This window comes from Lathyrus oleraceus, unplaced genomic scaffold (assembly GCF_024323335.1).
Source record: "Lathyrus oleraceus cultivar Zhongwan6 unplaced genomic scaffold, CAAS_Psat_ZW6_1.0 chrUn0152, whole genome shotgun sequence".
In the NCBI taxonomy this organism is placed as follows: domain Eukaryota; kingdom Viridiplantae; phylum Streptophyta; class Magnoliopsida; order Fabales; family Fabaceae; genus Lathyrus; species Lathyrus oleraceus.
The window spans coordinates 16137-88225 of NW_026112543.1; the positions used below are offsets into that span (position 1 = coordinate 16137).

The 72089-nt window shown below is 28.9% G+C and overlaps 4 protein-coding genes and 1 pseudogene across 4 annotated transcripts; all 5 read right to left on the bottom strand.

Annotated features, from left to right (window-relative positions):
- Positions 1-125: 125 nt before the first annotated feature.
- LOC127112538 (cation/H(+) antiporter 15) lies at positions 126-2926 on the bottom strand. Its single transcript, XM_051046360.1, has 3 exons — positions 2735-2926; positions 1464-2477; positions 126-1373 (listed from the first exon to the last, which is right to left on the bottom strand). Exons 1-3 carry the CDS (start codon positions 2924-2926, stop codon positions 126-128), a joined length of 2454 nt encoding a protein of 817 aa, XP_050902317.1.
- An 11091-nt stretch (positions 2927-14017) lies between these two features.
- On the bottom strand, positions 14018-16818 carry LOC127112540 (cation/H(+) antiporter 15). The gene is made up of 3 exons (XM_051046361.1): positions 16627-16818; positions 15356-16369; positions 14018-15265 (listed from the first exon to the last, which is right to left on the bottom strand). The coding sequence occupies exons 1-3, from the start codon at positions 16816-16818 to the stop codon at positions 14018-14020; spliced, it is 2454 nt and encodes an 817-aa protein (XP_050902318.1).
- An 11449-nt stretch (positions 16819-28267) lies between these two features.
- On the bottom strand, positions 28268-31068 carry LOC127112541 (cation/H(+) antiporter 15). The gene is made up of 3 exons (XM_051046362.1): positions 30877-31068; positions 29606-30619; positions 28268-29515 (listed from the first exon to the last, which is right to left on the bottom strand). Exons 1-3 carry the CDS (start codon positions 31066-31068, stop codon positions 28268-28270), a joined length of 2454 nt encoding a protein of 817 aa, XP_050902319.1.
- Positions 31069-37449: 6381 nt separating this feature from the next.
- Positions 37450-40250, bottom strand: LOC127112542 (cation/H(+) antiporter 15-like; annotated as a pseudogene).
- Positions 40251-51677: 11427 nt separating this feature from the next.
- LOC127112543 (cation/H(+) antiporter 15) lies at positions 51678-54514 on the bottom strand. The gene is made up of 4 exons (XM_051046364.1): positions 54323-54514; positions 53807-54029; positions 53016-53737; positions 51678-52925 (listed from the first exon to the last, which is right to left on the bottom strand). Exons 1-4 carry the CDS (start codon positions 54512-54514, stop codon positions 51678-51680), a joined length of 2385 nt encoding a protein of 794 aa, XP_050902321.1.
- Positions 54515-72089: the final 17575 nt, after the last annotated feature.

Sequence of the window (72089 nt, forward strand, 5' to 3'; positions counted from 1 at the left end):
GTATAACAAATAAATGGCTTTACCTGATGAACTATAACCACTTAATTTATAAAAAAATGAAAACAAATCATTCTAACTATACAAAATATTAATTAATCCAAAACTTTGTATCGTCGATCGATCTTTTACAAATTTTCAGTACCAGTTTTCACTTCATGACATTTTCTCATAACGCGTTTTCTTCCAACCAAATATTGTTGCACAATAAGCACAGAAGATTGCGTACCAAAGCTAGTTGAAGCCAATATGTCACCTATAACACCAAGTTCAGGATGGTCGCACCATTCCAACAACCTCGAAAAAATCACCGAGTTCTTACCGCTTCCTTGTCCAACAATGTACAAATCATATCCAGGTTTATCAATATCGTTAAGAAGCGTTGGAATCTCTTCGCCCGTATTCGAATGGACTTCCTTCTCTGAGTAAAGAATTGAATCGTTATTGTTCACTGCTTTGTGCCTAAAGGAAATTATACACTCTTCATCCAACTCTTTTTGCATCACATTGTCTATAACCGTCGACAACATTCCATGACGAGACTTGCTTTTTTCCATTTTTAGTTTTGTTTCTTCTGCAGCCTTACCTAACAGATTGATCCTCACAACATGTAATTGTGTTCCTGGATGCCCCGCCATTCTCCATGCAATAGACAAGGCTTCACGGTCGTCAGGTCCACCGATGAAAATCATTATAATGCGTAATTTTATTTCTAACAACGATCCTAAACCGCGATCCACAAAGATCCCTACCGAACAAGGTGCTTTTTGTAGAACATTTTTGTTTATCTCACAATGTTCATTGTGGATTATTTCTGGAGCATCTTCTATTGTTGAGTAGTCTTTGTGAAAGGGAAGGAGAATTAGGCTGGCGCGTTTCTCTTCGGCAACATTGTAAATGTCCTCATGGATAGTTGTGTAGGACGAGACAACACTTGATATGTCAAACCTAATCGCATTGTATTGTTCTACGAGTTTTTCAAATGCATTAGTTATGCTCTCAAACTCTAATTGTGATCCATAGTTGGTTGCTTCTGCGCCACCAATCGTGCTGTTTGAATTATCCATTTGTGAAACAAGAATAGCTGTGCCATGTCTAGTGAGTTGAACTAAGTGAGCTACTGATACATGTATAGGTGAAAGTCTAGTAGCATTTGTGGCTTCAATGACATGGATCATGTTATTGGCATGTTTAGCATTGTGGACACAAGCGACGATTCGAAGCTCCACATCGAACCTCAGTTTTTGCACGGTCCTTAATTGCGATTGCATGAATCGGAATTTTGGTTTGTATATTGCATTGATCAAGGGAGAAACCATTACAGTCATTACTATAATAGCAAGCATCATAACCATGAAAGTATATGGATCCAAAATCTGTAAAGAAAAAAGAAAAAAAAGTAAGTTGGTTAAAAGGCTGTTTGATTTAAATCATGCAATAATAGAAAAATGGTAGTTTAAAATTACCCTTTTGTCCCAAGCAATATTCAGTAGTATGACAGCCATGATACCCTTGGTGTTGAGAAGCAATCCAATGGCAACTCCATCTCGGGCAGGCATACCGAAGAAGAAAGTGACAATCACAGAGCTCAAAACTTTAGGTATGCATAACAAAAGCATAACCAAAAACATTAAACCCGCATTCTTTTGCTTCAAAAGGAAAGGCAAGTTGAGTCTAAAACCAAATCCAGCAAAGTAAACAGGACACAGAATCTCAGAAACAAAATCGGCCGACAATTCCAAAACCACATCAGCAAACTTTCCATGAGGCAAAATTAATCCAAACACAAAAGCTCCAACAATAGGATGTGTACCGAGAGAATCCGTAATGTACGAACAAATACACACTCCCGTCAACACGTCCAACAAGTGTGATTTTCGCCACGTGTTCATACTTGTTTTGTGTTCAATGATTGGAGTAAGGATAGGTCTCACCACAGCAAAGCAAAAAACTATGAACATCAAAGTAGAGATTACTGAGAGATAAGGCTTTCCACCTCTAGTCGAATAAGGAATCAACAAGGTAAACATAACCCAACCATATGCATCGGTTAACATAGCTGCTGTCAATGCATCTTTTCCAAGCTTTGTATATAAAAGTTTAAGATTAGCTAAGATTCTTGCAAGGACAGGGAAACCTGTTACAGAAAGTGCTAAACACCAGAATAAATATGCTTCGCCTTGATTTTCTTTTGGTGTTTGTGCGAAAACATCATTTTTATCTATAAGTTTTTGTTGTAGAGCTAGAAATCCAACACCAAATAACATTGGCGTCACAATGCCGGCAATTGCTATGCTTGTACCTTTCTTCCTTGATCTTAAGATGGTGTCTGAATTCATTTCTAAACCACTTAGGAACACATAGTACATTATTCCTAAGTTTGCAAAGGTTTCAACGGCTAGGATTCCATATTGACTATAAAACAAGGAAAATACCCATTCAAAATTTCCCAAGAGACTTGGACTCAGAGTAAAACCAGCCTGCATTATATAAAATTCAGGAATTATTATATTTTTTTATCTCTCATTTATGAAACGCAGTCTTAATGTATGAACTTTTATATGTTTTTATGGAAGTCTTAATGTATGAACTTTTATATGTTTTTATGGCAGTCTTAATGTATAAACTTTTATATGTTTTTATGTTGAAAATTCAATGTGACTAACTATCATGTGTATTGATGATTCAAATTTACTGGCAAAAGAAAGAAAGAAATATATGATGAATGAATACTTACCAACACCTGCGCAATAATGAGGGGCACATGAAGGGGCTTAAGGACGAAGTAGAAAAGCCGAGAAACCAAAATATCATAAGCAATTTGGAGACACAAAAGAGGAACATGTTTTATCATAATATCATCAGCCATCCAGATATTGTTTGAAGGACTAAATGATACATTATAACATGCATAATTTGCCATCTCCATCTTTTCTTTTACTGTTATTTCTTCTCTTGATTAGTTTCTTATGTTAATGTATTTTTTTTCTTCTCATTTAAATACTATGTTTTTTCTTTTACGTGAATAACATGCAAGTTATGATGAACAATGATGTATTAGAGCTGGCAAATGCAGTTTACATTGTTTGTTGCTACTATTTTACAGAATGCTCTATTTTTCATGATCTATGCTGACATTATGGTTGCTTTTTGATGATAGTTTTTTTGTGTAATAAACATTACGTATATCCGCTTCCGCCATACACTAAATTTAGACATTGAACCTCTATTAGTTACTTAAAACAAATTCAAATGGATGAAAACTAACTGATGACGATATCAGAATGTTCGTTACCGCTTTCCGAATGTCTTCTTTTATTTCTGAAAATATTAAATTTGTTTTTAAAATTGTTTAAAAAAACTAATGTGACATTAAGTCAGATAAATAAAAGTATAAAAAAAACTAATGAGACATTAAGTCAGATAAATAGAATTATAAAAGAGAAATGTATAAATACCAAATTAAAATTCTGAACTTAAAAAAAAAATTATTTTACATTATCTAAGATAAAATCATTATTCGGTCTATTTAATTATCAACCGTTCATAAAGAATAATAAGAATAAGATCGCTTTATTTATAAAAATAATAATTTATTGAGAAATTTTAATATAACATACCCAAAAAATAAGCATATTAATATTTTAACTATAGAAATATGCAACTTTTATCTCAAGCACCTTTAAAGTTGAGCACATAACTGATTAAATTAATATGTAACTATTTTAAACACATATAAGGCTTAGTCAACAAAACCTTCAGTCAGCTTCTATAGTCACATATATATAAAGCCCTTGGTCGAACTGAGTCTGAATCTTACACTTTCTAGATGCTGCAAATGTTCATAAAATCCAGAGGTATATAACAAATTCAGAATTTCAATAAGAAAGTCAAGAAATAATACTTAGAATATATGCCACAAGATTTGGTACTATAACACACAGTAAAGGTTTCAGAATGCAATAAGGGTGTCTTTTGTTTTGTAAACATCACATTGTGTAATAACAATACACTCTGATGATCTAGTAAAGTAAAAAACACAGTATTCTCTGATGATACAACTCATGTTTGATGACGGCCAGGGTCGACCCAATTATATCGGAGGCCCCGTTTTAATTACAAAAATGGGCCCATTTTTTTAAAACATAATTATAATAATTAAAAAAAATATATTAAAAATACATTTATATATAAATTAAAAATAAATTTAATTATATTTATTTTGAGTTTTGATCAATCTTGATTTTTCTATGTATTGAGTTTTTATCGTAATATTTTTTTCGATTATTGAGTTTTTTTAATAACATTTTATTCATTTTTATTGATATTTATTAAAAAAAATTGAAATTTTCAAAAATTTGGGCCCTCTAATATTTATGGCCCTGTGCTGCAGCACATGCACATGGGCGACCCTGATGTCGGCTTACAACAAACTATCCATTGTTATACTTATTAGTGAATGAATGAAGAAGACATCACATCACCATGAAATAATGATAATAAAAATATTCATTTATTATTATCACAATTGCATTTAATTTTTAATACGTTACTGTCATAAGAAAAGTCATAAACACACTGTTTTATATAAATAACAATCTGTTAATTTTTTTTAATACCTCACCATAACAACTATCAGATTCACTATATATTCATATTACCATACAATCAGCAATTGAAAATTTAATCTTAGATCTTAACATTCATAAAAATGATTTTGTTAGATGAGAAGGTATTAACTCTTTATCCCAAATATTGTATTTGTTCTTAACAAAATATACTTTTATATTCTAAATATTAAATATTATTATTTTTTCTTTAAAAAATAATTGATTTCAATATTTTATTGCTATATATTTTTTCCTTCAGAGATGCAATGATAAACAAATATTTTATACCACTAATTGATACAAGAAGAAAACTTATATACCATGAAAAGTATAGAAATAGTTCGGGAAAATGAAACATACAAAAGAGTCAAAGACTTAAAAACATCATGGTTTTTACAAATGACTACTGTTAACAAGTATTCAATACTCAAAATCCACAATTTCACACCATTATTTTGAATTTGTTGTCATAGAAATAATTTCAAAAAGAGTTGGAGACAACAATGTTCTCTCTGGTAGTGTTATACACAAGTTACCCTACAATAATATAAATTATATTATATAACTACATTTATGTTTCTTTTTAGACATAAATGGAGTGCTTCATGCCCTTGGACATGAAGAAAATGTTTACTTACAAGAAAAACCTACAAAAATTCCCAGACTTGAATTGAGGCTACAAGAGTAAGATTTCAACTACACATATTTTCCTATTCATATATTCATATATAAATTAAGTATACTAAATTAAAATTAATCTTATATTCTAAACATAATTGTTAAGGTCACATTGTGTAAAACTTTGAAAATTTGATGACAAGTCAACCAGAAAGAAGCGCCATTGTTGCAATCACCTCTACAACAGTGAATATGTTTAGAGGTAACTATATATTTAAACGTTATAGATATTTTATTCACTCAAAATATTACCATTTTCATAAATAAATCTAAATTTTTATTCCACAGATGAATACTTCATCAACTCAACTTTTATTGTCATAATGGCAATGACACTAGAGTCAGATACACAAGTACACTATAAATTTTATTTAAACAACTCTTTTGAAAATACAATTCTAAAGTTATTTTACTTCCAAATTTTTCTAAACTTCTAAACATGAGAGGTTTTCTTCATAGTTTTATCAACTATAAATGAAATTGATGATACGTTTGGATGGCATTATATTGAATGTGCAAACAGTATGAAGAAGTTTAACAAAAAGCCCATAAATTGAAATTTACTTTGTGTGAAACACCTTCTAAGTATCCAAAACAAGGTTAGACATTTGCAATCATAAACCATTTTATCAAAATTATTATTAGTAATATAATATAAAAAAAGCATGTAATCACAAGTTCAAAATAATGCTGAAAATGTCCGATGAAACCGCTAAAGCGACTTTGACATTTTTGATCAAGAGACCCAAAAGCTACTAAATACAACAGCTCAAATGCTCTTGCAACAACAACCTAACATGTTTACACCATCAATTCTACATAACCTCTGTCATCGTACTCTTATTTTTGAAATAAAATTGTCTATAAAAAACTTAAAAGAAGGATTGCAAATTTACACAATATCACGAACTTTTGTACCAACCGCTATTTTACAAGAATCAATTCTGAAAATACATTTTAACATGTAATTAAATTTGTACTACAATCATACAAATATACTACTAATTTTATGAATACTAACAATATACTTATCACATATAGGAGTCCATATCACCACAATGATTTAAAATAAAGAAGATCACCAAGAAGAATAAGAAGAAGAGGAACAACAACAACAACAACAACTTAGTGCTGAGCGAAGGCTAATCATAACATCATCAGATGATGAAACATATATCAAAGGGAATTCTAAAAATAATAATAGCAACAATGATCTTCATATATTATCCTGTGACGACGAGTCACTTCTCATACACAAATTAAAGAGTCGAAAATCTATTAAAGCAAAACAAAGAAACAACAAAATCTCATCCAAGAAAAAAAATAACAAAAACCATAAAAATTGATTCCAATTTTGAAGATTCCTTTTATGTTTTAAAATTTAATTTCATGTTTCGCCTTCATTTCCATTATTTATAAATGTATTAGTTTTCAATTAAAATTAGACTATTTTCTTTTGTTATGATAATCTTATTATCTATATTATAGAGTTTTTATAATAAATAATATCTACCATAAATAAAGTATTATTTTATTTCAACAACTTCTATTTACTACCCGCACGGTCTTCTAAACCACCGGTGCATCACGCGGGTCCTATTCTAGTAACTATTATTTCATATACATCATGGTACAAAGTTATTTGGACTACAAGACCAAATCAGATTATTGAGCAAGATTTGATAAGTACTAGTCAGCAAATTGGAATTCATTTATCAACAAATTTTTTTCTTCCATTTGAACTAATTTCAATAATTATTTTAGTTTCTTTGATATGTGCAATTGTCGTAGCTCTCGAGTAAGAAATCTTTATAGAACTAATAATAGAAATCAAGATTTTGTCTGAAGCTAATAATCAATGGAAAGAACCCTAATCTTACTATAGTCTTAAACTTTGAGGAATTTTTGATTCAGTACCTTGAAACAAAAAACCAGAAAAAAAAAAGAAAAACTATTTTGTAGTACTTGATCTCGTCACTAATCGTCACTTATTTTTAACTATATAAGAATATGTGGAGCTCCACATGTCTGGAAGCACATGAGAATGTTCTTTTTCTGATATTATTACCAATATTAGATATTAGGTTAGCCATAGCATTACTATACCCTCCATATTCATCCAACGATAAACCTAATCTGAATTACAGAACTATGACACAATCAAACCAAATGAACAAAATGTTGAATTGAATCGTATCACTCTCTACTGGGGTTTATTACTCATTTTTGTACTTTCTTTTTTATTCTCAATTTATTTCTTCAATTAATTCATCAATTAATATAAGAAATGAGAATTATATATATATATATATATATATATATATATATATATATATATATATATATATATATATATATATACTAGGAATTCTCTTATCCTATTCGGAAGGATATCATTTCATAATTATATATATGATTGTTTAGGTCTCTAGTATGAATAACTACTTGATCAAATATGGAGGAAAGTAGGATAAATGGCCAATACTACTGGAAGAATTCCTCTTTGGATAGTAGGTACTATAACCGCTATTATTGTGATTGGTTTAACTGGTATTTTCTTTTAAGGTTCATATTCCGGATTGGGATCATCCCTCTAATAATGAGATGAATTTCTTTTTCAAAATGAAAGCATAAGAACTCTACAGTGATCCACTCTTTCTTTGATGAATTCGAGTGGGTCCCGTTGAGTTTTTAATAATCAGAATATTTTTGAAAGTGAGTCAATACATAACTTTATTCTATGTTTCAAAAAATTCCATTTCCTTTTTTAGGATGTGAATGAAAATATAATCTTAATAGAAATATATTTCTAATATAGACTCATGATTCAATTCTTTTTTTTTAAAGTTAATTAAGAAACTTGTATTTGGTGAATTCAATTCCCACTCTTTTTTATTTGGTCATTCCTTCACTACGTATCTATTTTGACATAAACAATAAAGAATCACTCTAGGAAAAGATAAATTATCCCTCCTAGAATTCTGTTTTCCCCTTTTCTATTTCTATTTTACTTAATATATTGTACCTAAATGTTAATAGCACATAATAAAATGTTACGCAAACAAAATATTTTACTTTTATAAATAATTTAATAAAGATGGATATTAACATTATTATAAACATTTATATCATTTAAGAAAAACTCATGAAATAATGACAATAAATATAATAGACTATTTTTTAAATCATTAAAGAAAACGGATGAATTAATGGACCTGAGTTACACATTTTGGTGAATATAATAATAAAACTTTATAATGGTCTAAGATTTATTATCACTCACAACTTATACCATTTAAAACGGATTGATATGGTTGTTTACTTACATATTAAGTAATTGACTAATTTAATTTTATCATAATTAAGAATTAATATTCATTTATTATTATTACAAGCATGTTTTACATGTTTAATAATTAATTTTATTATAATTAACCGTTCATTGGATTCCAATTGCATTATAATTTGCAATTTATAATCAATATACATGGTTTACTTATATATTCTTATTATTACTATTACTATTATTATTAATATTCATATCAACTTTTTTAAATATAACATGGGAAACAATCAATATAAAAAAATCATTTTGTACAAAATTTTATTCATATTTATAAATAATTATATTTATTCTTTTTATAATCAAATCTTGTGCCTTCAGCAACTACTCCTGCAACTCTCTGAGCATAACATTCCTCTCAGCAGTCAACTTGTTGACTTCATCTACTACCGAAAATGGAGTATCCCCTCTTACTAACATTGGTGGGGTTCTTCCATATAAGACTTCAAAAGGAGTGGCATTCAAGGATGCATGGTAATTGGTATTGTACTAAACTGCCCAAGCCAACCATTTTGGCCACTATTTTGGTTTAAGCTCAGTCGCACATCTCAAATAAGTCTCTAAACACCTATTGCCACCTCAATTTTCCCATCTGACTGAGGACGGTAAGCACTATTGTACTTCAATCCATTACCTGCCTGTTTAAACAATTAAGACCAGAAATTACTTTAAAAAAACCTTATCTCTATCAGAGACTATGGAGATAGGGAAACCATGTAGCCTGACCACTTATTTTATGAATAAGTCAGTAATGTTCTTAGCAGTATAAGGATGGCTCATATGAAGGAAATGAGCATATTTTGTCAATCTATCCACCACTATCATCACAATATCCACTCCATACACCTTAGGCAACCCTCACACATGAAGTCCATAGAAATGTTACTCCATGTCTGTGTTGGTATACGCAAATGTTGTAGCAATCCTCCATGGCTCAAGGTTTGATACTTATTCCTTTGACACACTTCACAAGCCTGCACATACTCTTATATCCTCTTTCTCATACCCTCCCAATACACCACACTAGAATTTTTTTTGTAAGTCCTTAGGTATCCTGAGTTCCCTTCCACAACAGTATCATGGAACTCATGTAAGATCCAAGCAAATCTGGGTGATTGCTTTGGAACCACTATTCTGCCTTCATGATACAACCTACCACCTTTGAGCTGAAAACCAGTTTGGCTACTAGGATCTGCTAGTACTTCTTTTCTCCCATCCTTATCTCTCCTAGGGAATTGAGACTTAAATCATGCATACTGACAAGGGAACATTCCCTGATTCTCTCTCTTCTGCCACCTCTCCCATGTGCTGCTAACATAATTAATTTTGAGTGGGAGTGGAATTATTCCCCAACTCTCTCTTCCTATGTGTCCTCCTATACACCTTGCTATATCTATCACATTGAAATTGATCCTTCTAGCAAGCTAGATCACTAAAAGAGATCACTGAAATTGATAGTACAGATTCTACGAGCTAACCAAGTATTATTGGACAACAATTTAAACTACTTAGGTTTTTCAATGCAAAAAAAAAATTGAAGTATATAAAAAAAAATCTTGGTCATATCAATAAGGTCATGATATTTCTATTTCTTTGTCTTTTTTTATTACATATAATGGATCTGTCTAAACCGCTGCATGATTTCCTTATAGTCTTTGTGGGATCAGGTCTTATATTAGAAAGTTTAGGAGTAGTATTACATACCAACCCCATTTTTTCTGCTTTTTGTTGGGACTGGTTCTGGTTTATATATTTTAGCAAACTCGCATGTTGTAGCTGTGCCATAGCTACTTATTTACGTGGGAGCTACTAACATTTTAATCATATTTGCTGTGATGTTCATGAATAGTTCTGAATATTAACAAGATTTAAATCTTTGGACCGTAGGGGATGGAATGACTTTGATCGTTTGTATAAGTATTTTAGTTTCACTAATCTATTTATATATATTAAATCTAATGCTTCAAATAATTTTGCGACAGTTAACACTGAATTCCTAAAAAATAGTCCACATCATCCTATTAGCTTATGTGTATACCTTCTACTAAACCACTAATCAAAACACCATTATCTTCCAACACCCATTCTTTGACTCTTTCTCTATCTATTTATATATATTAAATTTAATGCTTCAAATAATTTTGCAACACTTAACACTGACTTCCTAAAAAATAGTCCACATCATCCTATTAGCTTATGTGAATACCTTTTACTAAACCACTAATCAAAACACCATTATCTTTCAACACCCATTCTTTGACTCTTTTTCTACCCAAACCCCTTTTTCACTTTCCCTAATTCTCCAATACCACATTATAATGAATATTGAATCATAATTTATTAACTAAAATAAGAACTCGCTTTTAAGTATTTTTAAAGTCATTGACTCATTGTTTTTAGTTGGTATGATGAATCATAATTTATTTAATTTGTATTATAAATATTATAGGAAAATATAGTTTTATACATTTTTTGGTCAATATTATTTTTGTACAAATAATAAATATACTATTTTTACTTTACTCAATTTTAAAAAAATATACATATAAGATTTTTATCTCAAATATTAATAGCATTACAAAGGAGCATAACAAAAAATTACCAAAGTACAACATTTACTTATATATTAATATTATTATGAATATTCATATAATTTTTTTTAATATAACATAGGATACAATCAATATGAAAATAAATAAAAGCGGTCATTTTTATATATTATTTTATTCATGTTAATAGTTAATTATATTTATTATTTTTAATAATATAATTAATTTTATTTAAATTAGAAATAATAAACATAGATATAAAATTTTATATTATTATAAGAACTAAATTATAAATAGTAAACATATATATTATATTATATTCAACAAAAACTGAACATTTTATATTATTATGAGAATTAAATTTTACACCTTTACAATTAGAGGCATAGGAAATATGTACAATGTATTATATATATTAATCACTGTCTCTAACATTAATAGAATTACACGGTATAAAAAAGTTACTAAGATAAATATTCAATAAAAACAAATATTAGTCTCGAAATTATTCATAATTAATAGTTATTAAATTGATCTATCACAATTTAATTTAAATCAACAAAATTTAAATTTTAATCTATAATAAAAAAAGTTAATTTTAGTCTTTTAAAAAAATAAATTTTATTTGACACTAATAATAGAAGAAGGGAAACTATTTTAAAGACAAAACGTCATAAATCACTGTAAAAAGTTATTCAAAACATTAATGTCATAAAATTTAATGTCATCATTAAAAAAACTGAATGCTGATAGAATATTTATAAAAAATTATATGTAAAGTTGTTCCCAATTAAATGCAGTAATGAATATAAAAAATATTTAAATTTTTTATTATTACCATTACAACTAAAAATTGAAAAACTAATTGACGTCTATTACATTTTACTTTTGACTAATCATCTGTAATTTAATTTAATTTTTAATTTTTATTCACATCAAATTTACAACTATTTATTTCCTAATGACAATATAAAATTATAACATTCATATGTGAACTAAATTGAAATATTTATTAACAATAAAAATTTAATAAAAAATTTAATCAAATTATAATAAAACAATTTCTCTACATTTTCATTTAACCATTAATATTATTATTTATCAAAAAAGTATAAATAATGAATATAATGTCATTTTAAAAATTAAATAATGAATATCATAAATAACTAAAAAAAATATAATTCACGTTATTATTCTTAACTGAATGATGCATATGAATAATAAATATATTACTTTATTTCTAAATATTAACAAAATTAATACATATAAAATTTTATTTTAAATATTAATAGCACATAATAAAATGTTACACAAACAAAATATTTTATTTTTGTAAATAATTTAATAAAGATGGATATTAACATTATTATAAACATTTATATCATTTAAAAAAAACTCATGAAATAAGGACAATAAATATAAGAGACTATTTTTTAAATCATGAAAGAAAATTGATGAATTGATGGACCTGAGTTACACATTTTGGTGAATATAATAATAAAATTTTATAATGGTTTAAGATTTATTATCACTCACAACTCATACCGTTTAAAACGGATTGATATGGTTGTTTACTTACATATATTAAGTAATTGACTAATTTAATTTTATCATAATTAAGAGTTAATATTCATTTAATATTATGACAACCATATTTTACACGTTTAATAATTATTTTTATGATAATTAACGGTTCATTGGATTCCAATTACATTATAATTTGCAATTTATAATCAATATACATGGTTTACTTATATTATTATTATTATTAATATTATTATTTTATAAATATTCATATCAATTTTTTTTAAATATAACATAGGAAATAATCAATATAAAAAAGATCATTTTGTACAAAATTTTATTCATATTTACAAATAATTATATTTATTCTTTTTATAATCAAAATAATATTCTTCATATTGTTGGTAAATTACAAATAATAAACGTAGATATTAGATGACTATAATCAATATTTATTAAAAATAATGCATCACCATGTAGCATATATTATACTATATGAAGGCCATTAATTAAAGTATTAAAATAAAATTCATTTGAATCATAAAAAATTAATCTAGTCTATCAAAAAAAATGTTTATTTATGATACTAATAAATAAACTGAATCTTGATAAAATATTTACAATAAACTACAATTAATTTTTTTTCTTTTTTGGAGAACCACTAATATATTTAAAGTTGTTCACAAATTAAATTCAATAATGAAAATAATAAATATTTAATTTTTTTGTTATTACTCTAAATTTAAAATTACATATTAATAAAAATTTTTATATATATATATATATATATATAATTTTAATAAAATATATTAAATATCTAATTTAAGTAAAATATATAATTCACACTCTTGCACTATAAATTGTGAAAATTTTGAAAATGATTTTACAAGGGCAATGTCGTCTTTTCATACGTGATGGAGGGTGTCAGGTCTAAGTGAGGGAGTGTCGAATTAAATGCTTCAAAAAAATACAAGCTCTAATTTTAAAGCTTTAACTCTATGATTTTTCGAGCCAGACAGAGTGATCCTTATGAGCTAGTCATTTTAACAGCTCTAAATGTACGGCTCAAAACCATACTATTCTATTTTAATATATTATATTAAATGAATTATCATTTAAAAAATTAAAACATGTAATGCAGGTACTAGGAGACCATAACATGATTTAACTATTAAAAAAAATTGAAATATGGTATAACAAATAAATGGCTTTACCTGATGAACTATAACCACTTAATTTATAAAAAAATGAAAACAAATCATTCTAACTATACAAAATATTAATTAATCCAAAACTTTGTATCGTCGATCGATCTTTTACAAATTTTCAGTACCAGTTTTCACTTCATGACATTTTCTCATAACGCGTTTTCTTCCAACCAAATATTGTTGCACAATAAGCACAGAAGATTGCGTACCAAAGCTAGTTGAAGCCAATATGTCACCTATAACACCAAGTTCAGGATGGTCGCACCATTCCAACAACCTCGAAAAAATCACCGAGTTCTTACCGCTTCCTTGTCCAACAATGTACAAATCATATCCAGGTTTATCAATATCGTTAAGAAGCGTTGGAATCTCTTCGCCCGTATTCGAATGGACTTCCTTCTCTGAGTAAAGAATTGAATCGTTATTGTTCACTGCTTTGTGCCTAAAGGAAATTATACACTCTTCATCCAACTCTTTTTGCATCACATTGTCTATAACCGTCGACAACATTCCATGACGAGACTTGCTTTTTTCCATTTTTAGTTTTGTTTCTTCTGCAGCCTTACCTAACAGATTGATCCTCACAACATGTAATTGTGTTCCTGGATGCCCCGCCATTCTCCATGCAATAGACAAGGCTTCACGGTCGTCAGGTCCACCGATGAAAATCATTATAATGCGTAATTTTATTTCTAACAACGATCCTAAACCGCGATCCACAAAGATCCCTACCGAACAAGGTGCTTTTTGTAGAACATTTTTGTTTATCTCACAATGTTCATTGTGGATTATTTCTGGAGCATCTTCTATTGTTGAGTAGTCTTTGTGAAAGGGAAGGAGAATTAGGCTGGCGCGTTTCTCTTCGGCAACATTGTAAATGTCCTCATGGATAGTTGTGTAGGACGAGACAACACTTGATATGTCAAACCTAATCGCATTGTATTGTTCTACGAGTTTTTCAAATGCATTAGTTATGCTCTCAAACTCTAATTGTGATCCATAGTTGGTTGCTTCTGCGCCACCAATCGTGCTGTTTGAATTATCCATTTGTGAAACAAGAATAGCTGTGCCATGTCTAGTGAGTTGAACTAAGTGAGCTACTGATACATGTATAGGTGAAAGTCTAGTAGCATTTGTGGCTTCAATGACATGGATCATGTTATTGGCATGTTTAGCATTGTGGACACAAGCGACGATTCGAAGCTCCACATCGAACCTCAGTTTTTGCACGGTCCTTAATTGCGATTGCATGAATCGGAATTTTGGTTTGTATATTGCATTGATCAAGGGAGAAACCATTACAGTCATTACTATAATAGCAAGCATCATAACCATGAAAGTATATGGATCCAAAATCTGTAAAGAAAAAAGAAAAAAAAGTAAGTTGGTTAAAAGGCTGTTTGATTTAAATCATGCAATAATAGAAAAATGGTAGTTTAAAATTACCCTTTTGTCCCAAGCAATATTCAGTAGTATGACAGCCATGATACCCTTGGTGTTGAGAAGCAATCCAATGGCAACTCCATCTCGGGCAGGCATACCGAAGAAGAAAGTGACAATCACAGAGCTCAAAACTTTAGGTATGCATAACAAAAGCATAACCAAAAACATTAAACCCGCATTCTTTTGCTTCAAAAGGAAAGGCAAGTTGAGTCTAAAACCAAATCCAGCAAAGTAAACAGGACACAGAATCTCAGAAACAAAATCGGCCGACAATTCCAAAACCACATCAGCAAACTTTCCATGAGGCAAAATTAATCCAAACACAAAAGCTCCAACAATAGGATGTGTACCGAGAGAATCCGTAATGTACGAACAAATACACACTCCCGTCAACACGTCCAACAGGTGTGATTTTCGCCACGTGTTCATACTTGTTCTGTGTTCAATGATTGGAGTAAGGATAGGTCTCACCACAGCAAAGCAAAAAACTATGAACATCAAAGTAGAGATTACTGAGAGATAAGGCTTTCCACCTCTAGTCGAATAAGGAATCAACAAGGTAAACATAACCCAACCATATGCATCGGTTAACATAGCTGCTGTCAATGCATCTTTTCCAAGCTTTGTATATAAAAGTTTAAGATTAGCTAAGATTCTTGCAAGGACAGGGAAACCTGTTACAGAAAGTGCTAAACACCAGAATAAATATGCTTCGCCTTGATTTTCTTTTGGTGTTTGTGCGAAAACATCATTTTTATCTATAAGTTTTTGTTGTAGAGCTAGAAATCCAACACCAAATAACATTGGCGTCACAATGCCGGCAATTGCTATGCTTGTACCTTTCTTCCTTGATCTTAAGATGGTGTCTGAATTCATTTCTAAACCACTTAGGAACACATAGTACATTATTCCTAAGTTTGCAAAGGTTTCAACGGCTAGGATTCCATATTGACTATAAAACAAGGAAAATACCCATTCAAAATTTCCCAAGAGACTTGGACTCAGAGTAAAACCAGCCTGCATTATATAAAATTCAGGAATTATTATATTTTTTTATCTCTCATTTATGAAACGCAGTCTTAATGTATGAACTTTTATATGTTTTTATGGAAGTCTTAATGTATGAACTTTTATATGTTTTTATGGCAGTCTTAATGTATAAACTTTTATATGTTTTTATGTTGAAAATTCAATGTGACTAACTATCATGTGTATTGATGATTCAAATTTACTGGCAAAAGAAAGAAAGAAATATATGATGAATGAATACTTACCAACACCTGCGCAATAATGAGGGGCACATGAAGGGGCTTAAGGACGAAGTAGAAAAGCCGAGAAACCAAAATATCATAAGCAATTTGGAGACACAAAAGAGGAACATGTTTTATCATAATATCATCAGCCATCCAGATATTGTTTGAAGGACTAAATGATACATTATAACATGCATAATTTGCCATCTCCATCTTTTCTTTTACTGTTATTTCTTCTCTTGATTAGTTTCTTATGTTAATGTATTTTTTTTCTTCTCATTTAAATACTATGTTTTTTCTTTTACGTGAATAACATGCAAGTTATGATGAACAATGATGTATTAGAGCTGGCAAATGCAGTTTACATTGTTTGTTGCTACTATTTTACAGAATGCTCTATTTTTCATGATCTATGCTGACATTATGGTTGCTTTTTGATGATAGTTTTTTTGTGTAATAAACATTACGTATATCCGCTTCCGCCATACACTAAATTTAGACATTGAACCTCTATTAGTTACTTAAAACAAATTCAAATGGATGAAAACTAACTGATGACGATATCAGAATGTTCGTTACCGCTTTCCGAATGTCTTCTTTTATTTCTGAAAATATTAAATTTGTTTTTAAAATTGTTTAAAAAAACTAATGTGACATTAAGTCAGATAAATAAAAGTATAAAAAAAACTAATGAGACATTAAGTCAGATAAATAGAATTATAAAAGAGAAATGTATAAATACCAAATTAAAATTCTGAACTTAAAAAAAAAATTATTTTACATTATCTAAGATAAAATCATTATTCGGTCTATTTAATTATCAACCGTTCATAAAGAATAATAAGAATAAGATCGCTTTATTTATAAAAATAATAATTTATTGAGAAATTTTAATATAACATACCCAAAAAATAAGCATATTAATATTTTAACTATAGAAATATGCAACTTTTATCTCAAGCACCTTTAAAGTTGAGCACATAACTGATTAAATTAATATGTAACTATTTTAAACACATATAAGGCTTAGTCAACAAAACCTTCAGTCAGCTTCTATAGTCACATATATATAAAGCCCTTGGTCGAACTGAGTCTGAATCTTACACTTTCTAGATGCTGCAAATGTTCATAAAATCCAGAGGTATATAACAAATTCAGAATTTCAATAAGAAAGTCAAGAAATAATACTTAGAATATATGCCACAAGATTTGGTACTATAACACACAGTAAAGGTTTCAGAATGCAATAAGGGTGTCTTTTGTTTTGTAAACATCACATTGTGTAATAACAATACACTCTGATGATCTAGTAAAGTAAAAAACACAGTATTCTCTGATGATACAACTCATGTTTGATGACGGCCAGGGTCGACCCAATTATATCGGAGGCCCCGTTTTAATTACAAAAATGGGCCCATTTTTTTAAAACATAATTATAATAATTAAAAAAAATATATTAAAAATACATTTATATATAAATTAAAAATAAATTTAATTATATTTATTTTGAGTTTTGATCAATCTTGATTTTTCTATGTATTGAGTTTTTATCGTAATATTTTTTTCGATTATTGAGTTTTTTTAATAACATTTTATTCATTTTTATTGATATTTATTAAAAAAAATTGAAATTTTCAAAAATTTGGGCCCTCTAATATTTATGGCCCTGTGCTGCAGCACATGCACATGGGCGACCCTGATGTCGGCTTACAACAAACTATCCATTGTTATACTTATTAGTGAATGAATGAAGAAGACATCACATCACCATGAAATAATGATAATAAAAATATTCATTTATTATTATCACAATTGCATTTAATTTTTAATACGTTACTGTCATAAGAAAAGTCATAAACACACTGTTTTATATAAATAACAATCTGTTAATTTTTTTTAATACCTCACCATAACAACTATCAGATTCACTATATATTCATATTACCATACAATCAGCAATTGAAAATTTAATCTTAGATCTTAACATTCATAAAAATGATTTTGTTAGATGAGAAGGTATTAACTCTTTATCCCAAATATTGTATTTGTTCTTAACAAAATATACTTTTATATTCTAAATATTAAATATTATTATTTTTTCTTTAAAAAATAATTGATTTCAATATTTTATTGCTATATATTTTTTCCTTCAGAGATGCAATGATAAACAAATATTTTATACCACTAATTGATACAAGAAGAAAACTTATATACCATGAAAAGTATAGAAATAGTTCGGGAAAATGAAACATACAAAAGAGTCAAAGACTTAAAAACATCATGGTTTTTACAAATGACTACTGTTAACAAGTATTCAATACTCAAAATCCACAATTTCACACCATTATTTTGAATTTGTTGTCATAGAAATAATTTCAAAAAGAGTTGGAGACAACAATGTTCTCTCTGGTAGTGTTATACACAAGTTACCCTACAATAATATAAATTATATTATATAACTACGTTTATGTTTCTTTTTAGACATAAATGGAGTGCTTCATGCCCTTGGACATGAAGAAAATGTTTACTTACAAGAAAAACCTACAAAAATTCCCAGACTTGAATTGAGGCTACAAGAGTAAGATTTCAACTACACATATTTTCCTATTCATATATTCATATATAAATTAAGTATACTAAATTAAAATTAATCTTATATTCTAAACATAATTGTTAAGGTCACATTGTGTAAAACTTTGAAAATTTGATGACAAGTCAACCAGAAAGAAGCGCCATTGTTGCAATCACCTCTACAACAGTGAATATGTTTAGAGGTAACTATATATTTAAACGTTATAGATATTTTATTCACTCAAAATATTACCATTTTCATAAATAAATCTAAATTTTTATTCCACAGATGAATACTTCATCAACTCAACTTTTATTGTCATAATGGCAATGACACTAGAGTCAGATACACAAGTACACTATAAATTTTATTTAAACAACTCTTTTGAAAATACAATTCTAAAGTTATTTTACTTCCAAATTTTTCTAAACTTCTAAACATGAGAGGTTTTCTTCATAGTTTTATCAACTATAAATGAAATTGATGATACGTTTGGATGGCATTATATTGAATGTGCAAACAGTATGAAGAAGTTTAACAAAAAGCCCATAAATTGAAATTTACTTTGTGTGAAACACCTTCTAAGTATCCAAAACAAGGTTAGACATTTGCAATCATAAACCATTTTATCAAAATTATTATTAGTAATATAATATAAAAAAAGCATGTAATCACAAGTTCAAAATAATGCTGAAAATGTCCGATGAAACCGCTAAAGCGACTTTGACATTTTTGATCAAGAGACCCAAAAGCTACTAAATACAACAGCTCAAATGCTCTTGCAACAACAACCTAACATGTTTACACCATCAATTCTACATAACCTCTGTCATCGTACTCTTATTTTTGAAATAAAATTGTCTATAAAAAACTTAAAAGAAGGATTGCAAATTTACACAATATCACGAACTTTTGTACCAACCGCTATTTTACAAGAATCAATTCTGAAAATACATTTTAACATGTAATTAAATTTGTACTACAATCATACAAATATACTACTAATTTTATGAATACTAACAATATACTTATCACATATAGAAGTCCATATCACCACAATGATTTAAAATAAAGAAGATCACCAAGAAGAATAAGAAGAAGAGGAACAACAACAACAACAACAACTTAGTGCTGAGCGAAGGCTAATCATAACATCATCAGATGATGAAACATATATCAAAGGGAATTCTAAAAATAATAATAGCAACAATGATCTTCATATATTATCCTGTGACGACGAGTCACTTCTCATACACAAATTAAAGAGTCGAAAATCTATTAAAGCAAAACAAAGAAACAACAAAATCTCATCCAAGAAAAACAATAACAAAAACCATAAAAATTGATTCCAATTTTGAAGATTCCTTTTATGTTTTAAAATTTAATTTCATGTTTCGCCTTCATTTCCATTATTTATAAATGTATTAGTTTTCAATTAAAATTAGACTATTTTCTTTTGTTATGATAATCTTATTATCTATATTATAGAGTTTTTATAATAAATAATATCTACCATAAATAAAGTATTATTTTATTTCAACAACTTCTATTTACTACCCGCACGGTCTTCTAAACCACCGGTGCATCACGCGGGTCCTATTCTAGTAACTATTATTTCATATACATCATGGTACAAAGTTATTTGGACTACAAGACCAAATCAGATTATTGAGCAAGATTTGATAAGTACTAGTCAGCAAATTGGAATTCATTTATCAACAAATTTTTTTCTTCCATTTGAACTAATTTCAATAATTATTTTAGTTTCTTTGATATGTGCAATTGTCGTAGCTCTCGAGTAAGAAATCTTTATAGAACTAATAATAGAAATCAAGATTTTGTCTGAAGCTAATAATCAATGGAAAGAACCCTAATCTTACTATAGTCTTAAACTTTGAGGAATTTTTGATTCAGTACCTTGAAACAAAAAACCAGAAAAAAAAAAAGAAAAACTATTTTGTAGTACTTGATCTCGTCACTAATCGTCACTTATTTTTAACTATATAAGAATATGTGGAGCTCCACATGTCTGGAAGCACATGAGAATGTTCTTTTTCTGATATTATTACCAATATTAGATATTAGGTTAGCCATAGCATTACTATACCCTCCATATTCATTGTGGTATGGTTATTTGTCAGCTTGGGTTGAACTTACGATATATTTGGAAGCCTCCATCCAGACGAGTATTTTATAGAAACCCGACAAGGAATTCCTTTAATAATTGGCCATTTTGATTTTGGAACAACTCGATGAATTTAGTTAATCTTTTTAGGAGGCTCCAATGACCATAGATAGGACCTATCAATTTTTTAGAGTCCGATGGTTGGCTGTTCACTAACGGTATCCACCGTTTCTTTTTTGGGATCAATATGAGCAATGCAGTTCATCCAACGATAAACCTAATCTGAATTACAGAACTATGACACAATCAAACACAAATGAACAAAATGTTGAATTCAATCGTATCAGTCTCTACTGGGGTTTATTACTCATTTTTGTACTTTCTTTTTTATTCTCAATTTATTTCTTCAATTAATTCATCAATTAATATAAGAAATGAGAATATATATATATATATATATATATATATATATATATATATATATATATATATATATATATATATATATACTAGGAATTCTCTTATCCTATTCGGAAGGATATCATTTCATAATTATATATATGATTGTTTAGGTCTCTAGTATGAATAACTACTTGATCAAATATGGAGGAAAGTAGGATAAATGGCCAATACTACTGGAAGAATTCCTCTTTGGATAGTAGGTACTATAACCGCTATTATTGTGATTGGTTTAACTGGTATTTTCTTTTAAGGTTCATATTCCGGATTGGGATCATCCCTCTAATAATGAGATGAATTTCTTTTTCAAAATGAAAGCATAAGAACTCTACAGTGATCCACTCTTTCTTTGATGAATTCGAGTGGGTCCCGTTGAGTTTTTAATAATCAGAATATTTTTGAAAGTGAGTCAATACATAACTTTATTCTATGTTTCAAAAAATTCCATTTCCTTTTTTAGGATGTGAATGAAAATATAATCTTAATAGAAATATATTTCTAATATAGACTCATGATTCAATTCTTTTTTTTTAAAGTTAATTAAGAAACTTGTATTTGGTGAATTCAATTCCCACTCTTTTTTATTTGGTCATTCCTTCACTACGTATCTATTTTGACATAAACAATAAAGAATCACTCTAGGAAAAGATAAATTATCCCTCCTAGAATTCTGTTTTCCCCTTTTCTATTTCTATTTTACTTAATATATTGTACCTAAATGTTAATAGCACATAATAAAATGTTACGCAAACAAAATATTTTACTTTTATAAATAATTTAATAAAGATGGATATTAACATTATTATAAACATTTATATCATTTAAGAAAAACTCATGAAATAATGACAATAAATATAATAGACTATTTTTTAAATCATTAAAGAAAACGGATGAATTAATGGACCTGAGTTACACATTTTGGTGAATATAATAATAAAACTTTATAATGGTCTAAGATTTATTATCACTCACAACTTATACCATTTAAAACGGATTGATATGGTTGTTTACTTACATATTAAGTAATTGACTAATTTAATTTTATCATAATTAAGAATTAATATTCATTTATTATTATTACAAGCATGTTTTACATGTTTAATAATTAATTTTATTATAATTAACCGTTCATTGGATTCCAATTGCATTATAATTTGCAATTTATAATCAATATACATGGTTTACTTATATATTCTTATTATTACTATTACTATTATTATTAATATTCATATCAACTTTTTTAAATATAACATGGGAAACAATCAATATAAAAAAATCATTTTGTACAAAATTTTATTCATATTTATAAATAATTATATTTATTCTTTTTATAATCAAATCTTGTGCCTTCAGCAACTACTCCTGCAACTCTCTGAGCATAACATTCCTCTCAGCAGTCAACTTGTTGACTTCATCTACTACCGAAAATGGAGTATCCCCTCTTACTAACATTGGTGGGGTTCTTCCATATAAGACTTCAAAAGGAGTGGCATTCAAGGATGCATGGTAATTGGTATTGTACTAAACTGCCCAAGCCAACCATTTTGGCCACTATTTTGGTTTAAGCTCAGTCGCACATCTCAAATAAGTCTCTAAACACCTATTGCCACCTCAATTTTCCCATCTGACTGAGGACGGTAAGCACTATTGTACTTCAATCCATTACCTGCCTGTTTAAACAATTAAGACCAGAAATTACTTTAAAAAAACCTTATCTCTATCAGAGACTATGGAGATAGGGAAACCATGTAGCCTGACCACTTATTTTATGAATAAGTCAGTAATGTTCTTAGCAGTATAAGGATGGCTCATATGAAGGAAATGAGCATATTTTGTCAATCTATCCACCACTATCATCACAATATCCACTCCATACACCTTAGGCAACCCTCACACATGAAGTCCATAGAAATGTTACTCCATGTCTGTGTTGGTATACGCAAATGTTGTAGCAATCCTCCATGGCTCAAGGTTTGATACTTATTCCTTTGACACACTTCACAAGCCTGCACATACTCTTATATCCTCTTTCTCATACCCTCCCAATACACCACACTAGAATTTTTTTTGTAAGTCCTTAGGTATCCTGAGTTCCCTTCCACAACAGTATCATGGAACTCATGTAAGATCCAAGCAAATCTGGGTGATTGCTTTGGAACCACTATTCTGCCTTCATGATACAACCTACCACCTTTGAGCTGAAAACCAGTTTGGCTACTAGGATCTGCTAGCAGGACCTGCACTATAGCCTTTAATTTTTCATCACCTTGTACTTCTTCCTCCCATCCTTATCTCTCCTAGGGAATTGAGACTTAAATCATGCATACTGACAAGGGAACATTCCCTGATTCTCTCTCTTCTGCCACCTCTCCCATGTGCTGCTAACATAATTAATTTTGAGTGGGAGTGGAATTATTCCCCAACTCTCTCTTCCTATGTGTCCTCCTATACACCTTGCTATATCTATCACATTGAAATTGATCCTTCTAGCAAGCTAGATCACTAAAAGAGATCACTGAAATTGATAGTACAGATTCTACGAGCTAACCAAGTATTATTGGACAACAATTTAAACTACTTAGGTTTTTCAATGCAAAAAAAAAATTGAAGTATATAAAAAAAAATCTTGGTCATATCAATAAGGTCATGATATTTCTATTTCTTTGTCTTTTTTTATTACATATAATGGATCTGTCTAAACCGCTGCATGATTTCCTTATAGTCTTTGTGGGATCAGGTCTTATATTAGAAAGTTTAGGAGTAGTATTACATACCAACCCCATTTTTTCTGCTTTTTGTTGGGACTGGTTCTGGTTTATATATTTTAGCAAACTCGCATGTTGTAGCTGTGCCATAGCTACTTATTTACGTGGGAGCTACTAACATTTTAATCATATTTGCTGTGATGTTCATGAATAGTTCTGAATATTAACAAGATTTAAATCTTTGGACCGTAGGGGATGGAATGACTTTGATCGTTTGTATAAGTATTTTAGTTTCACTAATCTATTTATATATATTAAATCTAATGCTTCAAATAATTTTGCGACAGTTAACACTGAATTCCTAAAAAATAGTCCACATCATCCTATTAGCTTATGTGTATACCTTCTACTAAACCACTAATCAAAACACCATTATCTTCCAACACCCATTCTTTGACTCTTTCTCTATCTATTTATATATATTAAATTTAATGCTTCAAATAATTTTGCAACACTTAACACTGACTTCCTAAAAAATAGTCCACATCATCCTATTAGCTTATGTGAATACCTTTTACTAAACCACTAATCAAAACACCATTATCTTTCAACACCCATTCTTTGACTCTTTTTCTACCCAAACCCCTTTTTCACTTTCCCTAATTCTCCAATACCACATTATAATGAATATTGAATCATAATTTATTAACTAAAATAAGAACTCGCTTTTAAGTATTTTTAAAGTCATTGACTCATTGTTTTTAGTTGGTATGATGAATCATAATTTATTTAATTTGTATTATAAATATTATAGGAAAATATAGTTTTATACATTTTTTGGTCAATATTATTTTTGTACAAATAATAAATATACTATTTTTACTTTACTCAATTTTAAAAAAATATACATATAAGATTTTTATCTCAAATATTAATAGCATTACAAAGGAGCATAACAAAAAATTACCAAAGTACAACATTTACTTATATATTAATATTATTATGAATATTCATATAATTTTTTTTAATATAACATAGGATACAATCAATATGAAAATAAATAAAAGCGGTCATTTTATATATTATTTTATTCATGTTAATAGTTAATTATATTTATTATTTTTAATAATATAATTAATTTTATTTAAATTAGAAATAATAAACATAGATATAAAATTTTATATTATTATAAGAACTAAATTATAAATAGTAAACATATATATTATATTATATTCAACAAAAACTGAACATTTTATATTATTATGAGAATTAAATTTTACACCTTTACAATTAGAGGCATAGGAAATATGTACAATGTATTATATATATTAATCACTGTCTCTAACATTAATAGAATTACACGGTATAAAAAAGTTACTAAGATAAATATTCAATAAAAACAAATATTAGTCTCGAAATTATTCATAATTAATAGTTATTAAATTGATCTATCACAATTTAATTTAAATCAACAAAATTTAAATTTTAATCTATAATAAAAAAAGTTAATTTTAGTCTTTTAAAAAAATAAATTTTATTTGACACTAATAATAGAAGAAGGGAAACTATTTTAAAGACAAAACGTCATAAATCACTGTAAAAAGTTATTCAAAACATTAATGTCATAAAATTTAATGTCATCATTAAAAAAACTGAATGCTGATAGAATATTTATAAAAAATTATATGTAAAGTTGTTCCCAATTAAATGCAGTAATGAATATAAAAAATATTTAAATTTTTTATTATTACCATTACAACTAAAAATTGAAAAACTAATTGACGTCTATTACATTTTACTTTTGACTAATCATCTGTAATTTAATTTAATTTTTAATTTTTATTCACATCAAATTTACAACTATTTATTTCCTAATGACAATATAAAGTTATAACATTCATATGTGAACTAAATTGAAATATTTATTAACAATAAAAATTTAATAAAAAATTTAATCAAATTATAATAAAACAATTTCTCTACATTTTCATTTAACCATTAATATTATTATTTATCAAAAAAGTATAAATAATGAATATAATGTCATTTTAAAAATTAAATAATGAATATCATAAATAACTAAAAAAAATATAATTCACGTTATTATTCTTAACTGAATGATGCATATGAATAATAAATATATTACTTTATTTCTAAATATTAACAAAATTAATACATATAAAATTTTATTTTAAATATTAATAGCACATAATAAAATGTTACACAAACAAAATATTTTATTTTTGTAAATAATTTAATAAAGATGGATATTAACATTATTATAAACATTTATATCATTTAAAAAAAACTCATGAAATAAGGACAATAAATATAAGAGACTATTTTTTAAATCATGAAAGAAAATTGATGAATTGATGGACCTGAGTTACACATTTTGGTGAATATAATAATAAAATTTTATAATGGTTTAAGATTTATTATCACTCACAACTCATACCGTTTAAAACGGATTGATATGGTTGTTTACTTACATATATTAAGTAATTGACTAATTTAATTTTATCATAATTAAGAGTTAATATTCATTTAATATTATGACAACCATATTTTACACGTTTAATAATTATTCTTATGATAATTAACGGTTCATTGGATTCCAATTACATTATAATTTGCAATTTATAATCAATATACATGGTTTACTTATATTATTATTATTATTAATATTATTATTTTATAAATATTCATATCAAAATTTTTTTAAATATAACATAGGAAATAATCAATATAAAAAAGATCATTTTGTACAAAATTTTATTCATATTTACAAATAATTATATTTATTCTTTTTATAATCAAAATAATATTCTTCATATTGTTGGTAAATTACAAATAATAAACGTAGATATTAGATGACTATAATCAATATTTATTAAAAATAATGCATCACCATGTAGCATATATTATACTATATGAAGGCCATTAATTAAAGTATTAAAATAAATTCATTTGAATCATAAAAAATTAATCTAGTCTATCAAAAAAAATGTTTATTTATGATACTAATAAATAAACTGAATCTTGATAAAATATTTACAATAAACTACAATTAATTTTTTTTCTTTTTTGGAGAACCACTAATATATTTAAAGTTGTTCACAAATTAAATTCAATAATGAAAATAATAAATATTTAATTTTTTTGTTATTACTCTAAATTTAAAATTACATATTAATAAAAATTTATATATATATATATATATATATATATATATATATATATATATATATATATATATATATATATATATATATATATAATTTAATAAAATATATTAAATATCTAATTTAAGTAAAATATATAATTCACACTCTTGCACTATAAATTGTGAAAATTTTGAAAATGATTTTACAAGGGCAATGTCGTCTTTTCATACGTGATGGAGGGTGTCAGGTCTAAGTGAGGGAGTGTCGAATTAAATGCTTCAAAAAAATACAAGCTCTAATTTTAAAGCTTTAACTCTATGATTTTTCGAGCCAGACAGAGTGATCCTTATGAGCTAGTCATTTTAACAGCTCTAAATGTACGGCTCAAAACCATACTATTCTATTTTAATATATTATATTAAATGAATTATCATTTAAAAAATTAAAACATGTAATGCAGGTACTAGGAGACCATAACATGATTTAACTATTAAAAAAAATGAAATATGGTATAACAAATAAATGGCTTTACCTGATGAACTATAACCACTTAATTTATAAAAAAATGAAAACAAATCATTCTAACTATACAAAATATTAATTAATCCAAAACTTTGTATCGTCGATCGATCTTTTACAAATTTTCAGTACCAGTTTTCACTTCATGACATTTTCTCATAACGCGTTTTCTTCCAACCAAATATTGTTGCACAATAAGCACAGAAGATTGCGTACCAAAGCTAGTTGAAGCCAATATGTCACCTATAACACCAAGTTCAGGATGGTCGCACCATTCCAACAACCTCGAAAAAATCACCGAGTTCTTACCGCTTCCTTGTCCAACAATGTACAAATCATATCCAGGTTTATCAATATCGTTAAGAAGCGTTGGAATCTCTTCGCCCGTATTCGAATGGACTTCCTTCTCTGAGTAAAGAATTGAATCGTTATTGTTCACTGCTTTGTGCCTAAAGGAAATTATACACTCTTCATCCAACTCTTTTTGCATCACATTGTCTATAACCGTCGACAACATTCCATGACGAGACTTGCTTTTTTCCATTTTTAGTTTTGTTTCTTCTGCAGCCTTACCTAACAGATTGATCCTCACAACATGTAATTGTGTTCCTGGATGCCCCGCCATTCTCCATGCAATAGACAAGGCTTCACGGTCGTCAGGTCCACCGATGAAAATCATTATAATGCGTAATTTTATTTCTAACAACGATCCTAAACCGCGATCCACAAAGATCCCTACCGAACAAGGTGCTTTTTGTAGAACATTTTTGTTTATCTCACAATGTTCATTGTGGATTATTTCTGGAGCATCTTCTATTGTTGAGTAGTCTTTGTGAAAGGGAAGGAGAATTAGGCTGGCGCGTTTCTCTTCGGCAACATTGTAAATGTCCTCATGGATAGTTGTGTAGGACGAGACAACACTTGATATGTCAAACCTAATCGCATTGTATTGTTCTACGAGTTTTTCAAATGCATTAGTTATGCTCTCAAACTCTAATTGTGATCCATAGTTGGTTGCTTCTGCGCCACCAATCGTGCTGTTTGAATTATCCATTTGTGAAACAAGAATAGCTGTGCCATGTCTAGTGAGTTGAACTAAGTGAGCTACTGATACATGTATAGGTGAAAGTCTAGTAGCATTTGTGGCTTCAATGACATGGATCATGTTATTGGCATGTTTAGCATTGTGGACACAAGCGACGATTCGAAGCTCCACATCGAACCTCAGTTTTTGCACGGTCCTTAATTGCGATTGCATGAATCGGAATTTTGGTTTGTATATTGCATTGATCAAGGGAGAAACCATTACAGTCATTACTATAATAGCAAGCATCATAACCATGAAAGTATATGGATCCAAAATCTGTAAAGAAAAAAGAAAAAAAAGTAAGTTGGTTAAAAGGCTGTTTGATTTAAATCATGCAATAATAGAAAAATGGTAGTTTAAAATTACCCTTTTGTCCCAAGCAATATTCAGTAGTATGACAGCCATGATACCCTTGGTGTTGAGAAGCAATCCAATGGCAACTCCATCTCGGGCAGGCATACCGAAGAAGAAAGTGACAATCACAGAGCTCAAAACTTTAGGTATGCATAACAAAAGCATAACCAAAAACATTAAACCCGCATTCTTTTGCTTCAAAAGGAAAGGCAAGTTGAGTCTAAAACCAAATCCAGCAAAGTAAACAGGACACAGAATCTCAGAAACAAAATCGGCCGACAATTCCAAAACCACATCAGCAAACTTTCCATGAGGCAAAATTAATCCAAACACAAAAGCTCCAACAATAGGATGTGTACCGAGAGAATCCGTAATGTACGAACAAATACACACTCCCGTCAACACGTCCAACAGGTGTGATTTTCGCCACGTGTTCATACTTGTTCTGTGTTCAATGATTGGAGTAAGGATAGGTCTCACCACAGCAAAGCAAAAAACTATGAACATCAAAGTAGAGATTACTGAGAGATAAGGCTTTCCACCTCTAGTCGAATAAGGAATCAACAAGGTAAACATAACCCAACCATATGCATCGGTTAACATAGCTGCTGTCAATGCATCTTTTCCAAGCTTTGTATATAAAAGTTTAAGATTAGCTAAGATTCTTGCAAGGACAGGGAAACCTGTTACAGAAAGTGCTAAACACCAGAATAAATATGCTTCGCCTTGATTTTCTTTTGGTGTTTGTGCGAAAACATCATTTTTATCTATAAGTTTTTGTTGTAGAGCTAGAAATCCAACACCAAATAACATTGGCGTCACAATGCCGGCAATTGCTATGCTTGTACCTTTCTTCCTTGATCTTAAGATGGTGTCTGAATTCATTTCTAAACCACTTAGGAACACATAGTACATTATTCCTAAGTTTGCAAAGGTTTCAACGGCTAGGATTCCATATTGACTATAAAACAAGGAAAATACCCATTCAAAATTTCCCAAGAGACTTGGACTCAGAGTAAAACCAGCCTGCATTATATAAAATTCAGGAATTATTATATTTTTTTATCTCTCATTTATGAAACGCAGTCTTAATGTATGAACTTTTATATGTTTTTATGGAAGTCTTAATGTATGAACTTTTATATGTTTTTATGGCAGTCTTAATGTATAAACTTTTATATGTTTTTATGTTGAAAATTCAATGTGACTAACTATCATGTGTATTGATGATTCAAATTTACTGGCAAAAGAAAGAAAGAAATATATGATGAATGAATACTTACCAACACCTGCGCAATAATGAGGGGCACATGAAGGGGCTTAAGGACGAAGTAGAAAAGCCGAGAAACCAAAATATCATAAGCAATTTGGAGACACAAAAGAGGAACATGTTTTATCATAATATCATCAGCCATCCAGATATTGTTTGAAGGACTAAATGATACATTATAACATGCATAATTTGCCATCTCCATCTTTTCTTTTACTGTTATTTCTTCTCTTGATTAGTTTCTTATGTTAATGTATTTTTTTTCTTCTCATTTAAATACTATGTTTTTTCTTTTACGTGAATAACATGCAAGTTATGATGAACAATGATGTATTAGAGCTGGCAAATGCAGTTTACATTGTTTGTTGCTACTATTTTACAGAATGCTCTATTTTTCATGATCTATGCTGACATTATGGTTGCTTTTTGATGATAGTTTTTTTGTGTAATAAACATTACGTATATCCGCTTCCGCCATACACTAAATTTAGACATTGAACCTCTATTAGTTACTTAAAACAAATTCAAATGGATGAAAACTAACTGATGACGATATCAGAATGTTCGTTACCGCTTTCCGAATGTCTTCTTTTATTTCTGAAAATATTAAATTTGTTTTTAAAATTGTTTAAAAAAACTAATGTGACATTAAGTCAGATAAATAAAAGTATAAAAAAAAACTAATGAGACATTAAGTCAGATAAATAGAATTATAAAAGAGAAATGTATAAATACCAAATTAAAATTCTGAACTTAAAAAAAAAATTATTTTACATTATCTAAGATAAAATCATTATTCGGTCTATTTAATTATCAACCGTTCAAAGAATAATAAGAATAAGATCGCTTTATTTATAAAAATAATAATTTATTGAGAAATTTTAATATAACATACCCAAAAAATAAGCATATTAATATTTTAACTATAGAAATATGCAACTTTTATCTCAAGCACCTTTAAAGTTGAGCACATAACTGATTAAATTAATATGTAACTATTTTAAACACATATAAGGCTTAGTCAACAAAACCTTCAGTCAGCTTCTATAGTCACATATATATAAAGCCCTTGGTCGAACTGAGTCTGAATCTTACACTTTCTAGATGCTGCAAATGTTCATAAAATCCAGAGGTATATAACAAATTCAGAATTTCAATAAGAAAGTCAAGAAATAATACTTAGAATATATGCCACAAGATTTGGTACTATAACACACAGTAAAGGTTTCAGAATGCAATAAGGGTGTCTTTTGTTTTGTAAACATCACATTGTGTAATAACAATACACTCTGATGATCTAGTAAAGTAAAAAACACAGTATTCTCTGATGATACAATCATGTTTGATGACGGCCAGGGTCGACCCAATTATATCGGAGGCCCCGTTTTAATTACAAAAATGGGCCCATTTTTTTAAAACATAATTATAATAATTAAAAAAAATATATTAAAATACATTTATATATAAATTAAAAATAAATTTAATTATATTTATTTTGAGTTTTGATCAATCTTGATTTTTATGTATGAGTTTTTATCGTAAATTTTTTTCGATTATTGAGTTTTTTTAATAACATTTTATTCATTTTTATTGATATTTATTAAAAAAATTGAAATTTTCAAAAATTGGGCCCTCTAATATTTATGGCCCTGTGCTGCAGCACATGCACATGGGCGACCCTGATGTCGGCTTACAACAAACTATCCATTGTTATACTTATTAGTGAATGAATGAAGAAGACATCACATCACCATGAAATAATGATAATAAAAATATTCATTTATTATTATCACAATTGCATTTAATTTTTAATACGTTACTGTCATAAGAAAAGTCATAAACACACTGTTTTATATAAATAACAATCTGTTAATTTTTTTTAATACCTCACCATAACAACTATCAGATTCACTATATATCATATTACCATACAATCAGCAATTGAAAATTTAATCTTAGATCTTAACATTCATAAAAATGATTTTGTTAGATGAGAAGGTATTAACTCTTTATCCCAAATATTGTATTTGTTCTTAACAAAATATACTTTTATATTCTAAATATTAAATATTATTATTTTTTCTTTAAAAAATAATTGATTTCAATATTTATTGCTATATATTTTTTCCTTCAGAGATGCAATGATAAACAAATATTTTATACCACTAATTGATACAAGAAGAAAACTTATATACCATGAAAAGTATAGAAATAGTTCGGGAAAATGAAACATACAAAAGAGTCAAAGACTTAAAAACATCATGGTTTTTACAAATGACTACTGTTAACAAGTATTCAATACTCAAAATCCACAATTTCACACCATTCTTTTGAATTTGTTGTCATCGAAATAATTTCAAAAAGAGTTGGAGACAACAATGTTCTCTCTGGTAGTGTTATACACAAGTTACCCTACAATAATATAAATTATATTATACAACTACGTTTATGTTTCTTTTTAGACATAAATGGAGTGCTTCATGCCCTTGGACATGAAGAAAATGTTTACTTACAAGAAAAACCTACAAAAATTCCCAGACTTAAATTGAGGCTACAAGAGTAAGATTTCAACTACACATATTTTCCTATTCATATATTCATATATAAATTAAGTATACTAAATTAAAATTAATCTTATATTCTAAACATAATTGTTAAGGTCACATTGTGTAAAACTTTGAAAATTTGATGACAAGTCAACCAGAAAGAAGCGCCATTGTTGCAATCACCTCTACAACAGTGAATATGTTTAGAGGTAACTATATATTTAAACGTTATAGATATTTTATTCACTCAAATATTACCATTTTCATAAATAAATCTAAATTTTATTCCACAGATGAATACTTCATCAACTCAACTTTTATTGTCATAATGGCAATGACACTAGAGTCAGATACACAAGTACACTATAAATTTTATTTAAACAACTCTTTTGAAATACAATTCTAAAGTTATTTTACTTCCAAATTTTTCTAAACTTCTAAACATGAGAGGTTTTCTTCATAGTTTTATCAACTATAAATGAAATTGATGATACGTTTGGATGGCATTATATTGAATGTGCAAACAGTATGAAGAGGTTAACAAAAAGCCCATAAATTGAAATTTACTTTGTGTGAAACACCTTCTAAGTATCCAAAACAAGGTTAGACATTTGCAATCATAAACCATTTTATCAAATTATTATTAGTAATATAATATAAAAAAAGCATGTAATCACAAGTTCAAAATAATGCTGAAAATGTCCGATGAAACCGCTAAAGCCACTTTGACATTTTTGATCAAGAGACCCAAAAGCTACTAAATACAACAGCTCAAATGCTCTTGCAACAACAACCTAACATGTTTACACCATCAATTCTACATAACCTCTGTCATGTACTCTTATTTTTGAAATAAAATTGTCTATAAAAAACTTAAAAGAAGGATTGCAAATTTACACAATATCACGAACTTTTGTACCAACCGCTATTTTACAAGAATCAATTCTGAAAATACATTTTAACATGTAATTAAATTTGTACTACAATCATACAAATATACTACTAATTTTATGAATACTAACAATATACTTAACATATAGAAGTCCATATCACCACAATGATTTAAAATAAAGAAGATCACCAAGAAGAATAAGAAGAAGAGGAACAACAACACAACAACTTAGTGCTGAGCGAAGGCTAATCATAACATCATCAGATGATGAAAATATATCAAAGGGAATTCTAAAAATAATAATAGCAACAATGATCTTCATATATTATCCTGTGGACGAGTCACTTCTCATACACAAATTAAAGAGTCGAAAATCTATTAAAGCAAAACAAAGAAACAACAAAATCTCATCCAAGAAAAACAATAACAAAAACCATAAAAATTGATTCCAATTTTGAAGATTCCTTTTATTTTAAAATTTAATTATGTTTCGCCTTCATTTCCATTATTTATAAATGTATAGTTCAATTAAAATTAGACTATTTTCTTTTTATGATAATCTTATTATCTATATTATAGAGTTTTTATAATAAAATAATATCTACCATAAATAAAGTATTATTATTTCAACAACTTCTATTTACTACCGCACGGTCTTCTAAAACCCCGGTGCATCACGCGGTCCTATCTAGTAACTATTATTCATATACATCATGGTACAAAGTTATTTGGACTACAAGACCAAATCAGATTATTGAGCAAAGATTTGATAAGTACTAGTCACAAATTGGAATTATTTATAAAATTTTTATTCCATTGAAACTAATTTCAATTTATTTTAAATTCTTTGATATGTGCAATTTTAATCTCGAATAAGAAATCTTTATAGAACTAATAATAGAAATAAATTTTATTTGACACTAATAATGAAGAAAGGGAAACTATTTTAAAGACAAAACGTCATAAATCACTGTAAAAAGTTATTCAAAACATTAATGTCATAAAATTTAATGTCATCATTAAAAAAACTGAATGCTGATAGAATATTTATAAAAAATTATATGTAAAGTTGTTCCCAATTAAATGCAGTAATGACTATAAAAATTATTTAAATTTTTTATTATTACCATTACAACTAAAAATTGAAAAACTAATTGACGTCTATTACATTTTACTTTTGACTAATCATCTGTAAATTAATTTAATTTTTAATTTTTATTCACATCAAATTTACAACTATTTATTTCCTAATGACAATATAAAATTATAACATTCATATGTGAACTAAATTGAAATATTTATTAACAATAAAAATTTAATCAAATTATAATAAAACAATTTCTCTACATTTTCATTTAACCATTAATATTATTATTTATCAAAAAAGTATAAATAATGAATATAATGTCATTTTAAAAATTAAATAATGAATATCATAAATAACTAAAAAAAATATAATTCACGTTATTATTCTTAACTGAATGATGCATATGAATAATAAATATATTACTTTATTTCTAAATATTAACAAAATTAATACATATAAAATTTTATTTTAAATATTAATAGCACACAATAAAATGTTACACAAACAAAATATTTTATTTTTATAAATAATTTAATAAAGATGGATATTAACATTATTATAAACATTTATATCATTTAAAAAAACTCATGAAATAAGGACAATAAATATAAGAGACTATTTTTTAAATCATGAAAGAAAATTGATGAATTGATGGACCTGAGTTACACATTTTGGTGAATATAATAATAAAATTTTATAATGGTTTAAGATTTATTATCACTCACAACTCATACCGTTTAAAACGGATTGATATGGTTGTTTACTTACATATATTAAGTAATTGACTAATTTAATTTTATCATAATTAAGAGTTAATATTCATTTAATATTATGACAACCATATTTTACACGTTTAATAATTATTTTTATGATAATTAACGGTTCATTGGATTCCAATTACATTATAATTTGCAATTTATAATCAATATACATGGTTTACTTATATTATTATTATTATTAATATTATTATTTTATAAATATTCATATCAATTTTTTTTAAATATAACATAGGAAATAATCAATATAAAAAAGATCATTTTGTACAAAATTTTATTCATATTTACAAATAATTATATTTATTCTTTTTATAATCAAAATAATATTCTTCATATTGTTGGTAAATTACAAATAATAAACGTAGATATTAGATGACTATAATCAATATTTATTAAAAATAATGCATCACCATGTAGCATATATTATACTATATGAAGGCCATTAATTAAAGTATTAAAATAAAATTCATTTGAATCATAAAAAATTAATCTAGTCTATCAAAAAAATGTTTATTTATGATACTAATAAATAAACTGAATCTTGATAAAATATTTACAATAAACTACAATTAATTTTTTTTCTTTTTTGGAGAACCACTAATATATTTAAAGTTGTTCACAAATTAAATTCAATAATGAAAATAATAAATATTTAATTTTTTTGTTATTACTCTAAATTTAAAATTACATATTAATAAAAATTTATATATATATATATATATATATATATATATATATATATATATATATATATATATATATATATTAATAAAATATATTAAATATCTGATTTAAGTAAAATATATAATTCACACTTTTGCACTATAAATTGTGAAAATTTTGAAAATGATTTTACAAGGGCAATGTCGTCTTTTCATACGTGATGGAGGGTGTCAGGTCTAAGTGAGGGAGTGTCGAATTAAATGCTTCAAAAAAATACAAGCTCTAATTTTAAAGCTTTAACTCTATGATTTTTCGAGCCAGACAGAGTGATCCTTATGAGCTAGTCATTTTAACAGCTCTAAATGTACGGCTCAAAACCATACTATTCTATTTTAATATATTATATTAAATGAATTATCATTTAAAAAAGTAAAACATGTAATGCAGGTACTAGGAGACCATAACATGATTTAACTATTAAAAAAAATTGAAATATGGTATAACAAATAAATGGCTTTACCTGATGAACTATAACCACTTAATTTATAAAAAAATGAAAACAAATCATTCTAACTATACAAAATATTAATTAATCCAAAACTTTGTATCGTCGATCGATCTTTTACAAATTTTCAGTACCAGTTTTCACTTCATGACATTTTCTCATAACGCGTTTTCTTCCAACCAAATATTGTTGCACAATAAGCACAGAAGATTGCGTACCAAAGCTAGTTGAAGCCAATATGTCACCTATAACACCAAGTTCAGGATGGTCGCACCATTCCAACAACCTCGAAAAAATCACCGAGTTCTTACCGCTTCCTTGTCCAACAATGTACAAATCATATCCAGGTTTATCAATATCGTTAAGAAGCGTTGGAATCTCTTCGCCCGTATTCGAATGGACTTCCTTCTCTGAGTAAAGAATTGAATCGTTATTGTTCACTGCTTTGTGCCTAAAGGAAATTATACACTCTTCATCCAACTCTTTTTGCATCACATTGTCTATAACCGTCGACAACATTCCATGACGAGACTTGCTTTTTTCCATTTTTAGTTTTGTTTCTTCTGCAGCCTTACCTAACAGATTGATCCTCACAACATGTAATTGTGTTCCTGGATGCCCCGCCATTCTCCATGCAATAGACAAGGCTTCACGGTCGTCAGGTCCACCGATGAAAATCATTATAATGCGTAATTTTATTTCTAACAACGATCCTAAACCGCGATCCACAAAGATCCCTACCGAACAAGGTGCTTTTTGTAGAACATTTTTGTTTATCTCACAATGTTCATTGTGGATTATTTCTGGAGCATCTTCTATTGTTGAGTAGTCTTTGTGAAAGGGAAGGAGAATTAGGCTGGCGCGTTTCTCTTCGGCAACATTGTAAATGTCCTCATGGATAGTTGTGTAGGACGAGACAACACTTGATATGTCAAACCTAATCGCATTGTATTGTTCTACGAGTTTTTCAAATGCATTAGTTATGCTCTCAAACTCTAATTGTGATCCATAGTTGGTTGCTTCTGCGCCACCAATCGTGCTGTTTGAATTATCCATTTGTGAAACAAGAATAGCTGTGCCATGTCTAGTGAGTTGAACTAAGTGAGCTACTGATACATGTATAGGTGAAAGTCTAGTAGCATTTGTGGCTTCAATGACATGGATCATGTTATTGGCATGTTTAGCATTGTGGACACAAGCGACGATTCGAAGCTCCACATCGAACCTCAGTTTTTGCACGGTCCTTAATTGCGATTGCATGAATCGGAATTTTGGTTTGTATATTGCATTGATCAAGGGAGAAACCATTACAGTCATTACTATAATAGCAAGCATCATAACCATGAAAGTATATGGATCCAAAATCTGTAAAGAAAAAAGAAAAAAAAGTAAGTTGGTTAAAAGGCTGTTTGATTTAAATCATGCAATAATAGAAAAATGGTAGTTTAAAATTACCCTTTTGTCCCAAGCAATATTCAGTAGTATGACAGCCATGATACCCTTGGTGTTGAGAAGCAATCCAATGGCAACTCCATCTCGGGCAGGCATACCGAAGAAGAAAGTGACAATCACAGAGCTCAAAACTTTAGGTATGCATAACAAAAGCATAACCAAAAACATTAAACCCGCATTCTTTTGCTTCAAAAGGAAAGGCAAGTTGAGTCTAAAACCAAATCCAGCAAAGTAAACAGGACACAGAATCCCAGAAACAAAATCGGCTGACAATTCCAAAACCACATCAGCAAACTTTCAATGAGGCAAAATTAATCCAAACACAAAAGCTCCAACAATAGGATGTGTACCGAGAGAATCCGTAATGTACGAACAAATAAACACTCCCGTCAACACGTCCAACAGGTGTGATTTTCGCCACGTGTTCATACTTGTTCTGTGTTCAATGATTGGAGTAAGGATAGGTCTTACCACAGCAAAGCAAAAAACTATGAACATCAAAGTAGAGATTACTGAGAGATAAGGCTTTCCACCTCTAGTCGAATAAGGAATCAACAAGGTAAACATAACCCAACCATATGCATCGGTTAACATAGCTGCTGTCAATGCATCTTTTCCAAGCTTTGTATATAAAAGTTTAAGATTAGCTAAGATTCTTGCAAGGACAGGGAAACCTGTTACAGAAAGTGCTAAACACCAGAATAAATATGCTTCGCCTTGATTTTCTTTTGGTGTTTGTGCGAAAACATCATTTTTATCTATAAGTTTTTGTTGTAGAGCTAGAAATCCAACACCAAATAACATTGGCGTCACAATGCCGGCAATTGCTATGCTTGTACCTTTCTTCCTTGATCTTAAGATGGTGTCTGAATTCATTTCTAAACCACTTAGGAACACATAGTACATTATTCCTAAGTTTGCAAAGGTTTCAACGGCTAGGATTCCATATTGACTATAAAACAAGGAAAATACCCATTCAAAATTTCCCAAGAGACTTGGACTCAGAGTAAAACCAGCCTGCATTATATAAAATTCAGGAATTATTATATTTTTTTATCTCTCATTTATGAAACGCAGTCTTAATGTATGAACTTTTATATGTTTTTATGGAAGTCTTAATGTATGAACTTTTATATGTTTTTATGGCAGTCTTAATGTATAAACTTTTATATGTTTTTATGTTGAAAATTCAATGTGACTAACTATCATGTGTATTGATGATTCAAATTTACTGGCAAAAGAAAGAAAGAAATATATGATGAATGAATACTTACCAACACCTGCGCAATAATGAGGGGCACATGAAGGGGCTTAAGGACGAAGTAGAAAAGCCGAGAAACCAAAATATCATAAGCAATTTGGAGACACAAAAGAGGAACATGTTTTATCATAATATCATCAGCCATCCAGATATTGTTTGAAGGACTAAATGATACATTATAACATGCATAATTTGCCATCTCCATCTTTTCTTTTACTGTTCTTTCTTCTCTTGATTAGTTTCTTATGTTAATGTATTTTTTTTCTTCTCATTTAAATACTATGTTTTTTCTTTTACGTGAATAACATGCAAGTTATGATGAACAATGATGTATTAGAGCTGGCAAATGCAGTTTACATTGTTTGTTGCTACTATTTTACAGAATGCTCTATTTTTCATGATCTATGCTGACATTATGGTTGCTTTTTGATGATAGTTTTTTTGTGTAATAAACATTACGTATATCCGCTTCCGCCATACACTAAATTTAGACATTGAACCTCTATTAGTTACTTAAAACAAATTCAAATGGATGAAAACTAACTGATGACGATATCAGAATGTTCGTTACCGCTTTCCGAATGTCTTCTTTTATTTCTGAAAATATTAAATTTGTTTTTAAAATTGTTTAAAAAAACTAATGTGACATTAAGTCAGATAAATAAAAGTATAAAAAAAACTAATGAGACATTAAGTCAGATAAATAGAATTATAAAAGAGAAATGTATAAATACCAAATTAAAATTCTGAACTTAAAAAAAAAATTATTTTACATTATCTAAGATAAAATCATTATTCGGTCTATTTAATTATCAACCGTTCATAAAGAATAATAAGAATAAGATCGCTTTATTTATAAAAATAATAATTTATTGAGAAATTTTAATATAACATACCCAAAAAATAAGCATATTAATATTTTAACTATAGAAATATGCAACTTTTATCTCAAGCACCTTTAAAGTTGAGCACATAACTGATTAAATTAATATGTAACTATTTTAAACACATATAAGGCTTAGTCAACAAAACCTTCAGTCAGCTTCTATAGTCACATATATATAAAGCCCTTGGTCGAACTGAGTCTGAATCTTACACTTTCTAGATGCTGCAAATGTTCATAAAATCCAGAGGTATATAACAAATTCAGAATTTCAATAAGAAAGTCAAGAAATAATACTTAGAATATATGCCACAAGATTTGGTACTATAACACACAGTAAAGGTTTCAGAATGCAATAAGGGTGTCTTTTGTTTTGTAAACATCACATTGTGTAATAACAATACACTCTGATGATCTAGTAAAGTAAAAAACACAGTATTCTCTGATGATACAACTCATGTTTGATGACGGCCAGGGTCGACCCAATTATATCGGAGGCCCCGTTCTAATTACAAAAATGGGCCCATTTTTTTAAAACATAATTATAATAATTAAAAAAAATATATTAAAAATACATTTATATATAAATTAAAAATAAATTTAATTATATTTATTTTGAGTTTTGATCAATCTTGATTTTTCTATGTATTGAGTTTTTATCGTAATATTTTTTTCGATTATTGAGTTTTTTTAATAACATTTTATTCATTTTTATTAATATTTATTAAAAAAAATTGAAATTTTCAAAAATTTGGGCCCTCTAATATTTGGGGCCCTGTGCTGCAGCACATGCACAGGGGCGACCCTGATGTCGGCTTACAACAAACTATCCATTGTTATACTTATTAGTGAATGAATGAAGAAGACATCACATCACCATGAAATAATGATAATAAAAATATTCATTTATTATTATCACAATTGCATTTATTTTTTAATACGTTACTGTCATAAGAAAAGTCATAAACACACTGTTTTATATAAATAACAATCTGTTAATTTTTTTTAATACCTCACCATAACAACCATCAGATTCACTATATATTCATATTACCATACAATCAGCAATGGAAAATTTAATGTTAGATCTTAACATTCATAGGAATGATTTTGTTAGATGAGAAGGTATTAACTCTTTATCCCAAATATTGTATTTGTTCTTAACAAAATATACTTTTATATTCTAAATATTAAATATTATTATTTTTTCTTTAAAAAATAATTGATTTCAATATTTTATTGCTATATATTTTTTCCTTCAGAGATGCAATGATAAACAAATATTTTATACCACTAATTGATACAAGAGGAAAACTTATATACCATGAAAAGTATAGAAATAGTTCGGGAAAATGAAACATACAAAAGAGTCAAAGACTTAAAAACATCATGGTTTTTACAAATGACTACTGTTAACAAGTATTCAATACTCAAAATCCACAATTTCACACCATTATTTTGAATTTGTTGTCATAGAAATAATTTCAAAAAGAGTTGGAGACAACAATGTTCTCTCTGGTAGTGTTATACACAAGTTACCCTACAATAATATAAATTATATTATATAACTACATTTATGTTTCTTTTTAGACATAAATGGAGTGCTTCATGCCCTTGGACATGAAGAAAATGTTTACTTACAAGAAAAACCTACAAAAATTCCCAGACTTGAATTGAGGCTACAAGAGTAAGATTTCAACTACACATATTTTCCTATTCATATATTCATATATAAATTAAGTATACTAAATTAAAATTAATCTTACATTCTAAACATAATTGTTAAGGTCACATTGTGTAAAACTTTGAAAATTTGATGACAAGTCAACCAGAAAGAAGCGCCATTGTTGCAATCACCTCTACAACAGTGAATATGTTTAGAGGTAACTATATATTTAAACGTTATAGATATTTTATTCACTCAAAATATTACCATTTTCATAAATAAATCTAAATTTTTATTCCACAGATGAATACTTCATCAACTCAACTTTTATTGTTATAATGGCAATGACACTAGAGTCAGATACACAAGTACACTATAAATTTTATTTAAACAACTCTTTTGAAAATACAATTCTAAAGTTATTTTACTTCCCAATTTTTCTAAACTTCTAAACATGAGAGGTTTTCTTCATAGTTTTATCAACTATAAATGAAATTGATGATACGTTTGGATGGCATTATATTGAATGTGCAAACAGTATGAAGATGTTTAACAAAAAGCCCATAAATTGAAATTTACTTCGTGTGAAACACCTTCTAAGTATCCAAAACAAGGTTAGACATTTGCAATCATAAACCATTTTATCAAAAATATTATTAGTAATATAATATAAAAAAAGCATGTAATCACAAGTTCAAAATAATGCTGAAAATGTCCGATGAAACCGCTAAAGCGACTTTGACATTTTTGATCAAGAGACCCAAAAGCTACTAAATACAACAGCTCAAATGCTCTTGCAACAACAACCTAACATGTTTACACCATCAATTCTACATAACCTCTGTCATTGTACTCTTATTTTTGAAATAAAATTGTCTATAAAAAACTTAAAAGAAGGATTGCAAATTTACACAATATCACGAACTTTTGTACCAACCGCTATTTTACAAGAATCAATTCTGAAAATACATTTTAACATGTAATTAAATTTGTACTACAATCATACAAATATACTACTAATTTTATGAATACAAACAATATACTTATCACATATAGGAGTCCATATCACCACAATGATTTAAAATAAAGAAGATCACCAAGAAGAATAAGAAGAAGAGGAACAACAACAACAACAACTTAGTGCTGAGCGAAGGCTAATCATAACATCATCAGATGATGAAACATATATCAAAGGGAATTCTAAAAATAATAATAGCAACAATGATCTTCATATATTATCCTGTGACGACGAGTCACTTCTCATACACAAATTAAAGAGTCGAAAATCCATTAAAGCAAAACAAAGAAACAACAAAATCTCATCCAAGAAAAACAATAACAAAAACCATAAAAATTGATTCCAATTTTGAAGATTCCTTTTATGTTTTAAAATTTAATTTCATGTTTCGCCTTCATTTCCATTATTTATAAATGTATTAGTTTTCAATTAAAATTAGACTATTTTCTTTTGTTATGATAATCTTATTATCTATATTATAGAGTTTTTATAATAAATAATATCTACCATAAATAAAGTATTATTTTATTTCAACAACTTCTATTTACTACCCGCACGGTCTTCTTAACCACCGGTGCATCACGCGGGTCCTATTCTAGTAACTATTATTTCATATACATCATGGTACAAAGTTATTTGGACTACAAGACCAAATCAGATTATTGAGCAAGATTTGATAAGTACTAGTCAGCAAATTGGAATTCATTTATCAACAATTTTTTTTCTTCCATTTGAACTAATTTCAATAATTATTTTAGTTTCTTTGATATGTGCAATTGTCGTAGCTCTCGAGTAAGAAATCTTTATAGAACTAATAATAGAAATCAAGATTTTGTCTGAAGCTAATAATCAATGGAAAGAACCCTAATCTTACTATAGTCTTAAACTTTGAGGAATTTTTGATTCAGTACCTTGAAACAAAAAACCAGAAAAAAAAAGAAAAATTATTTTGTAGTACTTGATCTCGTCACTAATCGTCACTTATTTTTAACTATATAAGAATATGTGGAGCTCGACATGTCTGGAAGCACATGAGAATGTTCTTTTTCTGATATTATTACCAATATTAGATATTAGGTTAGCCATAGCATTACTATACCCTCCATATTCATTGCGGTATGGTTATTTGTCAGCTTGGGTTGAACTTACGATATATTTGGAAGCCTCCATCCAGACGAGTATTTTATAGAAACCCGACAAGGAATTCCTTTAATAATTGGCCATTTTGATTTTGGAACAACTCGATGAATTTAGTTAATCTTTTTAGGAGGCTCCAATGACCATAGATAGGACCTATCAATTTTTTAGAGTCCGATGGTTGGCTGTTCACTAACGGTATCCACCGTTTCTTTTTTGGGATCAATATGAGCAATGCAGTTCATCCAACGATAAACCTAATCTGAATTACAGAACTATGACACAATCAAACACAAATGAACAAAATGTTGAATTCAATCGTATCAGTCTCTACTGGGGTTTATTACTCATTTTTGTACTTTCTTTTTTATTCTCAATTTATTTCTTCAATTAATTCATCAATTAATATAAGAAATGAGAATTATATATATATATATATATATATATATATATATATATATATATATATATATCTAGGAATTCTCTTATCCTATTCGGAAGGATATCATTTCATAATTATATATATGATTGTTTAGGTCTCTAGTATGAATAACTACTTGATCAAATATGGAGGAAAGTAGGATAAATGGCCAATACTACTGGAAGAATTCCTCTTTGGATAGTAGGTACTATAACCGCTATTATTGTGATTGGTTTAACTGGTATTTTCTTTTAAGGTTCATATTCCGGATTGGGATCATCCCTCTAATAATGAGATGAATTTCTTTTTCAAAATGAAAGCATAAGAACTCTACAGTGATCCACTCTTTCTTTGATGAATTCGAGTGGGTCCCGTTGAGTTTTTAATAATCAGAATATTTTTGAAAGTGAGTCAATACATAACTTTATTCTATGTTTCAAAAAATTCCATTTCCTTTTTTAGGATGTGAATGAAAATATAATCTTAATAGAAATATATTTCTAATATAGACTCATGATTCAATTCTTTTTTTTTAAAGTTAATTAAGAAACTTGTATTTGGTGAATTCAATTCCCACTCTTTTTTATTTGGTCATTCCTTCACTACGTATCTATTTTGACATAAACAATAAAGAATCACTCTAGGAAAAGATAAATTATCCCTCCTAGAATTCTGTTTTCCCCTTTTCTATTTCTATTTTACTTAATATATTGTACCTAAATGTTAATAGCACATAATAAAATGTTACGCAAACAAAATATTTTACTTTTATAAATAATTTAATAAAGATGGATATTAACATTATTATAAACATTTATATCATTTAAGAAAAACTCATGAAATAATGACAATAAATATAATAGACTATTTTTTAAATCATTAAAGAAAACGGATGAATTAATGGACCTGAGTTACACATTTTGGTGAATATAATAATAAAACTTTATAATGGTCTAAGATTTATTATCACTCACAACTTATACCATTTAAAACGGATTGATATGGTTGTTTACTTACATATTAAGTAATTGACTAATTTAATTTTATCATAATTAAGAATTAATATTCATTTATTATTATTACAAGCATGTTTTACATGTTTAATAATTAATTTTATTATAATTAACCGTTCATTGGATTCCAATTGCATTATAATTTGCAATTTATAATCAATATACATGGTTTACTTATATATTCTTATTATTACTATTACTATTATTATTAATATTCATATCAACTTTTTTAAATATAACATGGGAAACAATCAATATAAAAAAATCATTTTGTACAAAATTTTATTCATATTTATAAATAATTATATTTATTCTTTTTATAATCAAATCTTGTGCCTTCAGCAACTACTCCTGCAACTCTCTGAGCATAACATTCCTCTCAGCAGTCAACTTGTTGACTTCATCTACTACCGAAAATGGAGTATCCCCTCTTACTAACATTGGTGGGGTTCTTCCATATAAGACTTCAAAAGGAGTGGCATTCAAGGATGCATGGTAATTGGTATTGTACTAAACTGCCCAAGCCAACCATTTTGGCCACTATTTTGGTTTAAGCTCAGTCGCACATCTCAAATAAGTCTCTAAACACCTATTGCCACCTCAATTTTCCCATCTGACTGAGGACGGTAAGCACTATTGTACTTCAATCCATTACCTGCCTGTTTAAACAATTAAGACCAGAAATTACTTTAAAAAAACCTTATCTCTATCAGAGACTATGGAGATAGGGAAACCATGTAGCCTGACCACTTATTTTATGAATAAGTCAGTAATGTTCTTAGCAGTATAAGGATGGCTCATATGAAGGAAATGAGCATATTTTGTCAATCTATCCACCACTATCATCACAATATCCACTCCATACACCTTAGGCAACCCTCACACATGAAGTCCATAGAAATGTTACTCCATGTCTGTGTTGGTATACGCAAATGTTGTAGCAATCCTCCATGGCTCAAGGTTTGATACTTATTCCTTTGACACACTTCACAAGCCTGCACATACTCTTATATCCTCTTTCTCATACCCTCCCAATACACCACACTAGAATTTTTTTTGTAAGTCCTTAGGTATCCTGAGTTCCCTTCCACAACAGTATCATGGAACTCATGTAAGATCCAAGCAAATCTGGGTGATTGCTTTGGAACCACTATTCTGCCTTCATGATACAACCTACCACCTTTGAGCTGAAAACCAGTTTGGCTACTAGGATCTGCTAGCAGGACCTGCACTATAGCCTTTAATTTTTCATCACCTTGTACTTCTTCCTCCCATCCTTATCTCTCCTAGGGAATTGAGACTTAAATCATGCATACTGACAAGGGAACATTCCCTGATTCTCTCTCTTCTGCCACCTCTCCCATGTGCTGCTAACATAATTAATTTTGAGTGGGAGTGGAATTATTCCCCAACTCTCTCTTCCTATGTGTCCTCCTATACACCTTGCTATATCTATCACATTGAAATTGATCCTTCTAGCAAGCTAGATCACTAAAAGAGATCACTGAAATTGATAGTACAGATTCTACGAGCTAACCAAGTATTATTGGACAACAATTTAAACTACTTAGGTTTTTCAATGCAAAAAAAAAATTGAAGTATATAAAAAAAAATCTTGGTCATATCAATAAGGTCATGATATTTCTATTTCTTTGTCTTTTTTTATTACATATAATGGATCTGTCTAAACCGCTGCATGATTTCCTTATAGTCTTTGTGGGATCAGGTCTTATATTAGAAAGTTTAGGAGTAGTATTACATACCAACCCCATTTTTTCTGCTTTTTGTTGGGACTGGTTCTGGTTTATATATTTTAGCAAACTCGCATGTTGTAGCTGTGCCATAGCTACTTATTTACGTGGGAGCTACTAACATTTTAATCATATTTGCTGTGATGTTCATGAATAGTTCTGAATATTAACAAGATTTAAATCTTTGGACCGTAGGGGATGGAATGACTTTGATCGTTTGTATAAGTATTTTAGTTTCACTAATCTATTTATATATATTAAATCTAATGCTTCAAATAATTTTGCGACAGTTAACACTGAATTCCTCAAAAATAGTCCACATCATCCTATTAGCTTATGTGTATACCTTCTACTAAACCACTAATCAAAACACCATTATCTTCCAACACCCATTCTTTGACTCTTTCTCTATCTATTTATATATATTAAATTTAATGCTTCAAATAATTTTGCAACACTTAACACTGACTTCCTAAAAAATAGTCCACATCATCCTATTAGCTTATGTGAATACCTTTTACTAAACCACTAATCAAAACACCATTATCTTTCAACACCCATTCTTTGACTCTTTTTCTACCCAAACCCCTTTTTCACTTTCCCTAATTCTCCAATACCACATTATAATGAATATTGAATCATAATTTATTAACTAAAATAAGAACTCGCTTTTAAGTATTTTTAAAGTCATTGACTCATTGTTTTTAGTTGGTATGATGAATCATAATTTATTTAATTTGTATTATCAATATTATAGGAAAATATAGTTTTATACATTTTTTGGTCAATATTATTTTTGTACAAATAATAAATATACTATTTTTACTTTACTCAATTTTAAAAAAATACATATAAGATTTTTATCTCAAATATTAATAGCATTACAAAGGAGCATAACAAAAAATTACCAAAGTACAACATTTACTTATATATTAATATTATTATGAATATTCATATAATTTTTTTTAATATAACATAGGATACAATCAATATGAAAATAAATAAAAGCGGTCATTTTTATATATTATTTTATTCATGTTAATAGTTAATTATATTTATTATTTTTAATAATATAATTAATTTTATTTAAATTAGAAATAATAAACATAGATATAAAATTTTATATTATTATAAGAACTAAATTATAAATAGTAAACATATATATTATATTATATTCAACAAAAACTGAACATTTTATATTATTATGAGAATTAAATTTTACACCTTTACAATTAGAGGCATAGGAAATATGTACAATGTATTATATATATTAATCACTGTCTCTAACATTAATAGAATTACACGGTATAAAAAAGTTACTAAGATAAATATTCAATAAAAACAAATATTAGTCTCGAAATTATTCATAATTAATAGTTATTAAATTGATCTATCACAATTTAATTTAAATCAACAAAATTTAAATTTTAATCTATAATAAAAAAAGTTAATTTTAGTCTTTTAAAAAAATAAATTTTATTTGACACTAATAATAGAAGAAGGGAAACTATTTTAAAGACAAAACGTCATAAATCACTGTAAAAAGTTATTCAAAACATTAATGTCATAAAATTTAATGTCATCATTAAAAAAACTGAATGCTGATAGAATATTTATAAAAAATTATATGTAAAGTTGTTCCCAATTAAATGCAGTAATGAATATAAAAAATATTTAAATTTTTTATTATTACCATTACAACTAAAAATTGAAAAACTAATTGACGTCTATTACATTTTACTTTTGACTAATCATCTGTAATTTAATTTAATTTTTAATTTTTATTCACATCAAATTTACAACTATTTATTTCCTAATGACAATATAAAATTATAACATTCATATGTGAACTAAATTGAAATATTTATTAACAATAAAAATTTAATAAAAAATTTAATCAAATTATAATAAAACAATTTCTCTACATTTTCATTTAACCATTAATATTATTATTTATCAAAAAAGTATAAATAATGAATATAATGTCATTTTAAAAATTAAATAATGAATATCATAAATAACTAAAAAAAATATAATTCACGTTATTATTCTTAACTGAATGATGCATATGAATAATAAATATATTACTTTATTTCTAAATATTAACAAAATTAATACATATAAAATTTTATTTTAAATATTAATAGCACATAATAAAATGTTACACAAACAAAATATTTTATTTTTGTAAATAATTTAATAAAGATGGATATTAACATTATTATAAACATTTATATCATTTAAAAAAAACTCATGAAATAAGGACAATAAATATAAGAGACTATTTTTTAAATCATGAAAGAAAATTGATGAATTGATGGACCTGAGTTACACATTTTGGTGAATATAATAATAAAATTTTATAATGGTTTAAGATTTATTATCACTCACAACTCATACCGTTTAAAACGGATTGATATGGTTGTTTACTTACATATATTAAGTAATTGACTAATTTAATTTTATCATAATTAAGAGTTAATATTCATTTAATATTATGACAACCATATTTTACACGTTTAATAATTATTTTTATGATAATTAACGGTTCATTGGATTCCAATTACATTATAATTTGCAATTTATAATCAATATACATGGTTTACTTATATTATTATTATTATTAATATTATTATTTTATAAATATTCATATCAATTTTTTTTAAATATAACATAGGAAATAATCAATATAAAAAAGATCATTTTGTACAAAATTTTATTCATATTTACAAATAATTATATTTATTCTTTTTATAATCAAAATAATATTCTTCATATTGTTGGTAAATTACAAATAATAAACGTAGATATTAGATGACTATAATCAATATTTATTAAAAATAATGCATCACCATGTAGCATATATTATACTATATGAAGGCCATTAATTAAAGTATTAAAATAAAATTCATTTGAATCATAAAAAATTAATCTAGTCTATCTAAAAAAATGTTTATTTATGATACTAATAAATAAACTGAATCTTGATAAAATATTTACAATAAACTACAATTAATTTTTTTTCTTTTTTGGAGAACCACTAATATATTTAAAGTTGTTCACAAATTAAATTCAATAATGAAAATAATAAATATTTAATTTTTTTGTTATTACTCTAAATTTAAAATTACATATTAATAAAAAAATATATATATATATATATATATATATATATATATATATATATATATATATATATATATATATATATATATATATAATTTTAATAAAATATATTAAATATCTGATTTAAGTAAAATATATAATTCACACTTTTGCACTATAAATTGTGAAAATTTTGAAAATGATTTTACAAGGGCAATGTCGTCTTTTCATACGTGATGGAGGGTGTCAGGTCTAAGTGAGGGAGTGTCGAATTAAATGCTTCAAAAAAATACAAGCTCTAATTTTAAAGCTAAAACTCTATGATTTTTCGAACCAGGCAGAGTGATCCTTATGAGCTAGTCATTTTGACAGCTCTAAACATACGGCTCAAAACCATACTATTCTATTTTAATATATTATATTAAATGAATTATCATTTAAAAAAGTAAAACATGTAATGCAGGTACTAGGAGACCATAACATGATTTAACTATTAAAAAAAATTGAAATATGGTATAACAAATAAATGGCTTTACCTGATGAACTATAACCACTTAATTTATAAAAAAATGAAAACAAATCATTCTAACTATACAAAATATTAATTAATCCAAAACTTTGTATCGTCGATCGATCTTTTACAAATTTTCAGTACCAGTTTTCACTTCATGACATTTTCTCATAACGCGTTTTCTTCCAACCAAATATTGTTGCACAATAAGCACAGAAGATTGCGTACCAAAGCTAGTTGAAGCCAATATGTCACCTATAACACCAAGTTCAGGATGGTCGCACCATTCCAACAACCTCGAAAAAATCACCGAGTTCTTACCGCTTCCTTGTCCAACAATGTACAAATCATATCCAGGTTTATCAATATCGTTAAGAAGCGTTGGAATCTCTTCGCCCGTATTCGAATGGACTTCCTTCTCTGAGTAAAGAATTGAATCGTTATTGTTCACTGCTTTGTGCCTAAAGGAAATTATACACTCTTCATCCAACTCTTTTTGCATCACATTGTCTATAACCGTCGACAACATTCCATGACGAGACTTGCTTTTTTCCATTTTTAGTTTTGTTTCTTCTGCAGCCTTACCTAACAGATTGATCCTCACAACATGTAATTGTGTTCCTGGATGCCCCGCCAATCTCCATGCAATAGACAAGGCTTCACGGTCGTCAGGTCCACCGATGAAAATCATTATAATGCGTAATTTTATTTCTAACAACGATCCTAAACCGCGATCCACAAAGATCCCTACCGAACAAGGTGCTTTTTGTAGAACATTTTTGTTTATCTCACAATGTTCATTGTGGATTATTTCTGGAGCATCTTCTATTGTTGAGTAGTCTTTGTGAAAGGGAAGGAGAATTAGGCTGGCGCGTTTCTCTTCGGCAACATTGTAAATGTCCTCATGGATAGTTGTGTAGGACGAGACAACACTTGATATGTCAAACCTAATCGCATTGTATTGTTCTACGAGTTTTTCAAATGCATTAGTTATGCTCTCAAACTCTAATTGTGATCCATAGTTGGTTGCTTCTGCGCCACCAATCGTGCTGTTTGAATTATCCATTTGTGAAACAAGAATAGCTGTGCCATGTCTAGTGAGTTGAACTAAGTGAGCTACTGATACATGTATAGGTGAAAGTCTAGTAGCATTTGTGGCTTCAATGACATGGATCATGTTATTGGCATGTTTAGCATTGTGGACACAAGCGACGATTCGAAGCTCCACATCGAACCTCAGTTTTTGCACGGTCCTTAATTGCGATTGCATGAATCGGAATTTTGGTTTGTATATTGCATTGATCAAGGGAGAAACCATTACAGTCATTACTATAATAGCAAGCATCATAACCATGAAAGTATATGGATCCAAAATCTGTAAAGAAAAAAGAAAAAAAAGTAAGTTGGTTAAAAGGCTGTTTGATTTAAATCATGCAATAATAGAAAAATGGTAGTTTAAAATTACCCTTTTGTCCCAAGCAATATTCAGTAGTATGACAGCCATGATACCCTTGGTGTTGAGAAGCAATCCAATGGCAACTCCATCTCGGGCAGGCATACCGAAGAAGAAAGTGACAATCACAGAGCTCAAAACTTTAGGTATGCATAACAAAAGCATAACCAAAAACATTAAACCCGCATTCTTTTGCTTCAAAAGGAAAGGCAAGTTGAGTCTAAAACCAAATCCAGCAAAGTAAACAGGACACAAAATCCCAGAAACAAAATCTGCCGACAATTCCAAAACCACATCAGCAAACTTTCCATGAGGCAAAATTAATCCAAACACAAAAGCTCCAACAATAGGATGTGTACCGAGAGAATCCGTAATGTACGAACAAATAAACACTCCCGTCAACACGTCCAACAGGTGTGATTTTCGCCACGTGTTCGTACTTGTTCTGTGTTCAATGATTGGAGTAAGGATAGGTCTCACCACAGCAAAGCAAAAAACTATGAACATCAAAGTAGAGATTACTAAGAGATAAGGCTTTCCACCTCTAGTCGAATAAGGAATCAACAAGGTAAACATAACCCAACCATATGCATCGGTTAACATAGCTGCTGTCAATGCATATTTTCCAAGCTTTGTATATAAAAGTTTAAGATTAGCTAAGATTCTTGCAAGGACAGGGAAACCTGTTACAGAAAGTGCTAAACACCAGAATAAATATGCTTCGCCTTGATTTTCTTTTGGTGTTTGTGCGAAAACATCATTTTTATCTATAAGTTTTTATTGTAGAGCTAGAAATCCAACACCAAATAACATTGGCGTCACAATGCCGGCAATTGCTATGCTTGTACCTTTCTTCCTTGATCTTAAGATGGTGTCTGAATTCATTTCTAAACCACTTAGGAACACATAGTACATTATTCCTAAGTTTGCAAAGGTTTCAACGGCTAGGATTCCATATTGACTATAAAACAAGGAAAATACCCATTCAAAATTTCCCAAGAGACTTGGACTCAGAGTAAAACCAGCCTGCATTATATAAAATTCAGGAATTATTATATTTTTTTATCTCTCATTTATGAAACGCAGTCTTAATGTATGAACTTTTATATGTTTTTATGGAAGTCTTAATGTATGAACTTTTATATGTTTTTATGGAAGTCTTAATGTATGAACTTTTATATGTTTTTATGGCAGTCTTAATGTATGAACTTTTATATGTTTTTATGTTGAAAATTCAATGTGACTAACTATCATGTGTATTGATGATTCAAATTTACTGGCAAAAGAAAGAAAGAAATATATGATGAATGAATACTTACCAACACCTGCGCAATAATGAGGGGCACATGAAGGGGCTTAAGGACGAAGTAGAAAAGCCGAGAAACCAAAATATCATAAGCAATTTGGAGACACAAAAGAGGAACATGTTTTATCATAATATCATCAGCCATCCAGATATTGTTTGAAGGACTAAATGATACATTATAACATGCATAATTTGCCATCTCCATCTTTTCTTTTACTGTTCTTTCTTCTCTTGATTAGTTTCTTATGTTAATGTATTTTTTTCTTCTCATTTAAATACTATGTTTTTTCTTTTACGTGAATAACATGCAAGTTATGATGAACAATGATGTATTAGAGCTGGCAAATGCAGTTTACATTGTTTGTTGCTACTATTTTACAGAATGCTCTATTTTTCATGATCTATGCTGACATTATGGTTGCTTTTTTATGATAGTTTTTTTGTGTAATAAACATTACGTATATGTCATACCCCGATTTTGCTCCTAAATCTTTTATGTTTGTTTGGCATGCTTGGCCTAACCTTACTTTGGTTTTATATGAGGATTGTTTTTTTCCAAAGTCATGGTATTGTGTTTGTGGATACATCTATGGTCTGGGTCATCTGAACAACCAAGTTTCTTGTGTTTCTAGTCACTTGCCAGTCATGTTATTGGTTCATGGATACTATGTCAAAACCCTAACCTTATGGTCTTATTTCATGGTTTTGTTCATACACATTATCAGTCAAGTTATTTTCTTTTCAAGAGTCAAACATTCAAGTTATGATTAAACCAATTGTGAAACCAACTTCAAACCATTTTGTTAATCCATTTCAATTTTATTTCATTACATTTGATTCCATAAAAAATACACAAAAATTGACACTTTGACCAATTGTTGACTTTGGTCAACAGTTGACTTTTTGGTCAACTTTGACCAAAGTCAACCCAAAATCCACAAACCCAAAATTTCACCCTAACCAATAATTCATTTTCCATTTACAAAGAAAATACAAAAAAAATGCATTTTTGACCATTTGTTGACTTTGGTCAACGGTTGACTTTTTGGTCAACTTTGACCAAAGTCAACCCTCACTTGCTCTTGCCCACCCAACTTGGCCTGGCCTTTTTCTTCAATGTGTCATCCAACCCTCATGTTTATTTATGTTCGTTCTTGGTGGCTTCCATCACAAATAACACATGTGGTGCACCTTGACTTTGTAGCTTTTGAACCATTAACCATTCGCCATTGGCCTGCCCCTAACCATGGACCAAGGAGCCCCTAACAGTTCAACCATTATCCTTTGCTCATGCCCTTTGGATGCAACAAAAACCTTATACATGTGCAACAAATCCATGGATGCAGATGGTCTAGCCAATGCTGCTGCCACAATCATGTCACATCCTGCTTTGCAACAGCACCATACCACCGTCATCATGCTAGCCTGCTACAACACATCTGCTGCCATAAACTGATCAGGAAATGGCCATGGATTAGCAAGGTTGCATATCACTCATATCAGTCTGCAAAAATACAAATAAGCCCAACTTAACTTGCAGTCATGTTCATTGCTTGGTACCACATTAAGATACCAAAACCTGTTACAGCATCCCAAGCAAAAATCCAAAGCATCTCATGTAGCACATATAGATGATGCACGCCGTCAAAACCAACAGTTGTTCCTACAGTAATGCACACAAAAAAGGCAGGTTAAGTGCAAATGAAATAAAACACGTTGTCATCGAATTCAGGCTGCAACAGTCAATCTACACCAGCATCAGGAAAATGGCAGTGTAAGGTTTTGGCGCTCAAGCGGAATACTTTGGTCTTTACCTATCGAAACAGAAGTGGAATGGTGAAGTAAAAGTTGAAGTTAGCCGCCAACTTGCGTTAACATAACAACACCCTGCAAAATACCAAAGCCATTCATTAAATTTCCCAAGAGTTTCGGACATCCAAATTTTCAAAAGTTGAATTCAGAACTAGAGCTAAAGCGACAGCATATACTGAGTCTGAATCAGGATTTAACTAATCAGTTAGTTGAATTGGAGAGACATTTCAATGCCCTTGAACTGAACAAATTCAGTCAATATGGTGGCCATCACATTGGTCGCGGAGCTTCACAAAATAGATATGGACCCTCAAGGCACATTCAGTCACTGCATAGTTTACAGAATGCAATCAGGTCGCAACTTGTAGCTGCAGAGAGTCTCTCTGAATGCCTTTCAAAACAGATGACTACATTGAGTTTAAGGTCCCCAACTGAGGAGCAAAAGAATGTGAAAGAGCTTTTTGAAACAATAGGAGTTCCCTATGACGCTTCTTTTGGCTCTCCAGATACAAAAGTTCTTATGAAGACTCCTTCTAGTAAGAAGCTCTTGTTTTCTGATTTGACTAGTAGTAAAGAAAAATCCAAGAGAGTTCAAGGCAGTTATATGAAGAGTTGTGAACCAGAAACAGCTAGGAGGAGGAGAGACTCACTTGACCAGATGCTGCTGCATATCATCCAGGGCTTTACCTAACACCAGCTCAGAGAGAAGCAGTTGAAGCATTGATTCAGGAACTTCCAAAGTTCATGTTAAAGGCTGTCCCTACTGATTGCAGTGAATGCCCCATCTGCTTAGAAGAGTTCCGTGTTGGGAATGAGGTTCGTGGCTTGCCTTGTGCACACAATTTTCATGTTGAATGCATTGACGAGTGGCTCAGGATGAATGTGAAATGTCCTCGGTGCCGTTGCTCAGTGTTCCCAAATCTTGATCTTAGTGCCCTGTCCAATCTTCGTCCAGACTCTGAACGATCTTCTGCCAGTGTTGTGACAACAACTAGCTATGTGAGAGACCAACCTTTACCCTGCTGAACTGGCCCTGCATTCACCACAAACAGTTACCAAGTCTAAAATCCTGTTGTCCTGAACTATGAACTACTAACGCAATGAGTTTACTTGGATTTGAAAGCAAGGGAACAAAATGGGATTGCCACCAAATATGTCAGAAGCACATACAATCAATGGAAAACCAGGACCACTATTTCCTTGTTTTGAAAAGCATACATTTGCAATGGAGGTAGAGCAAGGGAAGACATACCTCATGAGAATCATCAACGCTGCACTCAACGACGAGCTTTTCTTTGCCATTGCGGGTCACAACATGACAGTAGTGGAGGTTGATGCTGTTTATACAAAACCATTCACCACTCAGGCCATACTAATTGCTCCTGGTCAAACCACAAATGTTCTGGTTCGTGCCAACCATGTTGCTGGCAGGTACTTCATGGCAGCAAGGGCTTCTATGTTCAGCCTACTGTCTTCTCAAATGTTCAGGATGACATGCTGATTGCAAAGGAAGAGATATTTGGTCCAGTACAATCCATATTGAAATTCAAGAACACTGAAGAGGTAATTCAAAGAGCAAATAATTCAAACTATGGTCTTGCAGCAGGGATCTTCACAGAAAACTTAAACACTGCTAATACTTTGACAAGAGCACTGAAAGTTGGAACAGTTTGGGTAAACTGCTTTAATACATATGATGCTGCAATTCCTTTTGGTGGATATAAGATGAGTGGACAAGGCAGGGAAAAAGGAGAATACAGTATTAAGAACTACTTGAATGTGAAAGCTGTTGTTACTCCCTTGAAGAATCCAGTATGGCTTTGAGCATATGAAATAGAAGATCAATAAATGAGGATTTTATGATGAGAATGAGGAAGATATCCAACGAGTAGGAATGGAGGCATTTCAACTCAGAAGCATATGCCGACATTTTGCTTCTACTTGGATAACCATTCAAGATCTTCTGTGCTATGTACATGGACCATGTCTTCGGTCTCAGAAGATCACCCAGTGTATAATCTGCTGCATAACCTGCATCTCTTATCAACCTTTTACGCTGACCATCCCGTGATATAAACCAAGCGGCGAGTTTGACTGACAGCATCAAATATGTCGCGCCAACAGTTTCTATGCACAGGAAATATGCCACTATCGAGTAACACATTAGGGAGGCTCCAATCAGGAACATTATGGCATCAGGAAAGCTGTGGCAGTAGGTAAGCTACCGAAGCAGGACCATTTGTGTTTGTCCTGGTAACTTACAGGTTGGTGTTATATTGGTTTCGGCTTCTTGGGACTAGTAAGCTATCCTCATCATTTTTGGGTAGACCAAGCTCATCATACTTCCCCACCTCCTTCCTGCAAGCATCAAACAACACATATTATGTTCAAGTGAATTCGCAGCAGTGAATAGTTTTTTTTACCGGCAGTGAAAATATGCATCAATAAAAGGGAATCAAAATATTTTCAAGGGAAAGTACAAGGTACATGTACCTTTTTCAGAATAAGCACCAAAACAGGGTAGACAAACTGGCGACACCAAAAGCACTTCCAAGTTTGACATCCCTTTGGTCTCAGTGGCCAATTCAAAAGACCCTTGTAGTGTGACTATAAAAGAGATGCCACTGTTCATAAGAGGGGGCTGAAGAGAAAACCCTAATTCCTAAAGGTTAGAGGCGGCCACTGTTCACAGAAACCTGGAGGCGAAAATCTGAAGCAGAGAAAACCTAAAACCCCAAAATCGTACCTGGAGGCCAGCTTTCTTCGCATCCATCACCACCACCGCAGCGACGCTCTGTAAGAACCTCTCTTTCCTACTCTTTTTCTTTCTCTTCATGCTTGTTGTTTGATTGTTTTTGTGAGAGCTGAGAGTGTTTGAAAGAGGTTTCGTTGAGGGTAAGAGTGAGATTGAGTGAAATGTGAAGTCTGGGGTGCGTGAGGTTGCCATTGTTGGGGAAGTTTTGAGCTCGTAAGATGCGAGAGAGAGAGGGAGGAAGACGAACTCCTCTGTATTCTCTTCCCCGTTCCATTTCTCTTTCTGTTTTCTTTTTTTATTTTTATTAATTTCTTTTTTTATTATTTATTTAACTTAATTTGTTTTTTTTACAGAGATAACACAAAAAACATAAGATTGTTTGTTTTGTTTTTATTTTAAATCTTTAGTCTGGGTTATATATTTAACGTAGTATCTCAGTAACAGATAATGATGAGTGGCCTAGTGGAGAAGGGCAGTGTTCATATTTTTGAGTGGGGTGGGTTCAATACTCATGTGTGGCATTTTTTGGCATTTTATTTCTTTTAGCTATATTATTTTTTCTTTTAGCATTTTAGTTTCTTTTTATGTTTATGCCTTTATTACACTCATATGTTCATTTTGTTGATAATGCATAGTTGTTGTATTTTAGTTTAGTTTAAAACCATTTTTTAAAACTATAAAAATCATACTTTCTCGATTTAATATCGAGCCCATTTTTTTTACACCCTTGTAAGTCGATTGCTTTTTAAGCATCGCCATCAACCTCACATAGCTTACTCTTGGGCTTCCTTACAATGAGACATGTCCCTTGCACTTACACTCATACATGGTTTAATGCTTCATTATTTCATTCTTTGATTATTTGATTCGATTATATACTTGTTTATATCTTACTTGTTTGATCAACTGTGGCCTACTTGTATGGTGTATGAGGCATGTATTATTATTGTTTGTTTGCCATGAACAACCCCCATTCATAACAAATGTATCCCTCTCCCATGAAATGTATAATATTCTTTCATTCTTTATTCATCTGTTAATACAAGAAATAAAATGAATACCCGATAACCATTTCAAAACAAGACCAAAACCTCGATCCAACGTCGAGTAATCATTTTTCAAAACCTAACAGAACCAACACGTATTCATCCACCCTTTTGTAAGTCGATTGCTTTATGCATCGCCATCAACCTTGTAAGCCGATTGCTTTATGCATCGCCATCAACCTTGTAAGTCGATTGCTTCATGCATCGCCATCTACCTTTATCCCTGACACTTCTCCTTGCTCCATTCGTCGATTCTTGTTCCGATTAGGTAGCACCCATTAGATAGTAACCTTTTGTATGATAACATAGGTAGAATTCCCATATTTCTTTGCATGCTAACATTAGGTAGATATTCCCATTCGTAAATCCTAACACTTAAGTACATATTGCATGACAACTCTAGGGCAAAGCTTCCCCACTTCTAGACCTTTCCGAACGTCTCCGATCTTGTGGCATGTAGTCCGTTCTATTGCAAAGAGGTAACTGCCTAAGACTCGATTCAGCGAGCTGCGACACCTACTGCTAGGACGTGAACACATTGCCCACTCTCCTTTGACACAACTGGTGTCCTCCTTTTCTAAGTCCATGTTCAGATGGCAATCCCTATGTAGGGGAACTACGTCGCCCTGATTCTCATACCAGATGAGGTACGTAGGCAGGAGATCGTGCGAGATCTCTCTGGGCACCCTTTTCTTCCTTTTTGTGTGTGTGCTTGACAGTTATAGGCTCGAGTTCCCGACTCCCTATTAACTTGTTTGGTTGCTGTGTGCTTAGAAGCTGATGTAAGTCCATCGAGTGGCATTCGGGTTCCAGTGTGCGTGTGTTTTGGTTCGGATGTCGATGTAAGTCCAGTGATTGGCGTTCGGGCTCCACGTTTGCCTTTTTGTGTGTGTTTTGGTTCGGATGCTGATGTAAGTCCAGTGATTGGCATTCAGGCTCCATGTTTGCCTGCTTGTGTGTTTGTTTGTTTGGCGTGCGTGTCAGCCGAACTACGACAACTCTGATTCTCATGTTCAGATGAGATACGTAGGCACAAGATGCGATGTCTTGCCGAGTTTGACTAACGACTAACAACTAATCCTTGTTTGCTTTCGCCCTCGTTGCGATCGAGACATTCCCTTTCTCTTGCCCTAGTTGCAATTGAGACCCTTATTCCCGTAGTTAGGTTGAACTACGTTTTGCTCTGATTCTCATTCCCGATGAGATACGTAGGCATAAGACGCGATGTCTTAGCGAGCACACTTATCCTTAACCCCTAGGTAGCCGAGCTACGAAGACTCTGATTCTCATATTCAGATGAGATACGTATGCAGTGGATGCGACATCCGTGCGAGTCATTTTCTTTTGACCCTTTCTCTTTTAGTAAATAGTACATTAGATAAACATACACCCTTTAGACAAGAAACAAACAAGAGTGGATCCCGTAGAGTACTACGGATGCGTAGGGGTGCTAATACCTTCCCTTCGCATAATCGACTCCCGAACCCAAGATTTGGTTGCGAGACCTTGTCTTTTCCTTTCCTTTCTCTTCAGGTTTACTTCGAGCGTTTCCTTTCCCTCCTTTGGGATAAATAACGCACGGTGGCGACTCTTCTGTCATCCTTTTCTCGCCGGTTGTTTTTTCGCACCTCCGTATTTTTCGGGTTGCGACAGTATATCCGCTTCCGCCATACACTAAATTTAGACATTGAACCTCTATTAGTTACTTAAAACAAATTCAAATGGATGAAAACTAACTGATGACGATATCAGAATGTTCCATACCGCTTTCCGAATGTCTTCTTTTATTTCTGAAAATATTAAATTTGTTTTTAAAATTGTTTAAAAAAACTAATGTGACATTAAGTCAGATAAATAAAAGTATAAAAAAAACTAATGAGACATTAAGTCAGATAAATAGAATTATAAAAGAGAAATGTATAAATACCAAATTAAAATTCTGAACTTAAAAAAAAAACTATTTTACATTATCTAAGATAAAATCATTATTCGGTCTATTTAATTATCAACCGTTCATAAAGAATAATAAGAATAAGATCGCTTTATTTATAAAAATAATAATTTATTGAGAAATTTTAATATAACATACCCAAAAAATAAGCATATTAATATTTTAACTATAGAAATATGCAACTTTTATCTCAAGCACCTTTAAAGTTGAGCACATAATTGATTAAATTAATATGTAACTATTTTAAACACATATAAGGCTTAGTCAACAAAACCTTCAGTCAGCTTCTATAGTCACATATATATAAAGTCCTTGGTCGAACTGAGTCTGAATCTTACACTTTCTAGATGCTGCAAATGTTCATAAAATCCAGAGGTATATAACAAATTCAGAATTTCAATAAGAAAATCAAGACATAATACTTAGAATATATGCCACAAGATTTGGTACTATAACACACATTAAAGGTTTCAGAATGCAATAAGGGTGTCTTTTATTTTGTAAACATCACATTGTGTAATAACAATACACTCTGATGATCTAGTAAAGTAAAAAACACAGTATTCTCTGATGATACAACTCATGTTTGATGACGGCCAGGGTCGACCCAATTATATCGGAGGCCCCGTTCTAATTACAAAAATGGACCCATTTTTTTTAAAACATAATTATAATAATTAAAAAAAAATATTAAAAATACATTTATATATTAATTAAAAATAAATTTAATTATATTTAATTTGAGTTTTGATCAATCTTGATTTTTCTATGTATTGAGTTTTTATCGTAATATTTTTTTCGATTATTGAGTTTTTTTAATAACATTTTATTCATTTTTATTAATATTTATTAAAAAAAATTGAAATTTTCAAAAATTTGGGCCCTCTAATATTTGGGGCCCTGTGCTGCAGCACATGCACAGGGGCGACCCTGATGTCGGCTTACAACAAACTATCCATTGTTATACTTATTAGTGAATGAATGAAGAAGACATCACATCACCATGAAATAATGATAATAAAAATATTCATTTATTATTATCACAACTGCATTTATTTTTTAATACGTTACTGTCATAAGAAAAGTCATAAACACACTATTTTATATAAATAACAATCTGTTAATTTTTTTTAATACCTCACCATAACAACCATCAGATTCACTATATATTGATATTACCATACAATCAGCAATGGAAAATTTAATCTTAGATCTTAACATTCATAGAAATGATTTTGTTAGATGAGAAGGTATTAACTCTTTATCCGAAATATTGTATTTGTTCTTAACAAAATATACTTTTATATTCTAAATATTAAATATTATTATTTTTTCTTTAAAAAATAATTGATTTCAATATTTTATTGCTATATATTTTTTCCTTCAGAGATGCAATGATAAACAAATATTTTATACCACTAATTGATACAAGAGGAAAACTTATATACCATGAAAAGTATAGAAATAGTTCGGGAAAATGAAACATACAAAAGAGTCGAAGACTTAAAAACATCATGGTTTTTACAAATGACTACTGTTAACAAGTATTCACTACTCAAAATCCACAATTTCACACCATTATTTTGAATTTGTTGTCATAGAAATAATTTCAAAAAGAGTTGGAGACAACAATGTTCTCTCTGGTAGTGTTATACACAAGTTACCCTACAATAATATAAATTATATTATATAACTACATTTATGTTTCTTTTTAGACATAAATGGAGTGCTTCATGCCCTTGGACATGAAGAAAATGTTTACTTACAAGAAAAACCTACAAAAATTCCCAGACTTGAATTGAGGCTACAAGAGTAAGATTTCAACTACACATATTTTCCTATTCATATATTCATATATAAATTAAGTATACTAAATTAAAATTAATCTTACATTCTAAACATAATTGTTAAGGTCACATTGTGTAAAACTTTGAAAATTTGATGAAAGTCAACTAGAAAGAAGCGCCATTGTTGCAATCACCTCTACAACAGTGAATATGTTTAGAGGTAACTATATATTTAAACGTTATAGATATTTTATTCACTCAAAATATTACCATTTTCATAAATAAATCTAAATTTTTATTCCACAGATGAATACTTCATCAACTCAACTTTTATTGTTATAATGGCAATGACACTAGAGTCAGATACACAAGTACACTATAAATTTTATTTAAACAACTCTTTTGAAAATACAATTCTAAAGTTATTTTACTTCCCAATTTTTCTAAACTTCTAAACATGAGAGGTTTTCTTCATAGTTTTATCAACTATAAATGAAATTGATGATACGTTTGGATGGCATTATATTGAATGTGCAAACAGTATGAAGATGTTTAACAAAAAGCCCATAAATTGAAATTTACTTCGTGTGAAACACCTTCTAAGTATCCAAAACAAGGTTAGACATTTGCAATCATAAACCATTTTATCAAAAATATTATTAGTAATATAATATAAAAAAAGCATGTAATCACAAGTTCAAAATAATGCTGAAAATGTCCGATGAAACCGCTAAAGCGACTTTGACATTTTTGATCAAGAGACCCAAAAGCTACTAAATACAACAGCTCAAATGCTCTTGCAACAACAACCTAACATGTTTACACCATCAATTCTACATAACCTCTGTCATTGTACTCTTATTTTTGAAATAAAATTGTCTATAAAAAACTTAAAAGAAGGATTGCAAATTTACACAATATCACGAACTTTTGTACCAACCGCTATTTTACAAGAATCAATTCTGAAAATATATTTTAACATGTAATTAAATTTGTACTACAATCATACAAATATACTACTAATTTTATGAATACAAACAATATACATATCACATATAGGAGTCCATATCACCACAATGATTTAAAATAAAGAAGATCACCAAGAAGAATAAGAAGAAGAGGAACAACAACAACAACAACTTAGTGCTGAGCGAAGGCTAATCATAACATCATCAGATGATGAAACATATATCAAAGGGAATTCTAAAAATAATAATAGCAACAATGATCTTCATATATTATCCTGTGACGACCAGTCACTTCTTATACACAAATTAAAGAGTCGAAAATCCATTAAAGCAAAACAAAGAAACAACAAAATCTCATCCAAGAAAAAAAATAACAAAAACCATAAAAATTGATTCCAATTTTGAAGATTCCTTTTATGTTTTAAAATTTAATTTCATGTTTCGCCTTCATTTCCATTATTTATAAATGTATTAGTTTTCAATTAAAATTAGACTATTTTCTTTTGTTATGATAATCTTATTATCTATATTATAGAGTTTTTATAATAAATAATATCTACCATAAATAAAGTATTATTTTATTTCAACAATTTCTATTTACTACCCGCACGGTCTTCTTAACCACCGGTGCATCACGCGGGTCCTATTCTAGTAACTATTATTTCATATACATCATGGTACAAAGTTATTTGGACTACAAGACCAAATCAGATTATTGAGCAAGATTTGATAAGTACTAGTCAGCAAATTGGAATTCATTTATCAACAATTTTTTTTCTTCCATTTGAACTAATTTCAATAATTATTTTAGTTTCTTTGATATGTGCAATTGTCGTAGCTCTCGAGTAAGAAATCTTTATAGAACTAATAATAGAAATCAAGATTTTGTCTGAAGCTAATAATCAATGGAAAGAACCCTAATCTTACTATAGTCTTAAACTTTGAGGAATTTTTGATTCAGTACCTTGAAACAAAAAACCAGAAAAAAAAAGAAAAATTATTTTGTAGTACTTGATCTCGTCACTAATCGTCACTTATTTTTAACTATATAAGAATATGTGGAGCTCGACATGTCTGGAAGCATATGAGAATGTTCTTTTTCTGATATTATTACCAATATTAGATATTAGGTTAGCCATAGCATTACTATACCCTCCATATTCATTGCGGTATGGTTATTTGTCAGCTTGGGTTGAACTTACGATATATTTGGAAGCCTCCATCCAGACGAGTATTTTATAGAAACCCGACAAGGAATTCCTTTAATAATTGGCCATTTTGATTTTGGAACAACTCGATGAATTTAGTTAATCTTTTTAGGAGGCTCCAATGACCATAGATAGGACCTATCAATTTTTTAGAGTCCGATGATTGGCTGTTCACTAACGGTATCCACCGTTTCTTTTTTGGGATCAATATGAGCAATGCAGTTCATCCAACGATAAACCTAATCTGAATTACAGAACTATGACACAATCAAACACAAATGAACAAAATGTTGAATTCAATCGTATCAGTCTCTACTGGGGTTTATTACTCATTTTGTACTTTCTTTTTATTCTCAATTTATTTCTTCAATTAATTCATCAATTAATATAAGAAATGAGAATTATATATATATATATATATATATATATATATATATATATATATATATATATATATATATATATACATACTAGGAATTCTCTTATCCTATTCGGAAGGATATCATTTCATAATTATATATATGATTGTTTAGGTCTCTAGTATGAATAACTACTTGATCAAATATGGAGGAAAGTAGGATAAATGGCCAATACTACTGGAAGAATTCTTCTTTGGATAGTAGGTACTATAACCGCTATTATTGTGATTGGTTTAACTGGTATTTTCTTTTAAGATTCATATTCCGGATTGGGATCATCCCTCTAATAATGAGATGAATTTCTTTTTCAAAATGAAAGCATAAGAACTCTACAGTGATCCACTCTTTCTTTGATGAATTCGAGTGGGTCCCGTTGAGTTTTTAATAATCAGAATATTTTTGAATGTGAGTCAATACATAACTTTATTCTATGTTTCAAAAATTCCATTTCCTTTTTTAGGATCTGAATGAAAATATAATCTTAATAGAAATATATTTCTAATATAGACTCATGATTCAATTCTTTTTTTTTAAAGTTAATTAAGAAACTTGTATTTGGTGAATTCAATTCCCACTCTTTTTTATTTGGTCATTCCTTCACTACGTATCTATTTTGACATAAACAATAAAGAATCACTCTAGGAAAAGATAAATTATCCATCCTAGAATTCTGTTTTCCCCTTTTCTATTTCTATTTTACTTAATATATTGTACCTAAATGTTAATAGAACATAATAAAATGTTACGCAAACAAAATATTTTACTTTTATAAATAATTTAATAAAGATGGATATTAACATTATTATAAACATTTATATCATTTAAGAAAAACTCATGAAATAATGACAATAAATATAATAGACTATTTTTTAAATCATTAAAGAAAACTGATGAATTAATGGACCTGAGTTACACATTTTGGTGAATATAATAATAAAACTTTATAATGGTCTAAGATTTATTATCACTCACAACTTATACCATTTAAAACGGATTGATATGGTTGTTTACTTACATATTAAGTAATTGACTAATTTAATTTTATCATAATTAAGAATTAATATTCATTTATTATTATTACAAGCATGTTTTACATGTTTAATAATTAATTTTATTATAATTAACCGTTCATTGGATTCCAATTGCATTACAATTTGCAATTTATAATCAATATACATGGTTTACTTATATATTCTTATTATTACTATTACTATTATTATTATTATTCATATCAACTTTTTTAAATATAACATGGGAAACAATCAATATAAAAAAATCATTTTGTACAAAATTTTATTCATATTTATAAATAATTATATTTATTCTTTTTATAATCAAATCTTGTGCCTTCAGCAACTACTCCTGCAACTCTCTGAGCATAACATTCCTCTCAGCAGTCAACTTGTTGACTTCATCTACTACCGAAAATGGAGTATCCCCTCTTACTAACATTGGTGGGGTTCTTCCATATAAGACTTCAAAAGGAGTGGCATTCAAGGATGCATGGTAATTGGTATTGTACTAAACTGCCCAAGCCAACCATTTTGGCCACTATTTTGGTTTAAGCTCAGTCGCACATCTCAAATAAGTCTCTAAACACCTATTGCCACCTCAATTTTCCCATCTGACTGAGGACGGTAAGCACTATTGTACTTCAATCCATTACCTGCCTGTTTAAACAATTAAGACCAGAAATTACTTTAAAAAAACCTTATCTCTATCAGAGACTATGGAGATAGGGAAACCATGTAGCCTGCCCACTTATTTTATGAATAAGTCAGTAATGTTCTTAGCAGTATAAGGATGGCTCATATGAAGGAAATGAGCATATTTTGTCAATCTATCCACCACTATCATCACAATATCCACTCCATACACCTTAGGCAACCCTCACACATGAAGTCCATAGAAATGTTACTCCATGTCTGTGTTGGTATACGCAAATGTTGTAGCAATCCTCCATGGCTCAAGGTTTGATACTTATTCCTTTGACACACTTCACAAGCCTGCACATACTCTTATATCCTCTTTCTCATACCCTCCCAATACACCACACTAGAATTTTTTTTGTAAGTCCTTAGGTATCCTGAGTTCCCTTCCACAACAGTATCATGGAACTCATGTAAGATCCAAGCAAATCTGGGTGATTGCTTTGGAACCACTATTCTGCCTTCATGATACAACCTACCACCTTTGAGCTGAAAACCAGTTTGGCTACTAGGATCTACTAGCAGGACCTGCACTATAGCCTTTAATTTTTCATCACCTTGTACTTCTTCCTCCCATCCTTATCTCTCCTAGGGAATTGAGACTTAAATCATGCATACTGACAAGGGAACATTCCCTGATTCTCTCTCTTCTGCCACCTCTCCCATGTGCTGCTAACATAATTAATTTTGAGTGGGAGTGGAATTATTCCCCAACTCTCTCTTCCTATGTGTCCTCCTATACACCTTGCTATATCTATCACATTGAAATTGATCCTTCTAGCAAGCTAGATCACTAAAAGAGATCACTGAAATTGATAGTACAAATTCTACGAGCTAACCAAGTATTATTGGACAACAATTTAAACTACTTAGGTTTTTCAATGCAAAAAAAAAATTGAAGTATATAAAAAAAAATCTTGGTCATATCAATAAGGTCATGATATTTCTATTTCTTTGTCTTTTTTTATTACATATAATGGATCTGTCTAAACCGCTGCACGATTTCCTTTTAGTCTTTGTGGGATCAGGTCTTATATTAGAAAGTTTAGGAGTAGTATTACATACCAACCCCATTTTTTCTGCTTTTTGTTGGGACTGGTTCTGGTTTATATATTTTAGCAAACTCGCATGTTGTAGCTGTGCCATAGCTACTTATTTACGTGGGAGCTACTAACATTTTAATCATATTTGCTGTGATGTTCATGAATAGTTCTGAATATTAACAAGATTTAAATCTTTGGACCGTAGGGGATGGAATGACTTTGATCGTTTGTATAAGTATTTTAGTTTCACTAATCTATTTATATATATTAAATCTAATGCTTCAAATAATTTTGCGACAGTTAACACTGAATTCCTCAAAAATAGTCCACATCATCCTATTAGCTTATGTGTATACCTTCTACTAAACCACTAATCAAAACACCATTATCTTCCGACACCCATTCTTTGACTCTTTCTCTATCTATTTATATATATTAAATTTAATGCTTCAAATAATTTTGCAACACTTAACACTGACTTCCTAAAAAATAGTCCACATCATCCTATTAGCTTATGTGAATACCTTTTACTAAACCACTAATCAAAACACCATTATCTTTCAACACACATTCTTTGACTCTTTTTCTACCCAAACCCCTTTTTCACTTTCCCTGATTCTCCAATACCACATTATAATGAATATTGAATCATAATTTATTAACTAAAATAAGAACTCGCTTTTAAGTATTTTTAAAGTCATTGACTCATTGTTTTTAGTTGGTATGATGAATCATAATTTATTTAATTTGTATTATAAATATTATACGAAAATATAGTTTTATACATTTTTTGGTCAATATTATTTTTGTACAAATAATAAATATACTATTTTTACTTTACTCAATTTTAAAAAAATATACATATAAGATTTTTATCTCAAATATTAATAGCATTACAAAGGAGCATAACAAAAAATTACCAAAGTACAACATTTACTTATATATTAATATTATTATGAATATTCATATAATTTTTTTTAATATAACATAGGATACAATCAATATGAAAATAAATAAAAGCGGTCATTTTTATATATTATTTTATTCATGTTAATAGTTAATTATATTTATTATTTTTAATAATATAATTAATTTTATTTAAATTAGAAATAATAAACATAGATATAAAATTTTATATTATTATAAGAACTAAATTATAAATAGTAAACATATATATTATATTATATTCAACAAAAACTGAACATTTTATATTATTATGAGAATTAAATTTTACACCTTTACAATTAGAGGCATAGGAAATATGTACAATGTATTATATATATTAATCACTGTCTCTAACATTAATAGAATTACACGGTATAAAAAAGTTACTAAGATAAATATTCAATAAAAACAAATATTAGTCTCGAAATTATTCATAATTAATAGTTATTAAATTGATCTATCACAATTTAATTTAAATCAACAAAATTTAAATTTTAATCTATAATAAAAAAAGTTAATTTTAGTCTTTTAAAAAAATAAATTTTATTTGACACTAATAATAGAAGAAGGGAAACTATTTTAAAGACAAAACGTCATAAATCACTGTAAAAAGTTATTCAAAACATTAATGTCATAAAATTTAATGTCATCATTAAAAAAACTGAATGCTGATAGAATATTTATAAAAAATTATATGTAAAGTTGTTCCCAATTAAATGCAGTAATGAATATAAAAAATATTTAAATTTTTTATTATTACCATTACAACTAAAAATTGAAAAACTAATTGACGTCTATTACATTTTACTTTTGACTAATCATCTGTAATTTAATTTAATTTTTAATTTTTATTCACATCAAATTTACAACTATTTATTTCCTAATGACAATATAAAATTATAACATTCATATGTGAACTAAATTGAAATATTTATTAACAATAAAAATTTAATAAAAAATTTAATCAAATTATAATAAAACAATTTCTCTACATTTTCATTTAACCATTAATATTATTATTTATCAAAAAAGTATAAATAATGAATATAATGTCATTTTAAAAATTAAATAATGAATATCATAAATAACTAAAAAAAATATAATTCACGTTATTATTCTTAACTGAATGATGCATATGAATAATAAATATATTACTTTATTTCTAAATATTAACAAAATTAATACATATAAAATTTTATTTTAAATATTAATAGCACATAATAAAATGTTACACAAACAAAATATTTTATTTTTGTAAATAATTTAATAAAGATGGATATTAACATTATTATAAACATTTATATCATTTAAAAAAAACTCATGAAATAAGGACAATAAATATAAGAGACTATTTTTTAAATCATGAAAGAAAATTGATGAATTGATGGACCTGGGTTACACATTTTGGTGAATATAATAATAAAATTTTATAATGGTTTAAGATTTATTATCACTCACAACTCATACCGTTTAAAACGGATTGATATGGTTGTTTACTTACATATATTAAGTAATTGACTAATTTAATTTTATCATAATTAAGAGTTAATATTCATTTAATATTATGACAACCATATTTTACACGTTTAATAATTATTCTTATGATAATTAACGGTTCATTGGATTCCAATTACATTATAATTTGCAATTTATAATCAATATACATGGTTTATTTATATTATTATTATTATTAATATTATTATTTTATAAATATTCATATCAATTTTTTTTAAATATAACATAGGAAATAATCAATATAAAAAAGATCATTTTGTACAAAATTTTATTCATATTTACAAATAATTATATTTATTCTTTTTATAATCAAAATAATATTCTTCATATTGTTGGTAAATTACAAATAATAAACGTAGATATTAGATGACTATAATCAATATTTATTAAAAATAATGCATCACCATGTAGCATATATTATACTATATGAAGGCCATTAATTAAAGTATTAAAATAAAATTCATTTGAATCATAAAAAATTAATCTAGTCTATCTAAAAAAAATGTTTATTTATGATACTAATAAATAAACTGAATCTTGATAAAATATTTACAATAAACTACAATTAATTTTTTTTCTTTTTTGGAGAACCACTAATATATTTAAAGTTGTTCACAAATTA

Coding starts and splice junctions, on each gene's coding strand:
- LOC127112538 (XM_051046360.1), bottom strand. CDS start 2,926: ATGGAGATGGCAAATTATGCATGTTATAATGTATCATTTAGTCCTTCA. Junction 2,478..2,734: donor TCATTATTGCGCAGGTGTTG/GTAAGTATTCAT, acceptor TATATAATGCAG/GCTGGTTTTACTCTGAGTCC. Junction 1,374..1,463: donor ATATTGCTTGGGACAAAAGG/GTAATTTTAAAC, acceptor TTTTCTTTACAG/ATTTTGGATCCATATACTTT.
- LOC127112543 (XM_051046364.1), bottom strand. CDS start 54,514: ATGGAGATGGCAAATTATGCATGTTATAATGTATCATTTAGTCCTTCA. Junction 54,030..54,322: donor TCATTATTGCGCAGGTGTTG/GTAAGTATTCAT, acceptor TATATAATGCAG/GCTGGTTTTACTCTGAGTCC. Junction 52,926..53,015: donor ATATTGCTTGGGACAAAAGG/GTAATTTTAAAC, acceptor TTTTCTTTACAG/ATTTTGGATCCATATACTTT.
- LOC127112541 (XM_051046362.1), bottom strand. CDS start 31,068: ATGGAGATGGCAAATTATGCATGTTATAATGTATCATTTAGTCCTTCA. Junction 30,620..30,876: donor TCATTATTGCGCAGGTGTTG/GTAAGTATTCAT, acceptor TATATAATGCAG/GCTGGTTTTACTCTGAGTCC. Junction 29,516..29,605: donor ATATTGCTTGGGACAAAAGG/GTAATTTTAAAC, acceptor TTTTCTTTACAG/ATTTTGGATCCATATACTTT.
- LOC127112540 (XM_051046361.1), bottom strand. CDS start 16,818: ATGGAGATGGCAAATTATGCATGTTATAATGTATCATTTAGTCCTTCA. Junction 16,370..16,626: donor TCATTATTGCGCAGGTGTTG/GTAAGTATTCAT, acceptor TATATAATGCAG/GCTGGTTTTACTCTGAGTCC. Junction 15,266..15,355: donor ATATTGCTTGGGACAAAAGG/GTAATTTTAAAC, acceptor TTTTCTTTACAG/ATTTTGGATCCATATACTTT.